Source organism: Talpa occidentalis, unplaced genomic scaffold, assembly GCF_014898055.3.
Source record: "Talpa occidentalis isolate TD23 unplaced genomic scaffold, MPIMG_talOcc4v2.1 talOcc4.13, whole genome shotgun sequence".
NCBI lineage: Eukaryota > Metazoa > Chordata > Mammalia > Eulipotyphla > Talpidae > Talpa > Talpa occidentalis.
Window position 1 is genome coordinate 32,785,203 of NW_023601322.1, and position 72,089 is coordinate 32,857,291.

General features: G+C 35.3%; 1 protein-coding gene across 1 annotated transcript; it reads right to left on the reverse strand.

Moving 5' to 3' along the window:
* Window positions 1–4,595: 4,595 nt before the first annotated feature.
* DSG1 (desmoglein 1) lies at window positions 4,596–35,251 on the reverse strand. Its single transcript, XM_037509716.1, has 15 exons — window positions 35,204–35,251; window positions 27,417–27,452; window positions 26,769–26,900; window positions 24,876–25,031; window positions 22,824–22,968; window positions 20,389–20,555; window positions 18,939–19,073; window positions 18,458–18,643; window positions 16,026–16,285; window positions 14,962–15,101; window positions 11,716–11,991; window positions 10,006–10,139; window positions 9,606–9,678; window positions 6,257–6,465; window positions 4,596–5,615 (listed from the first exon to the last, which is right to left on the reverse strand). Exons 1-15 carry the CDS (start codon window positions 35,249–35,251, stop codon window positions 4,596–4,598), a joined length of 3,117 nt encoding a protein of 1,038 aa, XP_037365613.1.
* Between the last annotated feature and the right edge of the window lie 36,838 nt (window positions 35,252–72,089).

A 72,089-nucleotide genomic window follows, 5' to 3' on the forward strand; every position in this document is an offset into this window, starting at 1 on the left:
TTCAGTAAAGATGGAGACTTTAAGAGGTTGGTAAGTGGCACCATGTGAGAGAGGGAGAGGGAATAAACAGATCACCTGTTCTGAAAGGGCTTTGGAAAAAGTGGAGATGATAATGGTCTGGAAGTTGAACTGAGAGCAAAAAAGATATATACCCAATGAGTATGAAAAAATAGGATTTTATTTTATTTTTTTAAAGATTAATTTATTTATGCATACAAGAACTGGGGTGCAGGCCAGAGGTGTGGAGGGTGAGAGGATTCACAAGAGACAGAGTTGGGAATAGAAGGGGCAGATTGATTGAAATACACTGTTGAGGGAAGCAGCGGGCTAGACAGGAGAGGTCTGCTGTGTCATGTGGGAAGCTCCCTGGCCGGGGATTGAGCTCATGCTGCAGTGGCTGCGGATAGCTTCATAGTTTGCATCTTAACCTCTTGCACCACCAGGGAGGCCTGAAAAGGTAGGATTTTAAAAAGAAGAAAAGCCACTTTAAAAGAAATTAAATGCTAATATAAACAAAATAAAAAATTTATGAAAGAGGGGAAGGTGAAAACATAAAGATACTAAAAGTATCAAATAAAGGTTCAAAATACAAGCTCTTTCTCGTTTATCAATTTTATCAGGCTGCACTTCTTGCTCTGCCTCACTAAGCAGCACTACGGAGGGGAAGCTCATCAGTGAACATAGGAAAAAAACTGGGAAGTGGAAAATGAAAAGAAGTTTTAATGGTGTGAAAATAAAATTTCTTCCCCTATATGTGATGAAAATAATTAAATTTGAGAATCACTAATTATTCTTTACAGTCTAAACCTCTCCCCCTTTTATAACTCAGAAAAGATAAGGAGTCATATCAATCAGTTTATTGCTGCAAACACAACTCTTTTAAAAATACAAACCAACTTAAAATAACCAACAGATGACCAAGCAATGAACTAACACCCAAATAATCCAAAAAGTTTTATACTGAAACTTGCAGAAAAGCACTTCGTTTTAAACATCACCAAAATTGCATAGTAGAGTCTAAAAATACTTGTAAAATAGCAAAAAAAAAACCAAAAACAGGTTAGATTAACTATAGCTTGTAGATGAAGTGTTTAGTAACTCAAATACATATAACTAAATGAAGGGAACATAGACAAATAATAGATTATTTGTTGTTTTACATTTTAATATTTTGCTTAGCATTGTTTTATTCATTGTTTATTTGATGGTTAATAGGTTGATTCATTTAATTGCTTGTCCTGACAAATTGAACAGAACTATTTTGTGGGTTCTAGTAATCTGTGTGAACTGCTGTATTCTAGTGCTGTATGAATTAAGTCTTAAAAATACCATACATCAAAAAGCTTAGAATTTATAAAATAAGCATGGGAAATAAGTATAAAAATAATTTAAAAAGTTTGTTTTGGGTATCAAATATCTTTCCCAAATAGCCAAGATAATTTTAACCAATGATTTAAAACTCCCATTATAGTTACATGTTAAATGTATTATACACCATGGCTGACATTCAAATACTGGTATAAATTCAGAAATTGACTGTGTATATAGCTAAAAACATTTGATTAGAGTAAATACATAATTTTTTTGTGTAACTAAAAATCTATTAGAAAATTGTATCAAAAGATTATGATGCAAAAATCTTTATACACAAATTAGCACAGATGGCCAGATGAAGTCATACAAACAACCCCAAATGGGAACAGTTTTTGTTAACAATTTCAGTGAAAATACAATTATATTGGGCAACATGCATAGAAGCTAATAATATGTAGCTGATATATCTGGAATTCAATATTAAAATCAGCTTAATATAGTAATTTGGTCAATGTTACAGAATAAAATATTTATGGTACACTAATTTTTGCCCCTGGGGACCACCTCTTTAGAAAGTTAGATGTTTTATAAACATTAAACACTTTGTTTATAAACTACATATACATACCATTTAAATTACTTCTCTTTTTTTATAAGTTGATCTGAGATTCAACTCATAATATGGATTTGAATTATAAGTATTCAGTTATATAATAATTTCAATATCTTTTAGGTCTGTGGAATGACCTAAAAGTATATGAGAAGTAAACCATCTAAAATAAAGAACTAAACTCTGCTCAAAGGCTGTTCATTGAAAAAGATAACATGCCTTTAAATGACAGAAAGTTTGAGGACTTAAGAAAAGGTCATTTAAAATTAGGAATAAAGAGTTAAAACATTAATATGTAACCTGAAATAAAAGGCAATTAGATTTCAAATTATCTTTCCAGAAAGACTGATGACTAATTCTGCCATTTTTTCCCCTGTATCTCATGTTTTTATATAACAAATAGATCTTAATAGTGACAGTTTTTAAGGATGGTCACTCTGGCATTTTTCAGAAAGCCTAAAAAAAAAATTTCTGGAAGATATTAAAAAATACTTCTGATGATGTTATATCCAGGTCACAAGTAAATTTTTTATGTTCAGATACCCTTCCCTTTATTAACTAGCTTATAATTAATTAATAATTGTTTTTATTTCTTCAAACTCTTACATCCAGGCATATTCAAGTATATTTCAGTAAATATATTTTGATTATTTCTGTAAAGAGTACCCATTATTAGTGGAACCCTCCAACTGGGAAGAAGAAATAAAAGAGACTCCCTGTGAATGATTTATTGACACCTCAGCACTTTGGCATGCTACAGACTATCAAAAATTTACAGGCTACAGAGTTTCAAAAAGGATGTGTATTATGGCTTTGAAAATATTGACATCATCTGTTATAACATGGATCAAAATGGCACTGGGAAAGTAATTCACCCCCCCAGTTGCCTTTAACACGTTTTGGAAATTGAATAATTAAACTTTGATCTGATAAGACCCTGGGAAATTTAAGTAGTTGTGGGGATAGTCTTTAAAAGATTTTGTCATATCCAGTTTCACTCTAGAGAGCACATATTAACACTGAATTTAGAAAAGAGAAGAAAATTCCTTTATCATGAGATAATAAATTTTCTAAGAATAGTTAAATTCTGTTTAGAGATTTTTAACTAGTTAACATGATATAGCAAACATACAGAAATGACATACCATAAATAGTATATAGCTAAATTTGACACTAGAAAAATATATCATACCAAATAATTTGGAACCTATAAATTGAAGCATGTAGATACCAAGAGCTTATTGACAGTTGACAAATCCGGAATATAAAATTTATGCTAGTGAGCAAATTCAGCTGGGGTGGGGAGAGAGTAAGGAAATGGGGTGGTCTAGTACAATTCTTGCTAACACAATATCATCAACTCTGTTAAAAGTTTCTAGTTCATCCCTTCAAAGTGACAGAAGAGAATTGTTTTAAAAAGTACTAAACTCAATTAAAACTAACAGTACGGTATCACTTTACCAAGCAATTCTAATTTTTTCCATTTAATATTTTACATGTCCTAAAACATTTTTCAGATCCCCTTAAAAAATTTCCCCAAAGCTTAACCATACTGTAGGTTTCTTATTCACAGCTCAGCTTAAATAAATCAGTTTAACTTTAAGAGATGTATAATAAAGAGCTGGATATAAATGGATAGCACTTTAAAAATATAATCTGAGAGTACAATGTGGTTTCTACCTGCTTCCTTGGGAGGTAATTGATCACTAGTGATGACAGCCACACAAGGTATTACTTACTTCACCCTCAGGTCTGTACTTGGCAGGTTTTCATTTATTAAGTCAGAACCATTGATGAAGAGAATAATTAGTGTGATATATTGCAAACTCCCCAGGATTCATCAATATTGCATCTACCACTAAATACAAACCAGAATAAGAAAAGTTCTTGACGCCATATGAATTTTAGCTGAAGCCCCATCTCAAGATTCAGGCTCAGACATTGCAATTTACCTAAAATATCTCACCCTATTGCTAGTCTCTTATGGAATTTCATCCCAGAAAACAATTTCCTAATTTGAGATTTCCTTTACCTATTGCAATTATTAAGGTAGATGTTGGTGAGTGGTGAACTTGACTATATAGTTGGACATTTTTCTTAATGGTTAACTCTGGACTGAATATGTGGTTAGATTTTTACCTATATTGTCTGTGAAACTTGCAGGGCATTTGGCACAATTCAAATTAATTTGGCACAATTCAAATTCTTCCCACATACATAAGCACAAATTGCATGTTCTTATTGAATATTGCCGGAACTACATGACAAATCAAAACAGGGCAAGGATAACTATGCCAATTGCCATTTTAAGGTCAGTGCTTTTACATGACCAAGTTTTATTTATTTCACATGTTGGAGAAACACTACAGGCCACACAGAAGCAAAGAAGACCCTATAGGCCATGCAGGTGCAAAGAAGACACGGTCTCAAGTTTTAGAGCATGGCCATGATTCCATAAGCACTAATATAAGAAAAAAGTTTGCCAATGCTAAGGAGAACTTTCCCCCAACAGCACTGTTTCCATCTATTTTTCTCATGTTGGTTTCTCACCTTGCTCCACAATTACCTTAGCACCTTGTTGTGCTTCATAAAACACATTATTAGTCCTTTGGTGGTGGGAATTGAATGTAAATCACAACTACTGAGAAAAAATGTGTTGGGATTCTAGCTACTACTTGGTATATTGCACTGTACTGTACTTTGTGATTCGACTTCGGGCTGTGCTAGGTGAGGCAGACCCAAGGGTCTGGCTGAAGTGATGGTCAGAGGAACTCCTCATGTGGCCAATGGTGGCTGTCCCCCCCATGCTGCTACTATAGCCCCCACCTCCACTAAGGCCCCCTCCAGCACCAAGGCTGGTGCCAATCAGGCCACTGCTGACTGTGCCACTGCCTCCACTTACTCCTGCAGAGCCACTAAATCCAGTTACTCCAGAGCCAGAGAGCACCCTCTCTGTCACAATCACATTGTGTGCATTGGACAACTCAGAATGCGTATTCATGCCCATCATCCCAGAGGTTGGTCGGATTACTCTTTCTGTCACTACCACATTTGATGACTCTCTAGGATCAGTCATGGTCAGAGAGGTAGGTAGACCTGAACCAGGTGCTATTACTCTTTCTGTCACTATAACATTGGACCCATCTCTCAAGTCAGGCATATCTAACATTCCATGAAAATCAGTGCCGGACATTGGACCAACTACCCTCTCTGTCACCACCACATTTGATGGGTGTCGATTATCATGAATGTGGACAGAGGGCTTCAGAGTGCCAGAGGTGGTATAAGACTCAGTCACAGTGACATTACCATAGCTCAGAGGATCAGGGATAGGAACAGGATGCTGTACACCTGGTCCTGAAGGGTAGGTGCTCTCAGAAATTACTGTGGTAGTGCCAAAATGTGGGGACATGGGCTCTGTTCCCTGCTGGGGGCAAATTGGTTCAGTGTTCTCAGGTGGCCAGGAGGGATCCGGGCATGGATATGATTCGACTTCTTTTCCAAGGCTGATATCTGCCAAAATCTTAAATTTGGGTCCCAGAGTATCCAAGAAACTGTCATCCAAGTCTTCTCCAATGAAGCTACAACAACCCACGGAGCCAGCAGGGGAACCTGCACCTTCAATATCATATATGAGCAAACAGTCATTGGATGGGCGTCCTTCATCTTCATCTGCATAAGCGTATGCTTTCTGAATTTATAGAGGAAATGGAAAATGAAATTATGAACACATACTTAACAATAATACAATTCTTGATTATTTTTTCTTCCATGGCATTGCCAAAGAAAATTATATAAAATTAAATTCTAACATCTACTAGAAAGTCTTTAAAAATCACTCTGTAATTGCTTGAAAGAATTTGGTTACAAATTATTTTAACTATAATTCTGTTAATACATTTTGATTATTGTAATTAATCTAGAGGAAATTCTTTATAAAATGCTCTCTGGATACAACACTACAAAAAAAGAAACATGAATTATTTTGTAACCAAATTAGAGGGAGTCACATAAAATGTTGATGTACACAAAATTGTGTGCTTTTTATTGTTTAAAAACAGTGGAATTTAGCAGTGATGTGTGTTGTATAAAATGTTTACACAAAGTACTATAGAAATACAGATAAGGGACATTAATCTTATTTTGACAAGAGGGCTAATAGTAAAAACTTCAGGGAGGCAATGATGTTTGGATTGGGTCTTGAAAGTGGGAGAGGTTTGGCAGAGAGGTTGAGGGGATGGGCACAGCATGAGCAAAAGCATGATTGGGAATTTACTGGTATGAATAAGGCAAAGGTGGCTGGTAAGTGAAATTGGTGGTAAGAGACCTTACCTGGCAGAAGTAACTTTCCATGAAATTCATATTCAGACCTCCTTCTCTGCATTCCCTCATAGAATTTCTTCTTAATGTTCCAGAATATTCTTGACATGTCTCAGGTACGCCTGATGTTTTAACTCCCTCTGATAATTCAAATCCAGTTGTTCTTTCTCCTCCTCCCAGATCTTGCATTTCTCTGCCACAATACTCATTTGTGTAAACCCCTGTAAATGTTGATCAATTAAATATACTTTCTCTAGTGTATGTTAGATTAAAAATTAAACAGGGCCTCCCCGGTGGCGCAGCGGTTGAGTGCTGGGTTGCGAAGCTGCCCGCGGCCTCTGCAGCACCGGTTCGATCCCCGGCTGCTCCCTGGCCACCAGAGGAGGGTCCCACATGGCGCGCCCTCTCCTGCCGCCCGCTGCTCCCCTCAGCAGTGTACTTCGGTCCTTCTGCCTGCTCTGCTCCCTGCTCTGGCTCTGGTGAATTCTCTCACCCTCCCGCGCTTCTGACTGTACCCAGTGCATGTATAAACAAAACAAACAAATAAATAAATAAATAAAAACATGCCTCTATTAAAAAAAAATTAAACAATTGCTATAATGCATTTTTAAGTATATATTTGTGACAAAAGAAATAAAATTAAGGTGAAACATAAAGAAAGGAGGTAGAAATATGATATTGAGCTCAAAATAATATTATTAACCAATTTGTTGATCTGGTAATTATTTGACTACTATATGTTGAGTCAGAAGGAGGAGGGATATATAGAAGTTATGAAACTATGCCTTGGAGAATTTGATTTTAAATTGAGGGAAGTTGGAGGAAATATCCCAATTCTAAAAGATAAAAATAGTATAAAAATGCCCCAATGGGTGAGAATAAAGAGAGAAGAGAAACAATGGACTATGGTGATGGACTAGTAGTGATTTATTGATGGGTGTACTATGGTAGTGATACTTGAGGGAAGGGGGAATCCTAAATTTTCAAAGTACCATCAATAATGTAAGCCAATGGGCCTCTCTTGGAGGCGCAGGTGGTTGAGCGCAGCGCTGTGAAGCTGTCCGCAGCCTCTGCAGCGCCTGTTCAATACAGGCTGGCGAGGGTCCCACATGGCGCGGCAGACCTCTCCTGTCTGCCCACTGCTCCCCTTCAGCAGTGTATTTCGTCAGTCTGCCTGTTCTGTTCCCCACTCTGTCTTTGGTGAATCCTCACACCCTCCTGCACATCTGGCCTGTACCTCAGTTCTTGTATAAATAAATAAACAAACAAACAAATAAATAAATCTTTAAAAAAATAATGTAAGCCAATATTACCTCGATTAAAAATAAATAAATTTAGGGCCTCCCCTGGTGGCGCAGCGGTTGAGCCCTGGGCTGTGAAGCTGCCCACAGCCTCTGCAGTGCCGGTTCGATCCCCAGCCACCGGTGAGGGTCCCACATGGCGCACAGACCTCTCCTGTTGCGCCCACTGCTCCCCTCAGCAGTGTATTTCGTCATCCTGCCTGTTCTGTTCCCCGCTCTGGCTCTAGTGAATCCTCTCACCATCCCGTGCTTCTGACTGTACCCAGTGCTTGTATAAATAAATAAATAAATAAATCTTAAAAAAGAAAAACTTTTAAAAAAAAAAAAAAAAAATAAATAAATTTAATAATAATAAAAAAAATACCCCAATGCATTATTAAAAGCTTCAGAAGAAGGCATGAAAGCCACTGGTTTCCAGAGAAGAGACTATAGCACAGAAAACCAGAAAACCTTGGATTTGCACTTGGATATGAGGAGTGATTAGAAACTGTCAGAATGTTTGTGGGAGGTGGTGAAATAAAACAGTGGTCCTGAGAAATGATGGAATTGCCAGGGAGTGGGAAAGAGTTGAAGGTGGGCTAAATAGCCTATGCCTTCAAGCCTTCAATATTTTACAGGTGTTGATTTTTTTTGAACAGATCTATTTTATTTCTACAAGAGCCAGGGTACAGACTAGATGTGCGGGAGGGTGAGAGGATTCACCAGAATAAAAGGGGAACAGAACAGGCAGACTGATGAAAATCACTGCTGAGGGGAGCAGCGGGGAAGACAGGAGAGGTCTGCTCGGCCATGCGGGTTGCTCCGAGGCCAGCAGGGATCGTACCAGCACTGCAGAGGCTGCAGACAGCTTCACAGCACTGTGCTCAACCCCCTGCACCACCAGGGAGGCCCACAGGTCTTGATTTTAAGGATTGTGTTTTTTATATTTCTATTAATCTGGTGGCTCTCATTGTACTTTGTCAAGATTTGGCAGATATTTGTAGATTTAATATGGTAGAAATGCATAAGAAATGCTGGTGGACTTGATCATTTGACAAGTCTTGAGAACTACCTGGGGTGTCAACAAATAGGAAAATATGACACAATCACAAATTTCTGCTTTTGAGGTAGGGAACATTGGTGTCATTAACAAAAACTGACACATCAGGAGGAGAAATATGCTTAAAAACTAGCGTGTCCAATTCTACAAGTTGCAAATATTCCTATGCCTCTCATACTTTAAAGCATTAAAAAATAAGGGAATCAATAACATTTATTTATCTTGAAAAAACGACAAAGATGGTATGACAAGTTTCAAAGATATAGGAAGCTTTTCAATAATTTTTTTCTGTTTATAAGAGTGGTAATTTTCTCCTTACTGTGAAACTCTAATTGTGTCCTCGTTTCTGCCTGTGGGCTAGTCTAGACACCTGTTTTAAAACAAGTTGTGGTGATAGTCTAATCTATCTACAAGGTAAAACCCTATCACATAGATACAACCTTAACTAAGAGCTTCGAATGATTTTGATAGTGTTTCTGATTGATGCTCATCTTCAGTTTAAGAAATTACACAAATATTTTTAGGTCAACAGTTATCTGACACTGAGAATGGATGGAATTTTTTTCTTTCCCATGATAGCAGCTAAAGTCAGAGTGATTCTGAATCATTCATAAATTATAGAGGTTCATACCGACCTCACTAAATAAACACATCTATTTTAATTGGGTTGCACTTAATACTAATATATATATATATATATATTTGGTAAGTAATATTTGCTCTATTAGACAAAAAACCCTCAACTCAAATTCAATCATGATTACAATTCAATTCTTTTCTATTTATTGAAGTCCCACTCATTTTATCTTCTAAGTATTCTCTGATGATTGAGGAAGATTTGAAAATTCAGTATATAAGAATAGTACTTGCTGTAGTTTGCCCTTACTAATTAATTTGAGTTTTAGTCATCTAAAAAGGATTGAGAGAATTTTTAAAACAAAGATAATTGAGAAACAGTAAGGTATACAAAGAGAAAACAGAATTCCTTAGTCATTTGAGTCATTGAAATAAAATTTCTTACCTGAGTTGTCAATACATTCAATTATATTTGCATTATCAGGTGGTATCTGTGGTACACAGATAGTATTCAAATCCTAAAAGACAAAACCCAACATTTTCCTATTGTAGTGATTCTTATTTCTATAGTTTCACATTGTGTTTTTTCTCGTTACCTTAGATTTTCTAAAGGAATACTATGTAGGAAATTTTTGAAATCCACTAAAAACTGAACCTTATTTGGAAAGTCTCCCCTGGTTTCTTCCATCTAATTTGGATGTACTTTTGATTTCTTTTCATTTCCCCCATTAGCTATCCCAGAACAAACAATAGCATAGACTGAATGGAGACTACCACGGTGTCTGTGCCTCAAACTGTGTTTAGGTGGCTACCAAAGCCCATCTCTTCAGATTATTAGCACTTACCCGGAGTTCAGGCTGTGGTCCTTCTAATGCCCAGGGCTGAATTGCTCCATCTGAACATTCAGGAACAGGTTCAAATCCTGCTCCACCACCAGGGCCACCTCCACAATCACAGCACATCAACAGAAATGGGACCACTGAAGGTGAAAGGATAGAATATTGGAATTAGTAGCAGGCTATATTGAAACAAGACAACCTGCTTTTTATGGTTAAATTTGAATCTCCAATATAATTACATTTTATTCTAAAAGTATGAAATTTTCAGAAAGCAAACTGTACCATGGTGAAATACCAAAATCAATGTTTGCTTCAATATACTAGACTGCAGCCAATTTCAATTTGTTACATAGTATTCAAATTAGAAATTACATTTCTCAATTAAAGCAGATTGCTCTTGTCATTGCCTAAGAAAATAGTAAAGGAGAGAAGGAAGGCTAGAAAAACCAGGTAATACAGTTGATTCTTCATCCATGTCTTTATTTTTCTTCTTTCACACACGCTTACCTTTTTTTATCCAGGCAAAATTTTATTTAAGCAAATCTTTTTTATGCTTCAAGCATTTATTCTCTATATGGTTATCATTTCCCCTACATGGATATCTTTTACTGAAGTTACTTATGCAGACGAGAGAACATTAAATTGCTTAACAATGTTCTGTTGAGCAATTGAATTTTTCTCATTCATCTATTCAAGCTCGTAGTCCAGAGTCTTTTACATAATATGATCTTAGGGATAGTTTTGAATCTAGAGGTATTTGACTTTAAAGTCCATATATAATTTTTAAATCTTTTACTCGCCACATCATCTAAAGGTAATCATCAATATAATAAAAGCACCAACTGAAAGTCAAAGTCTTATATTACATCCAGTAGAGATGTCAACAACTGGGTTTTGATAAAAATTTTTAAAAGGGTGAAAAAATTATTTAAAGTTAGATAAAATCCAGTTTACTCATTAATTTAGTGGGAACTTTCTAATTTATGGCTATTTATGTTTTAAGAGAAATAGAGGTAGAAAATATTTCATATATAAGTACTGTGATTTAATTTTGTATATTTTTTAATTAGTTAATTTAATTTTAATTAGTTAATTTAACTGTAATGTTCGGATTTCAGCCTACTTACTTCAGAGCTCTCCTCATTCCTTGAAGTCTATACTGTCTATAATACAGACTATTGAGTCTATAGCACACTCAATTAAATACCTCTGGATTCAAAGCTATCCCTAAACATTATCATATTTTCAAGCAAACAAAACACCTGAGGTGATTTTCCTCCTTTCTTTCCTTTTTTTCTCTTTCCCTTACTATTATCCATACTACATTCTTTCCTCTTTATCTTGCTTCCTTCTGTATTCTTTTTCTTCCTCACATATTTTTATTAACACCCAATTTAGGGCTTACTTTCCAGAGCCTTTTCTGATTGTTTCCTTCATTTCTAACAGTTGCTTCACTTAAACAGCAATATGTCATAGCACTTCCCCACTACATTGAGGTTGAATGCAAACAAGAAAAAAATATTTTCTACTGTACTATAAGAGGTCAAATAGTTTAATTTTTCATCTTACAAATCCAACACCAAACACGAATGTCTTGAAAGTTGCACAAAATCAGAATTTGTAAAATACATTTTATCAAAGGATCTGAAAATGTATCACTTCTTTACAATATTTTTTTGGGGGGGCACATATAAATAGGACAGCTCTTATACTTACATCCTAGGACTAAGAATCCCATGATGAGTAGTCCAATGCCAGCAGGACCGAAATGTACATTGTCAGAAATACCTTGCCCTTGCCATGGACCAACAGGCCCCAAAGGGTTTTTTTCTGTGTTGTCAGTTAATTCATAAGGAGAAGAAGTAGTGAACTCTGGGCCAATGCTGGGATCACGGTCGTTAGTACCACCACCAGTAGTAGTAACTTGGTCTTCATCCCCGTAACCGTCAATGTTAATATTAATTGTACCAGTACAAGTTCTTTGAAGAGTATCTGTAACATAGTTCAAAATGGAAGAAATATTTTATAGATTTGGTAATAATGATTGGAGAGCAATACAAAGTTTTTTTTTTTTTTTGCAACAATGTCTTCATTCCCCTTAACTCAGTAACTTCCCATATTGTTCTTGGCCTATGACTTAGTATTTAAATCAAACTATTATGTAGCTAAGACATAGATACAGGGCCTCCCTGGTGGCGTAGCGGTTGAGCGCTGGTTTGCGAAGCTGCCCGCAGCCTCTGCAGCGCCGGTTTGATCCCCGGCTGCTCCCCGGTCACCGGAGGAGGGTCCCACATGGCGCGCAGACCTCTCCTGTCGCCCATTGCTCCCCTCAGCAGTGTACTTCGGTCCTTCTGCCTGCTCTGCTCCCCGCTCTGGCTCTGGTGAATTCTCTCACCCTCCTGCGCTTCTGACTGTACCCAGTGCTTGTATAAATAAATAAATAAATAAATCTTTAAAAAAAAAAAAGACATAGATACAACCTCGATGTCTATTGATGGATAACTGTGTAAAGATGTTGTGGGATGTATAGATAGATAGATAGATAGGTAGATAGATAGATAGATAATACAGTATTACTTTGCTGTTAAAAAAGATGAAATTTTGCTTTTTACAAAATGGATGGAACTGGAGGTGATTAGGGAAAGTGAAATTAATCAGAAAGTAAAAGACACATATATAATGGATGATTTCACTATGTGTGGTATATAAATAAAGCAAAACACAAGAAGTATAACTCTTAGATTCTGAGAACAAAATGGTGGTTACAGAGGGGGAGAGGTGGGGAATGGCAGGGACCTGTGGGGAGGTCAATGTGATAATGATGCATAGTATTAGAAGTTTGTTCGTGGGTACAATGTGGGCATACCTATATCGAGATGCAAAGTTATAATCCTGAAACTTACATAGTATTGTAAAACAATGGTAAATCAATCAATAAAAACATTATGATATCAGTTCTCCTGAAAAATTGTCTCATGTTGCAAAGCATAAACAGTAAATGCCACATTATGTATTGGCCAGCAATGTGTCATAAAACACACTGGGGGCATCTCTAGACTATTTTTGTACACTAATCCATATGTTAACATGTTAACTAATATTTGGTTGCCATTTTTCTTTCATCTTGGGTCCTTATTTATTGTCCCTTTCATGGACCAACAAAGCCAACAGATTTGGAGCAGGTTGGTTAGTAATTTCTACAGAAATCTCTGAGTGATAAATCAGCATATCTCCAAACTCAAAACCAACAATTCAAATAATTTATAAGAGTGTGAGCTGATGCTGTTGGAAGTGAGGAGAAATCTTCACACTACTGAGAAAGTGAAACACTTTTGTTTCACAAGCAGATTTTTCAAAATTTTTGTTTTCATCAAAGTTTCAGTAAGTTACTCTGTTGATTAAAGACATTTCTCATTTGTTTCATTTTAATTGCCCCATACTTGCTGTGTGTTTCAGCAAATTCTTCTTCTTTTTTTAAAAGATTTGTTTTTATTTATGCATATAAGAACTGGGGTGTAGACCAGAGGTACCGGGGGTGAGAGGATTCATCAGAGACAGAGTGGGGAACAGAACAGGGGTATCTACTCAAGTACACTGCTGAGGGGAGCAATGGGCAAGACAGTCGAGGTCTGCTACACCAATTGGGTCAGATCCCTGGCGGGTCAAGGAGTAACTCATGCTGCAGTGGCTGGGGATAGCTTGATAGCACTGAGACTTAACCTCTGCGCCACCAGGGAGGCCCAAGTTGTTATTATTCTTATTCTTTCTATTAGATAGATGTGAACTCAGTTGTCAGACTTTGCCCATTAATGTTAACCTAGAACCTAGCACATTGGCTGCCATCTGGGGATTCAATATGCAGTTTCTGAGTAAATGAGTGACCATATCTGGGAAGTACATAATAGAGACAGTTTTAAATTCAGTCTATCTGATATCAAAGTCCACGCCTCTTTAGCTCATGCTATGTTGATTTTATTGTTATTTTTTACTATATCAACAGATCTAAAGTTGAAATCCAGAAAGTTGAAGGTTTGATGACAAAAGCCTAATAATTTTGTAAGTAAAAGTTCTAATTTCCCTTTTCTATAAAATTAAGGTCAACGTTGAATATAAGAAAAGGGGTTGAGCACAGTGCTGTGAAGCTGTCTGTAGCCTCTGCACCGTGAGTTTGATCCCTGGCCAGGGAGCTACCCACATGGCACAGCGGACCTCTCCTGACTTGCCCTCTGCTCACCTCATCAGTGTACTACAGTCAATCTGCCTGTTCTGTTCCCCACTCTGTCTCTAGTGAATCCTCTTACCCCCCACACCTCTGGCCTATACTCCAGTTCTTGTAATCATAAATAAATAAATCTTTAAAAAAAAGAAAAGACAAGGAAAGGAATAAATTACACTTTGCTTGAGCAATTTTATCACTAAGTCAATAAAGATCTAACTATGGATGAAATAAACATTTATATTTATACATTTAAAAACATTTTTTTGAGCATTTGCAGAAAAGATCAGTATAATTTGGTAAAATTTCTGAATTGTTGAGTGACTATTGAGATGCTATTTTATTTCTTTCTAACATGTACAGCAAGAGGAAATTTTCAACTTCTTTTTTAGAACAATAGAAGGAGAAAAAGAAGAGAGAGAAAGGGAGAGAATGAGAAAGGAGGAAGAGGCACTGGAGTAGCAAATACAGTGAAGAGAATTTAAGGTAAGAGAAGGGAACACAGCTTCTCTAAAATCCCATAGCTAGTAAGTGATAAGTGATGGTGTGAGATGCAAATCCAGTCTTGTTCCAGGGCTCACTGGCTTAGCACTAAGTTCCATCTCATTAAAATGTTGGTCCTATAATACTCAATATGAAACTTTTGTTGGAAAAAGTGTTATTTCAAAATATATTAGTTGAAATGTTTATATCTGAGAGTATACATAACTTTTTTTAGAAAAGAATAAGTGAAATTGGCTGCTTACCATCTATGGATAGAATTGTTCCTTGGTATCTTCCATTAAGCATTTCATATTGTTGCTTGGTAACTCTATTTCTCAAAGTAATTATTCCTGTTCTTGAGTCAATATCTAGCAGACCACCTGGATTATTTCCCATGACATATCTATATTTGAAAGAAAACAGTACAATTAATATCAGTTAACTATTTTGAAAAAGGAGCAATTTTAATTATGAAACATATATTTGCAGTCAGTAGTTATGGATATAGTTTCCAATGATTAGTGACTATATTTTTCAGTGCAGTCTTAATTATTTGAGAACATTCAGAAATAGATTTAAATGATAACTATAAGATAATTACAAGAAAAAAGAATTACTGAGGAGCCATTTCTGATGGGGTGTCTTTAATACCCACTGGGATATCAGAATAATCCTTCCATGCTTGCAGTCTCATTTTTCTTTGATTTTGATTTTGGGAGCATCAGAACTATCATGGAAGACCCAGGCTCTGAGTATTGCTGAGTGACTCCTAAGTTCCAAACTCTTCTCTTACCAAATACCTGAAGTTATCTCTATCATCAGCCTGCTTCATCCCCTCCCTATTTCTGCTTGTCCACTCCACGCAGCCAATGACTTTACAAAGCTACGTTTGGATTTCATATTATGTCTTTGACTTGTGCGTCTATGCCATTTTCTGTTCTCTTTCTTAGTTCTTCTTTGACTTAATGGCCTCTTTTGTACTTATATATCTGTATTGGCTAGCTAGCTCTAACCAATGGGAAGCTAGCCTACAAATTCTTCCAGGAGGAATAACCAGTGAGCTGGTCAATAAAATATATAAACACAAGAATGCCAAACTTTTAAGACTATGTTTTCACATTTTACATCTTTACATTTTTACACCTTACATTTTGCACACAATTTTATGTTCTGTTAAACACTCTGCATTTAATGCCAGTTCAGCAGTTAGACTCAATGATAATTTCAAAATATAGTGAAAAATACTTTGAGATTCTTAAAATATTTAAGTAAACATGAACTTAAGTTCAATATGTTGTGAAAATTAGATGGAAAATGTCAGCCTTACCTAACAGTTGTTGAAGGGAGATTTGTGTCCTGATCAATAGCTACAAATTCTCCCACACTATAATTTTTTCCCATATTACGATTTACTATAAATGTCTTTGAACCTGGACGGAACACTGGGCCTTCAATCACATTTGACACGGTCACAGAGATTGCAGTTGCTGTGAGTTTATATTGAGACATAATTGAATGATGAAATTCAGCTTTATTTCTAACACCAATACTAAGTTGCAGATTGCTCATGGCTTCATAATCTAGGGCCTAGAAAATACAGAGTGAAATATTTTTACTATAAGAAGAAAAAACATTCCAGGAGAAAGAGAAATTATTTTAGAGCAACAAAAAATAAGTACTCTAATTCTCTTTCTTTAATTAAATATATAAATACAGTCTATTCTTTATCATTCATTAATTACAAACACATGAAATATAATAAGAAAAAATCCAATTGTACACAATTATTGGTTGAAAAAGTTGAAAATATATGACATAAGCGCTAAACAAATTAAAAATTGAGAATAACATAGATGGCCAAATCCATGCATTGTGTAGTACAAATATCATTTATATTAGTTTCTATCATTTCATGTTTCTCAGACAGTAAGTCTATTTAAGGCAAAGTATGAGCCAAATACATCGTAGTTTTAATTATTTGACTTGCTTTATCCATAAAGAACTATTTACATACATTTTATAAAGGTGACTTCTTTCAAATAAGTCAGGTCATAGAACGTAATATGTAAGTAATAAAAGGAAATGTTTATATTTTCAACATTTTCTATAAAAGTTCATTTCATATTATAAAATAATCAAGTAATCATTTTCATTATGAAAAATGGCGTCAATGTTCATTACTAAGAAAATGTACAAACAACTATGCATTATGCCCAAGTACCAAATATTTTTCAAAATTTTCACATGAGAGTAATTAGATGACAATCATTTCACACACTGAGCTTTCCAATTAACTAACATTTTTAACTTTTGCTCTAATGTTGGCTTTTGTTGTAATTGTCAGAATGGCTATAAAATCATGTATATATATTATATATATATTTCACACACATTACCTATATGTAATTGTAGCAAAGGAATTAATATATGATGCCATGTCTGGGAGAAAAATCAACACCATTTCCATTTTATGGAAAGAGATACAAATCTCCATATTATAGATTGATTATCTAAAGTAATATAATACTTTGGGGTGAAATAGATTAGGACAGTTTCCAAAGCATATATATTATCTTAGATAGAATATTAACAGCTAGAGAAACTTAGGTTTGAATGTGAAATGTACCACTTAGTAGCTGTGAGAACTTGAATAGGTTATGTGCTCTTTCTGAAACTCACTGTCTTTTTATCTGCAATGTGTCCACATAATCTCATTTTCAGAGATTGTGTGAGGGAATAAACTAAAGCATCTGCACCCACCTCAGTAATAGAAGCTATAGGCATGGTCTCATTTTATAAAGAATTATGACAAATGACCACACATTCCCATAGGGACCAAATTCCATAAGGTCTATTTCCCATGGCTTTTCTGAAAGAAGCAACTGCTTAAAGGGGATTATATTTTACCATGAAGAATACTGATTGCACACATCATATACAATCCAAGTACAATTAATGCAGATTTAGAAATAGATTAAACAAGTCTTATAGCATAGGGTGAACCTTAACTGTAGGTTAGTTCCCTAGACGTCAGATACTTCCCTCCTTAACCCCCCCTCTCCCCACCACCAATGGCAGAGGAAATTCTATTGCAGGTAAATGTGGTGGATCTTTGATATAGGGTCAAACAATAGAGAACTCGGTTGTTCTGAACCAAATTTCTCTGACAGACCTAATCTCTAGTATATTCATGATTATGATAGTTGCTGGTCAGCAGCCACAGTGAAATAGGAATGTAATAGTCCTACAATTACAATACTTTCATTAAATCTTATAAAAACACTCCAGAGGAACAGACAACTTTTAATTTATCTGATGAATATTCTTAGTGTATAATAATGATGTGTTGACAAATACATTTTTAAAATCCATGTTAAATCTGCTTTAAAAATATTGTCAAAACATCTAAAGCAAAACTATAGGGATTAATCATAGGCATAAAGTAAGACACATGTTTAAAAACACATTCACTTTTTATTTGAAAGCATTGTATGATCTTATGTATGATCTGTGAAGGAGTATGTATTGACAGAAAGGAGTATCATGTTAAAGTTCTATCCTTGCTTTTGTGTAATGATAGAAGCAGGAAACTAAAACAAAAATTTTTCTATAAAAATGCTATCAGATATAATTTTAGAACACAGTACTTTTTATTTTTTCACCCCATCAAGTTTGTGAAATGTTAATATCATTTTATTTTAAGCTTAAAAATTCAACAAAAGACCAAGAAAATAAAATGTTTAAGATAATATACCATACCTTCACGACCTTTAAAGTCCCCACATTTGTTCTTTCATTCATTTCTATTTCAAACCAATTTCCCTCGTTTCCAGAGATAAAGAAAATCATTCCCATCCAGTTAGCTGAGTACTCCTCATCCAAATCGATGATTCTGATCTGGAGTATGTCTGAATATAGAGCATTTTCATCTATAATTATGGAATACTGAAAACAGAAATAAAAAAGAAAATTAACACAAACTGTCAGCTAGAGAAAAACTTTGTTAGGCTTACATTAGAATGTTTAGAGCTATTCATTATTTACAAATGGGACTTATGTTTATTTTCTTAGTTTTCATTGTTTAAATATGCTACCCCCCTACATATTATACAAACTAATACATGTTTATATTTGGGTTAGGTGTAACTAAAAATAACATGTACACCCATAAATAGAATTGTTGAGCTTATGTTAGAATGTAATGAATTTTAAGTTACTCATTTTAAGTACAGACACTTACTGAAGACTGTTCCATGTATGGGATGTTATCATTGACATCCAGGATTTTAATGCTGCATTCACACTCTGCTGACATGCCATCTGCCCCGCCATCTCTGTCCGAGCCCCTTACAGCAAGACTATATTGGCTGTATTGCTAAAAATATACATTAAAACATCAGTTTTAATAAATGGTCCACAAATGTAAGTCAGTATGAAAGTTTTCATGCCTTATTGTGTCTATATAGGGTTTATGTCAATAGAGGGCTTCATTCCTTATTGTGTCAAGGGTTTATGGCATGAACATTTCAAACATCCTAAATAACCAGCTCCTGAGCCTGGAAGAAAAACAAAGTGATGACAAATGGTTTGCACTTGCCAGGGGCTGGTGGGTTGTAGCAGTGGAATAAGTGATGGTCAGTTTATTTTGATTCTACTCAATGGTGCATAAATTTTTAGAAGCTGGCAAAAACTATGAAGCCTTTCCCAGATTATAATCTATGTATCCTTATTCAAAATTGTGGGCATAAGTTTAAGGGATTTATAGTTAGAGACATCTAAGGTGAGGACTTCAGGTTAAGAATATGTCCCTAGTGACTATAGAGTTCCTTTACTCTGTTGAACTCTTCATCATTCAAACTCTTATGACTGTGAAAGAATCATATTAGACCCTTTAAGAAAGTTTGAGAAGGAAAAAAACTAAACAGTTACTTCCTTCTTTTGGTAATTTTTGAACAAGAAATAAAGAAATAAAGATAGAAACTTAAGGCATTTGAATCATTGAGAATATAAAATAATCTGATTATTCTTAAACCTGGGAGTCACTAGAGGGAGATTACCATTTTTAAACAATCATAAAATTTTATCATATATGTATCTAAAATACATACAGATCAGGTACATGCTACCAAAATTTAAAAAACAATGAAACAGTTCATATTTTAAAAGTAGATCATAGTATTTGTCAAATCAATAGAGTATTTGTCAAATCAATCTATAGGATATGACAGGTTAAAGAAAGTTTCTTAGCTTGTATGATTTATTGGAGTCCCTACCGTGTTCACACACACTGTGAAGAGCCAAGGTTGGAGATAAAATGACAATTTTTTTACAAATTTGTTTCATTATAAAACATACTTTTAAAAAATGAATTTTTGCCTCCTCCTTATGAAAATTTGATATACTCTCAGAATAGTTTTCTTAAATTGAGATGAATATGATAGTAAAATTAAATGAAAACTGCCAGTATAAAATGTATTTGAAGAATCCCCTTTTTAAATTTTATTTATTTATTTATTTTTTCCTTTTTAAATTTTAAAGACAATTCTTAAGCTGTATCATTATGTGAAAGGTTATGTAATTAAAATTTTAAAATACTGTTTCCTTTTTCTTCCTTAAGTACTCTTGCTTTCGGAATCAATTCTTCTTAAGACAAAAAATATTAAAAAAAAAAAAAGGAAGAAAGAAATTACCTCCCTATCTAGAAAATTATTCATTGTTCGAAGTTCTCCAGTGTATCTGTTGATAATAAACATTGGTGAATCAGAAGGTTGCTGACTTATGATCTTGAAGGCTATTTTGGAGTTCAAATTATTTGGTTCATCTGCATCAGTAGCGTTTAGTATCATCACCAGGGTATCTAGAAATAAAGGAAAATCGATTGTAAACAGATTGCCTTTTTGTTATATAACAGCATACACATTGCTTTTCCAGCAAGTATTAGGGTTAGTTTTCTAAAGAATATGTAATGTATCACTTCCGCTTTCTACTTCTTCAGCCTTTTTAGCCTCTGTTAAGACCTTTGCCCTAACAAAAAGATCACATACCAGGAACCTAGATATAGTATACAAAGAAATGTTTTATTTTGACTTTTCATTTTTTATTTTAGTATAATTTTTTAAGGTTTCTGGGATGGAAAAAAAATGATACTAAAAACAGAACAATTCTTTCCCAACTAAAGCACGTTCTAGGTATATAGTTTTGGCCTCAGTTTCCACATAGATAGGATAATCACAGTACCATCTTCATTGAATTCATGAAAGATTTAAACAGTTAAATGAAAGAAAATTATGTAAGTTTTTATAAAAATATAATGCACTCTTGAGAAATAAATATTATTGTTCTTTTTTGCATGTTCCCTAGTGGAGTTCTAGGTGACTAGTAGGTTTAAAGACATGCTGGTTTAAATACATACCTGGTCCTATCCCTCATCTTTCCCATCAATCTTACAAGCAGTTTTGATGAAGGACACTAGGGAGTGTGAAAAGCTGTCAGTGTACATAAACTAAAACTCTTCTCTATCCTCTTCTCTACATTCAAACTCAGTTTCAAGCACAATTATCCTGTCTTAAGACACATGCCAGAGTATCTCCAATTTCTCTCTCATCATTTCAGAATAATCATTTTTAAGTGTTTTCACTAGGTAATTAATTAATTATGGCATGTTCATGCAATGAAATCCAATACAACTATTAAAAGAAATTATATTTCCTATTATGGAAATATATCTAAAACATAATTAAATGAAATTCCATTACGAGTTACTATGCAAAATATGGTCCCATTTTTTTTCAAAGCCATGTTTATATATCTTACATAATTATAGAACATATTGTGTCTAAATAAGAGTGCTTTTCTGGAAGAATGGCACTAGGCAGAGCAAAGAATAGGTTTCCATTCTATTTGTAATTTCCACATTGTGAGAATTTTTACAGCAGAATTTTTTATAATAAAATTTTAAAAAATTCAAAGCATAGATATAATATTTTAATGTATAAGTTAAAATTGAATGATTTTTTTAGTTTTTCAATTTATAAGAAACTACACCAGTTAAAGGCTGAACGTAAGTTTGGTAAGTGGAGGTTTTCAATTCAAATGAGACACCATCTCTGGTATTTTTAACATATTTAGGAAATTTTTCAGTGGTGTGTTCAGCAGCTAAAATACTATCCCTCCCAAGTGGCTATTTGGCTGTTAAAATATTGATATCTATGGTAATTGATAAAGAGGCAAAGATGTTTTTTGATTTTTTAAGCCCTTGCAGTTAAATGCTCTTTCCAGCTTATAGGTTTTCTTGTATGCTTTAACTAGCAGCATTTGCAACAGTAAGTGTTATTTATTTATTTATTTATTTTTAAAATATTTTATTTTATATAATTCTTACATAATTTTTCATTTTTGCACAATGTACGCATTTTCATTTTGGCTATATTCTCCATACAATTGCACCCCCCCTTATTTTGACCCTAGTCTTTCCTCTCCCCGCCTCTCCCCCCCTGTAGTGCAACAGTAAGTTTTGTTTATATGGTGGGCCAAGATAAGGTTTGTAATGCATTCAAATACATGAAATCAATGACCTGAGTAAAAAGCAAACAAAATATGTATTGATTAAGTCATATATAAAAAGGGGGAATAACACTTGTCTTACATTTATTTCTTATCAATCAAAGCCCTTGAAGATATGGTCACAAAATAGATTGCACAGAGGTGATTTCTATGAGTGACTTTAAAGTAGTTAAATTGAAAAACAAAAAGATGATATAAACAGAAGTGGATGAGTTTTCCCTTGAAAGTAGTCAGACTGGGAGGTTAAGATCTCCTAGTGACCCTGCCACCACTGTGGAGTCTCCTTCTGGAATCTACTACAAAGCTGGTGTGCGTAGCATGAGAAAAACTCTCCTGCCTACTTTGAAAGTGGTCCTTGTGTATGATTGATGGGAGCTGCTTCCACAGTTAGAGCCACCACGGTGTCTCCTTCATTCCTTTCTCTTCTGCATGTTTTCCTATATGCTCTTAAATTCATGATGTAGGAATGGCATAGTTTAGCCTCTAGTTGCCTGGCTGTTAAGAATGATCTTGAAGTCAATATATAGTATATTCTTATTTACATAACAAAGTGATTACTTACTTGCATTAGAATTTTCTTCTATTTGTCCTATGAAAGTAGACATAGAAAATATTGGAGGGTTGTCATTTATATCCAAAACCCTGACTCTGAGCTCCAGAGGCCTCTCTAAGTCTTGGCCTTGTGAATTTAGAGCCCGGCAATAGATCTAGGAAAGAAAAGAGGAATAATGATATGGTGCAACACATATTAATTATGTATTACTTGGGGCATTCACTTAGGCACTGTGGGTAACTAAAAGAAAAGTAGGATATTATTTCCTACTAAAATGTAGGCACAATCAGTAGTTCTAATCAAAAAAAGGGAAGCAAACACAAACTCAAAATGCCATCCGAGAAAAGGAAACATGATACATTATGTACAGGAGAACAAAAGCACTATGACTACAGAGGATGCAATAATTGAGATATACCTTGAAAGAGAATTTCAACAGGCAGAGAATTGTCAGGATAGTCCAAGCAAAGGAATTAATGTGAGGAGAGTGATGAAAACCCATTGTTTTAAATTAGGAATAGGAATTATTGGGGCAGGGAGCAGTTGAGGATGTGGTAAAGGAGAATAACATAGAGCTTCGAAAAATGTACCATTTGTAAGCTACATCGTGCTTATGTGGAATTTGTATATTTTTATTAATTACACTTGAAGTGTTTGTAAGTGTAGCATATACTCTTATCTATTAGGTAGATTTCATATAAAAATCATTGTTCTCAAGGAAAGTTAATAGGCTGTGATGCGGATTTAGAATTTATGAGTGATAAAGCAGGAATATATATTTGGAATATAAGGCTAGGGAATTAAACCAGTCTTAGGAATATAAACTAGTAGTATGAGTGAAACTAGCAAGGACAGATTACTATTTCAAGGCATTTTGGAAACTTGATCAGGTTTTGACAGAAGAAGTTGCAAAATCAAGGAAACTTTTCCTTTATAGTCTTTTGTTATTACGGTAACATTGTTTTACAGCTCTGTATATGATTCAGAAATATAGGATCCCACCTCTTCAGATGTATGTGTAGGGTAAGGTAAAAGGTATCAGGCTTTTCTGCCCTCCCGCCATCAGGATAGATGACGGAACCCTGTGGTCCTGAATGCATGCCTGATGGCGGGCACCTGGAGTAAGATGTGGGCATGTGTAGATGCGATTCACCTGGGCTAATACTGGGCTTTTAAGGGCAGCTTCATGGGGACGCCAGGAGAAGACGAGAGAAGAAGCAGAGAAGCAGGAGAACAGAAAAGCAGAGAAGCAGAGAGAACATGAGAGAAGGCTGCAGAGCTTAGAATGAGTGAAGACTTGCTGGGGGCTTGCTGTGTGCCTGGTAAATCCCAATAAAAGTCTGCAAAAGCCACTGAGGGCTCCAGAACTCTCTCTCCCTTTTCCTCTTCTGCTGGATCAGAAAACCTGCCCTGTGACCTTCCTGTCCTGCCCCTACAATGGATTTAATGCAGAACATTTCTGAGCATGTGGAGAGAGAATTAATTGAGTTTGTGATGGAGGGACTAAAACTTAATGAAATTGGCCATAAGACCAGCTGCTTAAAGTGGAAGTAAGATTGCAGGTTTAAAGAAAGAACATACTTAAGCTTTGTCACGGCTCCTGTAAAGAATGGAGTGAATTTCAGTTAAGGTTAAATTAAAGTATTTCCAAGGCTCATTCTGCACTCACATAAGTTTGGGAAATGTGAATTTATAATAAAGTATATTCACTCAAAAAAGGCTCTCTTAGTAGATCTAGAAACAACGCCTGGCATCTGATGGATTCAATTGAAAGTTAGGTATTTGCCCTTCCAAATACTCTAGCTCCTCAGTGGGGACAGACCAGAGGTAGCAAATTTGCAAAGTAACTTAAGTGAAGCACTCCTTTCTTAATCTTTTCTTTGTGCTGCTCATGAAGTAAGAGACAATGAAAAATAGCTAATATTGAGACTCTTGAATCTGTAAGCCAATGTTATTTCAATTGAAAAATAATTAATTTAAAAACTCAAATGTGATCTGAGTTTAAGATAATCCAAATATAATTTGACAGAGCATAGAGAATTTTACATGGAGCCCACTTACAATGAAATAAGGGGTGACCTCTCGATCAACTATGGATGTGATATTAATTTCACCAGTTTTTTGGTTAACGATGAAGATTCCATAAGGTGGCTGATCAATTCCTACTCCAGAGATCCGGTATGTAACTTGCTGATTTGCAGCACAGTCTGAATGAATCTGCAGAAAAAGCACAAGTGAAATTGTTACAGGGGCAAGTAAAGAGTGTTGGGTTTATTTATTTATTTATTTTATTTGAAGATTTATTTATTTATTTATACAAGCACTGGGTACAGTCAGAAGCTCGGGTGGGTGAGAGAATTCACCAGAGCCAGAGCAGCGAGCAGAGCAGGTAGAAGGACCGAAGTACACTGCTGAGGGGAGCAGCGGGCGGCAGGAGAGGTCTGCGCGCCATGTGGGACCCTCCTCCGGTGGCCGGGGAGCAGCCGGGGATCGAACAGGCGCTGCAGAGGCTGCGGGCAGCTTCGCAACCCAGTGCTCAACCGCTGCGCCACCGGGGAGGCCCGAGTGTTGGGTTTATTATGCTACAGTTTTCTTTCTTGAAAATTTCTTTCTTTCTTGAACAGGTTCCTCACTGTTATCTTTTGGAAAATGCTGGAAGTAGAGAATTAGTTTCTTAGATAAATGGAATAATTATAGCTCTAGTATTTTCAATGGTAAATGACAATATAATTAAAGAAATTCAATTTCTATTTCTACCACATAATAAAAAAAGGTAATTACCCTAGAAAGTTGGTAATCACCTCAGTTGAAGTCTATGCTGTCACCATTCATGCATTCATTCATTCAACATGTACAATTGATCATATTCTTTTTTAGCCTCTGTGTTAGCACTGGGGCTAAAGTAGGGAACATCTTACCTTCTTAGGGGTTTACCAATGTTGTCATTACATAATTTTGATCTCTCAGTTAAAATTTTTTTCAAAATGAGAAGTTTTCAAAGAAATTTTTAAAAGTGAATTTATGCACGTAACAAGAGTTATCTAACTCTCTAGACGTTCTTTTTTTAAAAGATTTTTTTTTAATTTATGCATACAAAAACTGGGGTGTAGGCTAGAGGTGTGGGGGGTGAGAGGATTCACCAGAGACAGAGTAGGGAACAGAACAGGCAAATCTACTGAAATACACTGCTAAGGGGAGAAGCGGGAGAGAAAGGAGAGGTCTGTTGTGCCATGTGGGTATCTCCCTGGCTGGGGATTAAAAGCATGCTGCAGTGGCTATAGATAGCTTCATAGTGTTGAGACTTAACCCCTTGCGCCACCAGAGAGTGCCCTATAGAAGTTCTTAATAATGAAAATGGGAAGCACATATTAGCAGAAAAGTGAGGAAACCACTCCAAATAAATGATTATAGAAACCAGGACACTTTCTTTGCAATAAAATGTTATATGACTATAAGCAAATCATGTGAATTTGTGTATATTTGAATGTGTGCCTGTATATATATTAATATATAGTTGTATATATTTACATTTGTATATGTGTGAACCGCTGACTATGTGGATATATTTTTGAGGGGGTATGTGTTTTGAATGATTGAATTTTGAATTCAATTTTGAATGATTTTGAATTTTGAATGATTATAAAAGAGCCAAAAGTAGGAATTCAATTTGAAAAATGAGGTAGCCAGAATTAACACTGTCCTTTGAATGACCTGAATATTAAATTCATTATTTTATGTTTTCTTCATCTGAAGTTTGGGATAACACCTGGTCTGATGTATTGCTTTCTCCGGTGAGGGTGAGGTAAGGCAATGTTTAACTCTTTACCTGAGCACTTCATTTGTCCTGTGAATGCCTTCAATTTTCATAATCTGAATCATAACTTCTCAGTGAGATATGCTAATAAAATACATCTATTCTGATTTTTTATTTTATGCTCGGGGGTTGCTACTTACTTTGGCAATTGGGTTCCTTTTCGAGTTGTCTTCACCTTCACGACAAGCTGCAGCAAATTTGATCCATTCCCGTTTTTGCCTTCTGATTGTATGCCACTTGATGGTACCATTTTTAGCATTGTAATCTCTTACCTTGAGTGGGCAGGATAAAGTAATAATATCTATTACTTTCATTCATAGTTCACATTCCACTAAAGATTTTGGAAAAGGGGATAATTGTAATGTCAGAGAGGATGTTTAATTGGAAAAATTGGTAATTTTGATAATCTATAGCTTATTTTTATCAACTTATAAAAATGAGTTTTCTTTGGAAAATATGTTTTTACACCCAAATTATTTTTTTTTTAGATTTATTCATTCATACAAGAATTGGGGTACAGACCAGATGTGTGGGAGGGTGAGAAGATTCACCAGTGACAGAGCGGGGAACGGAACAAGCAGACTGCCTGAAATACACTGCTAACGGGAGCAGCGGTGAGACAGGAGAGGTCCACCGCACCATGGGTATCTCCTGGGCTGGCTGGGATCGAATCCACACTGCAGAAGCTGCAGACAGCTTCACAGCACTGTGCTCAACCGCCTGCGCCACCAGGGAGGATCTTTTTTTTAATTTTTAATTTGAAAAAAAAATTATTTGCTATATATTACCTGGACTCGAAATTCACTGTTAACTTCCATCACCACCTATAAAACCAAAGACAATCATAATGGTTAATTTTTAATTGAATGCTTTATAATTCATATTATCCAGTTGCTTAAAAAATCAAACAATAATCTTATGAGTCATTAGAATTATTTTAAAAGATTATCAGCAGGTGGTTCTGTTTATTTTTCAGGTTTAATATGATACTAAGGATACCTTTACTTTAGGGTTTTACTTTTAATTTTGTTCTTTATTACTTTTATTTGTTTTTTCATTTTTTGCCTATGTAGATACTTACAATCTTATGAACTAGGATTTTGGTACTAGAACCAGGAGAAAATAAGTGTTGTGAGCTCAGGTCCTCTTAGTAAAGTGTGTACCTGATGCTAGTCAGTGATATTCAACTATTGAGTTATGATTCCAAAGTACCTGACTGTGGTTTTCATACCTGACAAGCCACAGAAATAGAAAAAAAAAAAAATGTTTTGGCATGAAGAAAGGAAATAAAGCAAAAAATATCTGAAAGCTTCAGAAAATTTGCTCCTCACATTTCTACATGGAAAATTTTCTAAATTTCTTAAATCTCTTAAGATGATTTTTTAATTCCCTTTGAAATATGAGAATCAAAAGTCCTAAAATAAAGAAAATCATCTCCTTTATGTGAGCATTGGCTTATATTTGATGATTTATTGTTGTACTAAACAAAACAGCTGATGTAAATGTTTTTAATTCTTCCTAAATAAGAAACTTTCAACTTCTAATTGAGTTTCTTCAGAACTGCAAACTATGAAAACTGTTATCACAATTAGAGTTCATCTGTGTTACTGATAAAACAAAAAATAATCCTTCATATTAAAATAATCTCAAGAGTAATTTCAAAATACTTTTTGTAGTTATTTTCAAACTTACCATTGAATAAAATAACATTTTCATCTGCAAGTACATATATTTAATAAAATTGCCATAATTGATAATTCATGAAAATATGTGTATAGTTAATATGAATAGTGTAGACAGATGATGTTTGCATCATAGGAATTATATACCCCTGCCATATATTTAATGTTAATCCTTATAATTGTAACTGTTACAATTCACTCAATGATAACAAGGATAACCAGGTGCTAGGCAATGTGTTTTGAGGAATCTATGTATTCATACTTCACAAGTATATGTGGTCAATACATTAATTATCTCCATTTTTACAAATGAAGAAATTGAGGTTTGGATACTAATTTATGACTAATACAGTACAACACAACTGAACCTAAATTTGCTCTTGAGGTGTGGGTTTTACAATAAAGTATGAGATAGTCTATTCCAAGAAAACTACTAGTAAAATATACTACAAAGAATTGACATTATAAGTGTGAAGATTCAGAAAAATTTTGATTTTGACCTAATCACATATCATCCTTATGATCAGGAATGCTTCTACATAAGAATAAGAACAACAATTATAGTAATACTAGGAGACAAAAAAGAAAAGTAATGCCTCAAACGATTGGACAAGTAAATGAAATGTTATTGTGGAGTCCCTCTTGGGCACAGAGGTGAAACACTGTTAATGAAAATGTACACTTCTTGCCACCTGTGAACTCATGAACAATTTTTCTCCCTCATTTGTGGGTGTGGGACAGTTGTGGGATTACCTTGTTGTCTGTTTGGAAGCTACAGAACCATGTACACACCTGTTAACGACTTCTAACTTCCCTCACCACACTAAAGTGTCAGGGCCTGCTGTTTGTTTTGGAAAAGGAATTCAGGTGACTAAGAAACCTCCCAACTTTATGAAGCTCCGTCATTCTTTTTCCCATGAGAGGTAACTTAGGCAGAAGACCAAGAAGGTTTCACCATAGTGTCAGACTCTCAGTTGAATCAGTAATTAAAAAAAGTGCCAAGTCTGCTTAAGAATATGTTGTGTTGATATAACCTTATTATCTTTTGTTCAGAGTCTAAAATAAGCTTTGAAACAAAGCCTTGGACTTCCAAAGGTAAAATAATGAGATCAAAAGGGCACTTGTTAGAGTCAGAAAACTTTAAATATACTTCCTACATTCTCTGAACTTTTGTTTTCTCTTTGGGAAAATGACAGCTGTAGACTAAATTATATAGTTACCCTTCCAGTGCTAATACCACATTCTTTTGTGCATGGGAAAGGCATGATGAAATTGTGGGCTTAAAAAATTACTCTGACAACAACTGGTGGAAATGGGGAAAAGGCAGCAATTACAGGCCATGAAGAGTTGGGTCTTGGGCATTAAATCAGGACAGAGCTGAGGAGGAGCTGAACTGGAGCAGTGGTACTGGAAAAGGAGTGGGGAGCTAAAGGGCAAGATCCTGTGTTGTTAACATTGACAGGGCTTAAGAAGAAATGAGATGCGGGAATCAAGGGAGGGAAGAATCTCACATGCATTATTTTTAAATTATGAGATTGGGAGCTAACAGTAACAGAATTTAGCAGGTTTGAACACATTTAATTTGAGATGCCAGAGGAATGTCCTGGTGAAGATGCTCAGCAATTTGAAACATGTGTCAGCACCATGAGCAGTAGTTTGGGCCTGATACATAGATCTAAGGGATGTCTGCTCAAGTAGGATGGTTGAAATCATAGCAGAACTTGAAACCTCTGAAATATAGACTACGGCAAAGAAACAACCTGTGGCTGAGAGTGAAACTAGGGGAATTCCTACATTTATAATACTGGGAATAATGACAAAAAACAAGAAACCAAGAAAGAGATAGCCAGAATGACTAAAGAAATAGGAAGAAAATGTAATGCAATGTTACGATGTTAAAAAAGGGAGAATTAGAAGACAGGTGGGATGTGACCAAGTATCAGATGACATTAAAAAAAAAATTTGGTCAGAGCGAATCATGAGGAAATCCTAAGGTATTTCAGGATTCTCCTCAGGAGAATGCTTTCAGTTGACTAGAACACTTTCTTTCTAACTGAAAATTAGGGGAATAAGATTAGGGATTAAGGGATTGAGGATTGGATAGAGGGGAATGAGAATGTGCCTTTTCCAAGAAATTTGGTTATGAAATAGAAAGTTTTGATAATAGAATTAGATGCGGTATCCAAGGAGGTATTCTAGAAGAAGATGTGGATTTTTGAAGGTGGAGAAAGAAGGAAGTAGGAGATTTTGATTTGAAAGAGGAGAGGTCCAAAAGACAAGTACTTGATGGAGGTGTTCTGATATAGACAACAGGAGGCAATGGGTGGAAAGAAAGGACTTTGAAGTCAGAGGGTAAGGAAGGGAGGAAAAGTGGAGGTTAAATCAATGGATTATGAGAAGGAAGTTGAAGAGAATAAGTTGGGAATACATATTCTCTGTGATGGAAAGTCATGTAGAAATGAATGTAGGGATGTCACACAGAATACATCTCAGCCCTCTGGCCCACTGACTGTGGGCAGTAGGGTAAACTACTTAGTCATTCTGTGCTTCAGTTTTCTCATCTGTATGTGAGACTATAGCTTTTTCTAATTGAAAATTTCTAAGCAAGCAGTGAAAAATTCACTTGAAGTACAAACTCAACAAATCCTCTCTTTATTCTAAGAGCCAATCTACATATTTAAAAAGTCATGAGACATAAATTGCAAGCTAATTTCAATTATTAGCTATTTATACTCATTTTTAAGTTTTTTCTTTGATTTTGAGGTTTATATTTCTTTGCATTTACTAAAAATGTTGTAATTTTTATAAGAAAAAATGATTGATTAAATAATTGGGAGGTGGATTCTGCAATCACTTGATAGTTTTTATTAAGCATCAAGTTCTAATGTATTTGTTACATATATCACAAAGATCATCTGGAGACAAAGTTCAAATATAACAATTTGCATCTTTCTTTTAAAACCCCTTCTTTTGTCTTTCCTTTGTATTACTTGGGGGAAAGCTATCAATCTGGAATTGACAACACTTTGAGAGGTTATTTTCTCTGATTTGTTCATTGGCTTATTTGTTTATTTGACAAATACATGTCAAATGTATGCTATATGGATCCTAGGCTGAATTAAGAATTTTGGGCTTAATCTTAAAGACATTAAGTTTAGCCTTATTGTGAAATAAAGAAATAAATGTGATACTATACCATAAACACAAGTGTAGGGAAATTCAAGGTGATTATTTCCATCTTTAATATACAGATGATCTTTTTGGGAGTGTGGGAAAAGAAATATAAACTCTTCAAAAATTCCCTTCTGATGCCTCTGCTTTGTGTGATAAGCCATCTATTGGGCAATCTTGCACTGGTGCAAGGCATTGTGAAAGATACAAAAGTGAATCAGACATAGAACCTGCCCTCAAATAACTTACAGTCAAGTGGTTTTATGAGCAATAGACAGTTACTAATTTGTGGGGATGTGGTTTTTCATTAGACAAGTGTCAAATGCTATGCACTATCCTCATAGACCAATTGAGAGCCTGGATCAACAGTGGATGGCATTTAACTGCTTTGAACTGCCTAAGACCAATAAAAGAATTTGCATGTCAGGCATAACTAGTAGGGGTGGCATGACCCAGCATTTTGTAAGGGTGTTCCCTCACCAATGAGAATATAGAACTGCAAGGCTGAGCATGCTTTCTGCTTACATGTTAGGCAATGCTTGTTAGGACATGGGGAGACTCAGTAACAATGTCCTTAAAGAATGTGTAATAGAGAAAGAGTTATCAAAAATTAAGCACTCTGGGTATAGTCAAAATTGTTCTCTTTCTTGATTTGTGTTCAAATAGGTAAATGTTGTCCATAAGTAGCCTGCTGGGGGTCAAGTCTTCAGGTTTAGTCAAGACAGGATTTCCCAGTGCTTTAGTTTTCTCTATTACTTAACTCAGGCATGGCAAAATGTTTTTACTCTGTGGCAACTTAAACCAGTTAAATGATGATAAATTTGTGTTTTTGATTTTTAGTAAGGTGAAAGAAGATACTTATCCTAAATCTGCAGCAAAATAATAAAACTTTTAAGAACACCACAAAAGTGGAAATGATTTTGCTTAAGTACAATTTATAAATTTTACTGTTTATTATACTGAACAACTAAGGTCTATTATACATCTCACTATAATATGTATATAACAAAAGAAATTCTCTCTTTTTTTTTCTGTTTGGTCTGTATTAGTTTGTTAGGTTTTCTCTTATTTTAGCCATCAGTGAACACAATAAGATATCTGTTTCAAATAAATTGATGGTCTATATAATGAAGTATATGTTATTTCCATGTATTTTAGCCTTAGGGCTGAGGAATACTCTGTGAAATATGGCTTATGTCCTAACTAATTTCAGTGAAGTTAAAATTGTACAGCTAGTTTATCAGGTGGTTAGAGGGGTTTTTATGTTTTTTTGGGGGGGGGATCAGGTGGGGGATGGATATATTAACCATGGATAGGGGAGAAATTTTGACTGATATGATAAACTGAAGAAATCACATCATTCTTGGTAATAAAGATAGATTTATTTATCTTTATGCATAAGTTGCAAAAGTAGCCCTTCCTAGGAAAGGAAACCTTAAGCTAGATAATGATTTGAGTTGACTCATTCGACATTGCAAAGTTGTAAGTAAATTTTAGAATTTCTATTGGTTCCATTTTACTTTTCCACTCCCTGATGCAAACTACCTTCATGGAATCAAAAAAATAAATGCAGAATCGATAACATCTATTTGACTTGCAATATTATAACAGGTGTAAGCTACTGTCTGTTCAGGAGACTGGTCTAAATAATTGGATGGTCATGTGGCAATCTTGGTTGCTGTAAGAACAGGTTCTTCAGCTTGATTCTCCCGGGTCTAACCCACTAATTTGAACAAGGTCTAAAACCTTCAGGTATAGTGAGCAGACTACATGACATGATTGTAAATAGATGGATACCCAGTTCTCAAGCAGATTTGCATCAAAGATTCTACCAGTTCAAATGTCTTAAAGTTCTTCAAATTGTCAAATATGCTCTCTATATAAATTGACATGTTGATTTTATGCAAGAAGAATATAAAGGCTTTACTTAGCCTTTTTTGGTAAAAGTAAACATTCCAAAGGATATTTATCCATCCATTTGATAAAATGAGTAGTAAAAATAATGATTTTCCAAACCTTAGAAAGTGAAATGTTTCACAAAAAAGTCACGTTAAGATGAAAATGAAACATTTTAATTCACTATTCAATAAGTTCTTTGAGAAATAATTTTTAGAACTTTGTAAGAAAATTTGTGGTTGATTCTGAAATAAAATATAGCAATAAACAAAGAATCTGCAAATAAACAAAAATTTATCCAGTATCTGGAAATAAAGTACAAAGGACCATTTATCTCTCCACAAAGAGAAAATTCAATGAGGTCACATATGTAGATAAAATGATACATTTTACTGAAGAATGACTAATTCGAAAGTGATTCCTTAAGGGGATTTTTATAGAATGTAATTAATTAGAAGTAATCATAATAATAAAGAAATAAGGTGTCTTAGAAGTTCAATCAATGCACATAAGCATCTGAACAAATTTAAATGAACTGACACTATAATACGTCTTAATGAATCCAATTTATATGAAATTAAAAAAATAAAAAAGTATTTCATAATACACAAGTGTTCCTATGTTCAAATGACACCGTACTCATTAATTCCTGCCACAGTCCAAGTTATAATATCAACTGATCCTAAAGATCCATTAAAAAGTCCTTGGAACAGGGCTAGTGTTTGAAAGGCAAACATGGGAGTAAAGCTGCCAGTTTATTTATTTATTACTAAATTCACTGATTATGACCTCTTCATTAATAAACTGAATTCAAACTAATCAGGCCACCTTAAATCAAAGATCTAACTTGTTATTATAGAAACTCAACAATCCAGTTCAAAAATTAAGCAAGTAGAAACAAATATAAACCATAACACTACATCCTGCCAAATTGAAGGGTGATTTACCTGGCACTTGCCCCTTTAGAGTATATTAACCTTACAGTGAAAGAGACTAAGATTTAAACATTGATTTAACACAATTGTGTTACACTTAGTATTTGCCTTAAAAAGAGAAAACTGATAACTTCAATGGGGGGCAACCATAAAATATTTTCTTATGTGTGTCTGTGTCAAATGTACAACTTTACATCAGTCATTACTGACTTTCCAGTAGTAAGAACAGTATCATAATAATTATATTTACTCTTTAATTACAGCCACTCCTTCACCTACTATGTCATTTATAAATCTTCCATATCACCATTTTTTAAAAATAAAAAATGTTTTCAACAAAACATAGTTTAGCAGAGTGGGATTTCAATATTAGTAAGAGACCCCAACCACACATTGGAACCAATGAAATTGTTTGAGTAGGCAGGCTAGTGACAAATGGCTAATTTTTAATTTATATGGATTTTATTTTTATGAATCCAAGAGATTATAGTGCAAAGATAACCAAAAGATGGAAAAACATATAGGTTAAAAATCAGGCCATACCTGTGATACTCATTTAAAAGCCCACTTACGAAAGATTTTTGAACAACAAAATGCTATACGTTGTGATATTAGTTTCCTGAATTTATTATTTTCCCAGCATGACTTAGCAATGACTTGGCTGTCAGAGATGTGATATGATGAGTTAACACTGATGCATTAATATGAGCTTGAGTCTTCAATTAAAGAGAGAAACACTATTTTAAAATCTAGTACATAAAATCACCTTGTTATTAACATAAACTTTTAATGGCTTTAAGTTAGAAATAACAGTAACTAACAGCTTCTAAAAGGTTTTCACATGTTTACAATGAGAGTGATTATGAAGAGTTTTGAACAGAATCTACCTACCAGAAAAATGAACAGCACTGCAGCTGTTCTGAAGACGGTCCAGTCCATCGCTGCTGGGCTCTCTTACATCCAAGACCAAGGGAATTTTGCTTGTTCTTCTCTGTTCTTTTTCTTTGCCCCACTCAGCAGGTGTCTGATTAAAATAATTTCTCAGTAGATGTTCTTACATGCAGGCTTTAAGGTGTTTCTGCCTTCTCTGGGAGAAGAACTGAAGGTAGGTATAACCAGTCTAGATCCCCACCCTAAAAACTTGGGCTGGTCTCACTGAAATGCTTGACAAGATCATCATTGCTCCAGGTAAAATCTTCAGGACACACCCTTCTTCCAGCTGAAAGGCAGCTTTCTGTTGGGCATGGAAGATTCACTCTTTCACTAAAGGTTTTCAGTGGCAGGCATTTAAAATGGAGAGTTATACATTCGATTGGGATTTTTCACCTACACTTATTATCCAGTGTATTCTGAATGCTTATAGTATTTAAAGAGAATTGTCTGGCCCATACTTATAGCCAGGCAGACCCTCAGGCACAGCTGAAAATTATAAACTTTCAGTTTCAGTGAGTGTTAAGAAATATTCAGTCATTTTCTAAGTTGTGGTTTATAAGACAGAAATGTGCTAATGTTAATGAGTGAGGATATTTTTTGCAAGCATTAATTTAAACAAGTAAATCTGTGATACTTACAATTATAAGGTCCTCTTCACAAGTCACAATTCTCTTTATGTAACCAGCTTAAGTCAGGGAAGCCTCTATTTTGTCTCTGAATGAGTGTCTTCTCTCTCCAGTTACTTCTTTCTCTTTAAGAGCCTTCCCTTTTCAAATGCAGTGAAACAAAATTTAAAATATCACTAAACCAAATAAAAAGGAAACAATCAAAGCTATCAATTAAAGTCCTTTGATAATTTATAAAATGAAGATCAGTGCCTGAAATACTAATAGATACACAAAAAGCTGTTCTTCAGGCAAGGTGGGTTAAAAGTCAACGATGATTCGCAAGCACGGAGCCAAGAATCTGTATATGAGCCAATTAGAACATGGGGAATACGCTGAAGAAATGGCTGCCCACACATGCAAATGGGAAACTGAAGGCAGCCCTGAGGTTCGTAGAAATAAGTAGTGGCGCTCACAAGCCAGCATTTGAAGGCGCTCTTGGAATGTCTTCTTTTCATTTGGCAATGTCTAGTATACATATTATAAGTGACCGGAAGTCTATGAAGCTAAAAATTGTCAGTTTGGACAGAGCTATCTGATAAGATGTTGATTAAAAAGATGCTAGTAATGTCCTAGAAAGGAAGGCTATTTTTGAGGAAATGCTGTCATTTCAGCAAAGGTTACTCAATAGTCATTTTAATTTTGTACTCTTTACCATGGAACTTAGAGGGAAGGAATCAGACTGCCTGTATTTACTTGTAGTAAATAAAAATGCCTATGATAGGAATTGGTTGATGTGTTAATAAAAATAAGAGGATATAGTTAGGCCAAATTTCTCACTAGTTGAGTAAGCTAGATGGTGAGTATCAACCTATGACTTAATGTGAGCAATGTATTAGTAGGATTGTATGACCATGAATGACTGAAGTGTCACTGGGCACAAGAAATAAAAGAACCTATTCTTGTAACTTTCCAGTGGCAAGTGAATATTTTACCCACTGTGAATTCTGGGCATGGCATTTTTCATCCACTGAAATGACCCTTCCCCAAGCCCAACCCTGACTCCACCTAAACTCAACACCATACTCCCACAATCCCAACTGGCTTGAGCATTCACAAGGCACCAACCTCACCAACAGCTTTCTGTAAAGGAGGTGTGGCATAACCCCAATTTGCAGAGCAGCAGCTATCTAGACTGTTGCATGAGAACTAGTGACATGAAGCCCCAGTGAGAAAGAGAGCTTATGAATCACTATCCCTTCTCATTTACCTTTTTCTCTCCCCTTTTCTCTTTCTTAATCTTTAATATCCTTAGGAGAGTTTTGTCCAGTGAAATTTTCTGGTGAAACTATTCTCTGTGCTATTTAATATGGTAGCCACTAACCCCATGTGGCTATTGTGCATTTGAAATGTGATTAATATGATTGAGAAAGTGAATTTATAACATCATTTAACTTTAGTTAATTTACACAAATAACCACATACCACATGACATATTGCTCAGTGCAGAGAGGTTAGAACTTCATTGCTTTTATTATCTCCTAAGTTCTAGCCTTATCTCCTTCTGTTCTTTATAAATTTAACTCCCTTTAATTAGTTATAAACTCAGGGAATTCTAACATGCAGAGTCTCTGGTCAGGACTGTTTGATTTCCTCTACTTACTATACTTTTGTTTTCTTAGTTGGTCCAGTCCCTTTCCCTGACTCCTTACTAATCCTTTTTCCTAATGTGAGTGAGTTAAGATACTTTAAAGTTTAGATACCTTGGTGATATAAACTCTGTCTTCATACTCACATTTTCTCCATTATTCTTCAAGCCACGTACTTGTAATCTCACACAACATGGTCCCATAACTCTGCTGCTCACATTGCTTCTTCCATGTGGTCTTGCTGCACACTATTTCTGCTTTGTTGGAGAGTCCTGCTCTGAAGACAGTTTAGTATGTACCTCGCAAACATACCGACTGTTCTTATTTCGTGGAAATTTTGTGAAATTTGGAATTTCCCTAGTAAATAGATTTTCTCATAGGAATCAAAATTCTGGAAAAGGATTTTCCTCTTTCATAAAGCGTTACAAATTGCAGAAGGTCATCCCAAGTGTCTACATTTATATATCTGTTCACAGCTTGGGATACTGTAATTCCTTCTTGAAAAACATATTCATCATCGTCTTTCACTACAAGGGGTAGATTCTACTGATCTAGAATTTCTTAAGCCTAGTTAAAGTAACTGACAATTCTATATTCATGTATATAGTGTCCATGACATAGACTTATGTATTTCAGAGAAACACTTTGAAATATCTTTTTATATTATATGTCAACAACTGGTTTTACCTGTGTGTAAGTTACCTTAATCAGCTCTGCAAATTGTTTTAAAAAATAGGTGAAATACAAAAATAAACCCTAAAAATAGAGAAGAAATTGATGTAAATATGTTAAGGATAATATGAACAAGATTTTTAGTATTTCCTCTATATTAATGTTCCTATGACATGTATTGATTCCAGACCTTGTTCACATTATTTAAAATCAAATTTTTCAACAAGTCACATAAAACAAACTCTGGGGGATGGAGGCTGCTCTTTTAGACTAAAAGAAAATTTTCTTATGTAACAATCAAATGTGACATCTGCTCCCTAATTTGGAGTCCTAATATCTACACAAATAATTTGGGGGATATATGGGAAAATTTAAATAAATTTAAATATGAAATGTTAGGGAACCATTAACAATTTCATTAGACTATATGGTGATATGTTCTATTTTTAAAGATGCATACTAAATTATGTAGGAACAAAATTTCATGATAAGAAAATTTTTCTTTATGAATTTAACAATAAAATTGATGAAATAAATGTGGCAAATTGTTAATTATAAATTATATTGTACAGTTTTCTCTATGTAAATTAGAGAATTTTCATAATACAAGAAAAAGTAATGAAGTAAAGTAAGGATTGGCAAACTGTAGCAGTGGGCTTACTCTGGCCCAATACTTGCTTAATTTTTTTTAGTTGCTATGCAACTATATTCCCTTTCTTCTGTATTGCCAATGGTTGCTTTTTACAGTGACAGAACTGGGCAGCTGTGACAGAGGTCATACGGCCTGCAGAGCTTAACATAATTACTTATCTGGTGCTTTATAGAAGAGTTATGCTGGCCATTGGGCTAGAAAAATAAATTATACTTTGCAATAAAAAATATGACTCATTAGTAAATTAGTAAATCTTAACAGAATCTATAAGATTGATCTAGAGTATGAGCAAAAGTCATGATGACTGAAAGTAACTACTAAAATTAAGCAATTACTTATTGAGTAAAAGATGTAGCTTTACAATCAAATTATGTTTTTAGATTTATATTTCCAAAAAGACTTTGCTTAATTGACCTTACTTTTAAATCTGACCTAAGGATTACCTTAATTTTTTTTCTCTAGTCAATTCTAGATTTAAAGTTCAACAGCATTTTGACTTTATGCACCTTTCCTGCTATCAAAAGAATATTCATGAGTAGTAAAAACCTAAAATAATTTTGAGATCCTTGGCTCTATCTTTTTTTTTTTTTTTTAAGATTTATTTTTTTATTTATACAAGTACTGGGTACAGTCAGAAGCGCGGGAGGGTGAGAGGATTCACCAGAGCCAGAGCAGGGAGCAGAACAGGTAGATTGACGAAATACACTGCTGCGGGGAGCAGCAGGCAGCAGGAGAGGTGCCATGTGGGACCCTCGCTGGTGGCTGGGGAGCCGGTGGCCAGGGATCGAACCTGTGCTGCAGAAGCCGCGGGCAGCTTAGCAACCCAGCGCTCAACCACTGAGCCACCGGGGAGGCCCTCTATCTTTTTTTTAAAATTTAACGATATCAGTTTTATTCTTATTTATTTATATTTTACATCATTGTTCACTTTAAACAGTATTTGCTTTTTTTTTCTTCTTTCCTTCAGGTGTAGTTTCCTTCACCAATGCACCCGTGCACCATCATCATAGTCACCTGTGCTCCTCCCTCCCTCCCTCTGATCCCTTTCCCTCCCCCTCTCCTGCAGGATATCTCTGGTTTATAATTGTCTGTTTTTGTTTTGTTTTGTTGTGTTTTGTATTGTTATTATTTTTTCACCTGATGTTATACATATATATGTATGTGTATATATATACGCATATATATATGTATATATATATATAGGCTCTATCTTAATATTCAAATATTTTTATGACAAAATAAGAGTGGTAAAAGACTGTTATTTTTTTCTTCTTTAAAAAATAATTCTAATAGAAAACCCACTGAATGTTCATTATTGGGGAATGTTCAGATTATAAACTCTGCTCTTCAAGAGTTACACTAGACGCAAGCTTGCTGAAACCAAAGTATTCCTACTGCCTTCTGGATGACTTCCTTCTAAAGACCTTTGCGTATTAGCTGCTACCCTGGTGCACTGTTTGGATATCATGTACAGCTCAGCCCTTCATTTTAGTTATAAAAAATTTTCATCAGTTCAGTTTTTAACATTTTTTTCCCTTTAATCTATTCTGTGCTTTGCACTTCATTAGGGTCTGGATTTATGAAGATGTATACAACCTGGTCCATGTCCTCACATGATTCCATCTTAAGTGAAATGAGAAGGACAGTAAACTTTTCCCCAAAGTGCCAAAAGAAACATGCATAGTATGTTTTGTGGACCCTTAGCCAGTTTTCTAGGAATTGATATCAGAGAAATCTTATGCTGTTAAAGATTACACAATAGAACTGATTTCTAAAATGCTTCATTTCTTCTTTTTGTACCTAAACGAACTCACTTTATACTTCCAACATTGCATCCTCTTTTGTCTCAATTTTGCCTTTCTATCTTCATTTCTGCTGCTGTAGCTCTTCCCCAGATTGCTATCCCCAGGCCTCACATTTAATTGCACCTCTTCCTACTTTAAATCTGTTTTATATTCATTTGCCAGGAGTGTTTCTCAAGCATTGCTTTCCTTACATTGTGACTCTTTTCAAGAAACCACAGTAACTTCACATCTCCTCCCGGACTAAACTGTCATATGTTGCAACTCTTTGGCAGTACATTAAAATTTCCAAATTATTTAGTGTATTTGCTGGAAATAAAATGCAATCAACTCCACAGTCAAGATTTTTCACCATCGCCTTTCATTTTGGAACATTCTGCTGCTAATGCTGCTATGAATATATTCCTTGGTGATATACTGATTGCTTTTTGTCTAGAATATTTTCCCTTTTGGGGTGTGTGTTCAGTCTATGAACAGGTACAAAATATTTCCTTTATCTTTTTCAGAAATGGCTGTTGAATTTCTTTTTTTTTAATTCAGTTCCATCGACATTTCCTGAACTGTACTAGGCACTGCTAGTTGTCAGGAGAGATAAGGTAAGAAGTTTATCTTTTGGAAAAATCTTGATTGGATCTCAAGAGTTTCAGTCTTGCCTTTTATAAGAGGCATTGATGTCTGTGCTACAGGAAAGACCTGTAGTGTTTTATGAGCTCTGCAAACAGAAATAATTTTCAAATTTAGACAGTTAGGCAACATTTCATGGAAGAAGTAGAATTTGAAATTTTTGGATGGCTACATTTTCAACAAATGGAGATATACAAAGGAAAAAAGGTAGAAAGGAATATGCACTTTTCTGGCTAAATGTGTTATCACCCATGTAGTATTGCTCCCTAAAGTGTGCAACCTGAATCTTCAAATGAGAAAACAATCAGAAAATGTTGTATTTTGGAATGTTCTAGAAAAAAATGGTCTGTATCCTTCAAAGTCAGTGTTACAATACAAAACATTGGGTTTAAAGGGGAATAAAGAAAAAACTCAGAATGAAACATGATGGTCAGTTCTTATTTGGATAATAGAACATCCAAGTGGTCATGAAAAATAGCAATAGAGGACATTTTATGAGACAATTGAAAAAAATAGATTTAGATCACCTTAAACTCTAGAAAATATCATATTTTAATGTCCATTTTCCAAATGGGTATTATTAGCACTAAAGTATACAAAATGGAAAATAGCATTAGTATTATAAATTATTGATAAAATAAAGTTTAATGAGATACACATTTTTAAAGGATACAATAATTAAAAAGGGTGAGAATATAATTGTCATGAATATTTGCATATCAAGTAAAATAGCAAAACATAGAGGAAAAATGTGCAGGGGAAATAGAACTAAGAGATGTTAATTTATATTATTCATTATTGAAAGGCTTAAAATATGACTGAAAACAAATTAGACAAAGACAACAAAAACAAGAAGCAACAATAACAACAAAACCAAATGAAACAATCTTATTCAATAATATAATTGCTAAAGTTTCAAATAGTATATTGACATATGAGTTTGGAAAACACGTTAAAAGAATGACTCATGATTAGTTGAAATTCTCTCTAGGAATGGAAGGTGGTTCAGTGTTAGAAAATATATTCCATTATTTAACCATGTAACAACTCAAATTAAAAAAAATCTATAAATGTTTTAAAAGTTTGATACAATTCATCATATATTTTTAAAAAAAGGAATGAAATATAAGGAAATTGAGTGGGTGTCAACTTGATAAAGATAATGCAGTGTACAAAAATCTGCCATTTTGCTTAGTCACAAGGGTAAACACACTTTTATTAAAATTAGGGAAAATATTCAACTGTTATATTATTTAACATTTTCTGAAAATTAATGGTAAAATTAGAAAATTGAAAAGGAGTTAAATTATGGTTATTCACTGATTATAAATTTTCTAAATTGTTTGTCAAGAAAATCAATACAAATTATTTCAAACAACACTAAAATTTATTAAGGTGGCTAAATACATAATTGATAAACAAAATTTAGTAATCTGGGGCCTCCCTGGTGGCGCAGCAGTTGAGCGCTGGGTTGCGAAGCTGCCTGCAGCCTCTGCAGCGCCGAGTTCGATCCCCGGCTGCTGTTGAGGGTTTCACATGGCGCACAGACCTCTCCTGCCACGCCCACTGCTCCCCTCAGCAGTGTACTTCGTCAGTCTGGCTGTTCTGTTCCCTGCTCTGACTCTGGTGAATTCTCTCACCCTCCCACACTTCTGACTGTACCCAGTGCTTGCATAAATAAATAAATAAATAAATAAATAAATAAATAAATAAATAAATCTTAAAAAAAAAATTTAGTAATCTGAATAATTATCAGTTATGCACTTGTTTACTCTTCCTTTGGTCTCTAATTTGTATCACATTATATTCATAAGGAGCTTTTGGGGCCTTTGCACCTCTTTGTAGTTTTTCATTGTCATAAGTTTCCATGTACTTGTTTGATTGTTACAGAGACTTTATGTCTCTCTTCTCATCACTAGTCTGTTATGTGCATGAGAATAAAAACCATGTTTTAAAATCAGTTGCATTTCCTAGACTTTAGGACATGATGGTGCTCAAAAAGTATATTTGAATTAATGAAAAAATAAAAAATAATAAGCAAAGTGGAGTTTCAAGAAGAAAGGATGTGTGTTTCAAACTTTATTGAGACATTTGAGAACATGATGATAAATACTAAGAAAAAGCCAACAAATTTGAAAATAGTGATAGAAGATTATTGGTAGATATCAGAGACACCTAAAATAACATGAAGTTTATGTCAAATCTTTTGTGAATTCTTGTCAAGTCATGGGCCAAAGTAAATGCCCTTCAACAGATGAATGGGTAAATAAGTTGTGGAATATATACTCAATGGAATACTATAATAGCTACTTAAAAAGATGTAATAGTGGCTTTGGAGACAAAATGGATGGACTTTGAGGTGATTATGTTAAGTGAAATGAGTCAGAAAGTGAAAGATAGATATCATATGATTTCATTCCTCCTGGAATAGAAATAACCAAAAACAAAACAAAACAAAAAAAACCCTCCCCAAACAAAAACATATACAGGCAAAACTACAGTAGGAATAAATCTTGAACTCAGTGAAAAAATTTAATGGTTACCCGAGGCAACAGGGGGTGAGTGGGCAGGGGAGGGTGGAGAGAGTGGGGAAGGGAAGCAGAGGGGTCATTGGAATGGCTGTTTGGTAGAGGGTGAGTGGAACATATGCATATATGGAAGAGCAAAATTTAAAATAAATATAAATAAAATTAAAATTAAAAAATATTTTGTCTGTCTTTTTGACAAAAGCATTTAAAAAGATAGGCTATGAGGTGTGCTATAGAAAGGGAAGTAAATGAGGGATACCCTAAATAATTTGAAAAATTCATTGTGTTAAAGTCTGTAGGTCTCAAGAGGTCAAAGACAAGTATTAGAAGCAAGGAGTTAAGATTTCTGAAAGGATAGTAAGTATTGGTCCTAAAATTTTTCTATTAGAATTTAAATATTAGAAATAGAATGATTTCCCAATGCTTAGGGTGTGGCTATGGGAACTGGTTTATGATGATCAGAATTGTACTCCAAATGCTATGTACATGCTTCACTGAGAAGCTAGCTACTTTTGTTGGGAGCCTGCCTTCTTTCTTCTGCTTCCCAAGGGTTGCCTGGGATGCCATATATAACCAAGAAATACTAGATAAATTGAATTAAAGTCCTAGTTCTCAGAGATTCTGTCACCTTAGTTATTAAGAATTTTTATAGACTTCATGTATCACAACTATACCAAACAAATTCTTCATTGCAACTCTGTAAAATAATTAGCATTTGTTGCCTCTGCTTCCTAATCACTTGATCTCAAGTAGTGATTTTTTTCATTGTTCTACTGTTGAGGATTTTAAGAATAAATTGCAGTTGTGGTCATTTTTGACAATTACAGAAGAGTTACAATAAGAAACCTAGGAACAGGTTTTTAAAACATGTTCTGGTTCTTGGGAGGGTTTTTCAGCTCAAGCAAGTGCAAACATCATCAAAATTCCATGATATAATCAACTAGGTACTATGAAATACTGATGACTAAGCTCTGGAACATCAAATCCACGCTGTCAAACTTGTATATCATGAGTCACAGAATTGTGAACTTGGTGTCAGTGAAAAGAACACCCAGAAAAATCTGCATACGTTCAGAGATATCGATTGAAAGTCAGTTTAAAGAGTAACCCCAATTCTACCAAGAGTTTTATGTCAATATTACATAATCAACTCTTATGTTAATCATATTCAAGGAGTAAAAACAGGATCTTTTTATAAAGCTTTTACCATCAAAAATATTTATTTCCATCTATGAGTATTAAGTTTTTTTATTTTATATATATATATTTTACATCATTTTTCATTTTTGCACAATGTATGCATTTCATCTTGGTTATAGTCCCCATGCAATTCCCACCTCCCTTATTTTGACCCTACTCCCCCCTCCCCACACCTCCCCTGTATTGTGTCTCTGGATTATAGTTTCTTTTTGATTTTGATTTTTACTTTATTATAATTAGTCTTTTTCCTGGTCCCTGTTTAGATTTTCTAAATTCCTGCTATGAGTGAGACCATCTGGTATTTTTCTTTTTCTTTCTGGCTTATTTCGCTGAGCATGATCCCTTCCAGTTCCATCCATGTTGCTGCAAATTGCATGAGTTTAGCTTTTTTGATTGCTGAGTAATATTCCATTGTGTATATGTAGCACATCTTCTTGATCCATTCACCTATTTTTGGGCATTTGGGTTGTTTCCATTGCTTAGCGATTGTAAATAGTGCTGCTATAAACATAGGGGTGTATGAGTATTAAGTTTGATAATATTATGTGCTTTGCACAATAAAGAATAAATATAAAGAGTGTATAGAACATACGTGCTTCCAAATGTTCTTAAGCTGTCAATCTTTGGTCTTATTTTATGCTTATTAAATCTACATTTCTAGAGAGTAGGGTCAAGAAAACTATATTTTTAGTAAATACCCAAAGGGGAGAGGGATACCTCAATAATTAAGAACCTTTGACATAGAACTTCATTATTAAGATTTTATTCCTAAATTGCCAGTGCATATACTACAAATGTTGTACAAATGAGTAATGACACAGTGATCCTGGGAGTATTCTATTATTTAAGCTCATTGCCAATTTCTGACATTTTACAGAATTGAGAGAAACCGGATGATTTTTTTGTAGGGGTAATTGCTTGATCTAAAGGGAAAGAAAACAAACTAGAGTCAGACAAACTGAGGTCTGACTAACTAGAGTCAGACAAACTGAGGTCAAATTCAGAGATCCTCCACTACATGACCTTGGTCAAATCAATAAATGTCCACGAGTCTCAGTTTTCTCATTTGATGGAGATAAAGAGGTGTGTATAATGGACAAGGGTTTATGGGAATTAAATGAGGGCATGCAAAATCAAGGTGAGTTTGTGATTCTTCCAGTAGTTCAGCTGAGATGAAATGAAGCATGTGAAGGGAAGTGGTAACAGGTAAAATCAGAGATATAGGTGGGAGCCAGGTTATTGTAGGTCTTGCAGCCATAGGAGTCATTTGAGTCTGATGATAATAGTTTCTCAAATCCAGTAACATTATCTCATGGTCTTTACCTTATTACAGACACCTAAGTCGTTCTTCCTCTACTCTCTCCTTAAATAGTTTTGACCCCATTTAACCCAAGTCTCACTAGGAATCCTGAAGATGATGGGGATAATGCTTCAAGAACCCTTAAGAACACAGAGGGTAAAGAGGCAGTGTTGATTGTGCTGACAGTGGGAAGGGTTGTGGTGAGATTTCCAGGGTATCAGGAGACTTAACTCTGGCACTGAAACAAATCACATATTTATTGAGCACACACACACACACATATTAGAATAAAGATATAATATAATTAATATATAATTCAGGAATGCATGTTGTTAAATAGCACATAATCTATTGGGGGGGAATCTATTCAGATAAAAAATCAAACATTACGTGACAACTTCTGTAATATAAATTTGTATAAAATTCTATAGAAGACAAAGAGAAAAACAAATCTGCTTTAAAGAGTGAGAAATCTTCATAACGGGTTATTATTTGAGACAGATCTTAAGAGAATGTGATGGATGCCTGTAGATGGAGTTTGTACGTGAAAGAAGTGCATCATCTGGAGGGAACAGAGTGTGCCAATGTCACAATGAGACAAAGCTTGGAGAGCTGAAAGAGACAGAACTTGGCAAGTGATTGTTCTTGAGGTTACTGCTGCTATTTCTGGTTCTGCTTTATTTTACCACAACAGAAGACGCAGGTACAATTCATTTCCTTGCTGTAGAGGAGGTTACAAAGGGCCTTGTAAGTATGGCATGCCATGTGGGTTATCATTCTCTCTTCCCTTCACCATTTCCTCATCAGGACACATCTTAGCGGGTGTCTTCACATTATCATTTGCTTGCTAACATCAGTCCACAGTAGAGTTACTTTCTGAAGACCAAGTACTACTTTCCTGGTGTTTATTTAACCATTGGGTTTATGTTACTCATCTGTGAAGCATGATTCCCTGCTTCTCCTCAACAAAAGTTGAAAATGAGAATCCTAATGGGAAAGTTTTGTGTCCATTTTATCTATTCAACCAGAATCAAAACAACTCTTTTAAATGCTAGGTATTCCTCTCCAAACATTTGTTTAGCAATTTATTACTATTACTTATCTGCTACATGCCTTCTTTTCAAAGGAGGATCTCAGCCCATGTGTGTGTGTATGGGGGTAGTGCAGACACAGGCATATATATGTGTGTGTTGATCTGTATTTCTTTGCTGTAAATTTCTCACAATATACCAAAGGTTCTCCTTTTCACATTGCCTTCCTTTTTTTTTTTTTTTTTTTTTTGCCAAGGTTTTTGGATTTGGAAAAAGTCCTATGGGGATAGATGTCTCATTGTGAAATCTCCACACATATTTCTCTCTTAGTCTAGAAAAACAACTTTTTGCCTTTGAAAGATATCTTACCCATAAAGCCTTGTGTGGGCCAGGGTTTTCCAAGTCAAAATCCTTGGTAAAAGTAGTTTTATTTTCAACACTTAGTTTCTATTTAAAGAGAACATTTTATTTTAGTTTTTTTTAATAAGAATTTGCTTAATATAGTAATCCTTGCTGTAGCAAACATTTATACAGCACTTTTAGTCTTCAAAGCACTTTCCATATATTGTACTTGATGCTCATTATATGTCTAAGACTGATGAAGAGCATCGCTCTTCAGCTGAGTAGCTTTCCTTTCCTCCTCCTACGCCTGCTGCTTTCCAGGTTTCCCTTTGGACATACTGTATTTTTTTTTTTAATTTTATAAATTTTTTTTTTTTTTTTAAATATTAAATTTTATTTTTATATTCCCCCATACAATTGCAAACGCCCCATTCTGACCCCAATCCTTCCCCTCCCGCCCCCCACCCCCCAAAAAGTGTCTCTGGTTCATAGTTTTTTGTTGATTTTGATTTTCAATTTTATAAATTTTTTACATCATTTTTCATTTTCGTACAATGTATGCATTTTCATCTTGGTTATAGTCCCCACAAAATTCCCTTGTTTTGATCCCACTCTGAAACCAGCAAAGGCCTAAATGAATGAATGAATGAATACATAAATAAATATTGAACACAACCTGTGGGACAAGTAAAGTAGTTTAGTTCATTAGTTACTGCTAAAGATATTAAAAAAAAATAAAATAATGAGACCTCTAGTAGGAAAATAGGCAAACGAAAGTTATAACATATGAAATATGAACCTTCTAGAGAAGGCTATGGAAATAGAATAGATCAAATGAAGGACTAATCAGTGACCTGGGAAATAGTAATATACTATTGAATATAACCTTAGTGAAAGAAGAGAGAGAAACAAGATGTAAAAAAAAATAAAATGAAATGAAACAATTCATGAACTATTCAACACGAAGAAGAAAGTCAACATAAGAATAATGGGTATCCCAAAGGGGGAAGACAAAGAAAGGGAGCAGAGAGGCTATTCAAAGAAATAATAGATGATTAGTTCCCACACCTGGCTAAGGAATTAAATACACCAGTCCATGAAGTTAAAAGATGTGTTTACCTAAATTCAGAGATCTACACATAGTAATGAAAGTAGCAAGTGTTCAAGACAAGGAAAGAATATAAGAGTTTGAGGGGAAAGAGCAGATAATTTATAAAGGTACTCCCATCAGACTTACAATGGACATCTCAACAGAAAATCTACAGGCAAATGAAAATAGAATGATGCATTCAAGCTACTCAAAGATAAAAACTGCCAGCTAAGAATCCTATATACCATATCCTATAAGATATGAGAAATGATGCCTTGTCAGACAAAAACTGAAGGAGTGTATAAACACTAGATCTGTCCTATAAAATATGTTGAATAGAGCATTCTTATCTAAATCAAAACAAAGAAGTCTACAAAATATGAAATGAAGAAATAAATAGAATCAGAAAACAAAAATGCTGCTACCCATTCCCATATATCAATAATTACACTAAATATAAATGGACTGAGTTCACTAATCAAAAGGCACAGAGTGGTTAGTTGGAAAACAAAATCCAAATTTCTGTTGTTCCCAGAAAACCCATTTGAGTTCTAAAGATAAACATAGGCTTAAAGAAAATGACTATAAAATAATCCTTGAAGCATATGGGACCCAGAAAATGGCATGGACAACCATACTTACATCAGAAAAAATATACTTCCAGTTAAAAAACCTAGCAGGAGAAGGAGATGGACATTCTATAATATTAAAAACTCAATTTATTGGAAGATAAAACACTCATCCACATATATTCACTGAAAGAAGGACTACTGTAATAAATAAGAGAACTATACAAAGACATGGGCCACAAAACAATAATGGGAAGTGACTTTAAAGCCCCAATTATATCAATGGGCAAATCAACCAGACAGAAAATCAGCAAGGAAATAATAACCTTAAATTAAATACTAGATCATATGGGTCTACTAGACTTTCATATGGCACTGTAGCCCAAAAAGGTGAGTATATATTCTTCTAAAGCACATATGAAACATTCTGCATGGCAGATCAAATGTTGGTTCACAAATTTGGGTCAATAAGTTCATGAGGATTGAATCATATCAACTATCTTTATTGATCACAATAGTATCAAACTGGAAGTCAACCCCAGAAAGAAAGCCCCAAACTCTCTTATCTGAAGAAACTAAATAGCTTACTACTGAATGACTATTGGGTTAATGAGGAAATCAAAGAAGAAAGGACATCATAAAAAATTACAGACTAATATTCACTACACAGCTATAGAAATAAAAAAAGTATGGTATTGGAATAGCAATAAGCACAGAAACCAATAGAATAGAACTGAGAGTCCATAAATAAACCCACATTTATATGGACAGTTAATCTACAACAAAGGATTCAAAAATATACAATGGAGAATGGAAAATCTCTTCAACCAATCATATTAGAAAAACTCTATAGTCACATGCAGGAAAACGAAATTAGGTCACTATCTCACACCATATACAAAATTTAGCTGAAAATGGATTAAAGGCTTGGATGTAAGTCTGGACACAATAAAGTACATAGGAAAAAAGATATGCAAAACACTCCACGATTTTGGCTTCAGGGATGTCTTTGGGGAATTCTATTCTATGAGCAATGAAAATAAAAGCAAAATAAACAAATGGGACTGCATCAAGCTAAAAAACCTCTGCACAGTCAAGAATACTATCATTAAAAAGAAAAGACATTCTTGGGCCTCCCCTGGTGGCATAGGCGATTGAGCGCCGCGCTATGAAGCTGTCCGCAGCCTCTGCAACGCAGGTTAGATTCGGGGCCGCCGGTAAGGGTCCCACATGGCGCAGCAGACCTCTCCTGTCTCACTCGCTGCTCCCCTCAGCAGTGTGTCTCGTGAGTCTGCCTGTTCTGTTCCCTGCTCTGTCTCTGGTGAATCCTCTCACCCTCCTGCACATCTGGCCTGTACCCTGGTCCTTGTATAAAATAAATAAATAAATCTTTAAAAAAAAAAAAAAGAAAAGACACTCTCCTGAATAGGAGAAAATATTTGCCTATCATACATTGACAAAGGGCCAAATATCAAAATATACAAAGAACTCATACAATCTATGAAAAAATGGGGAGGAGAGCTAAATAGACACTTAAAAAAAAACACATAGAGATGACCAACATGAAAGAAGTTCCCTTATTATTAGGGAAATGCAAATCAAAACCACAATGAGACACTGCCCCACTACCCTGAGAATAATCCATGTCAAAATAAAAAACAAAACAAAACAAAACAAAACCCCAAATAACAGACATTGGAGAGCTCGTAGAGAAAAAAAATGAACCTTCATATACTGTTAAGTTTTTTTTTTTCTTTTTTTGAAATGATTTATTTATTTATATACAAGCACTGAGTACAGTCAGAAGCACGGGAGCGTGAGAGAATTCACCAGAGCCAGAGCGGGGAACAGAACAGGCAGACCCACGAAATACACTGCTGAGGGGAGCAGCAGGCGGCAGGAGAGGTCTGCGAGACATTTGGGACCCTCGCCGGCGGCTGGGGATTGAACCAGCGCTGCACAGGCTGCGGCAGCTTCTCAGCCCAGTGCTCAACCGCTGCACCACCAGGGGAGGCCCTCCTTCATATACTGTTGATGGGAATGTAAACTGGTCTAGTGCCTAAGGAAAACCATATGGCTTTTCCTCAAAATATTTAAAATAGATATGCAATATGTTCTAGCAAATGTACTTCTAACTACCTGAAAACTCAAATACACCAATTTAAAGGAAACACCTACTCCTGTGTTCACTGCAGCATTATTTACAATAGCCAAGTTGGGGAAATAGCCTATCTGCCCAAGGACCAAGGAGTGCATTAAAAAGATGTACAATATCTATATGACAGATGAAGTGCCAGCAAGCACAGTGCAGGTTCTCTATTGATTCAGGCAGACTGATAAAGGAGAGTTCTGGAGCCCTCAGTGGTTTTTTTCAGGCTTTTCATGATTTTTCTACACCATTTGTAAGGAGGTGACCAAGTGAAGGGCAGGAAGGGAGGCCTGGGGGCCAGGAGGCTGGCAGACCTCCTAGCCCCTGGCTAATTTTCACTCTTTCTGGGCTCTCTTGTGTTCTCTTGTGGTCTCTTCTCTCATCTCTGCTGCACTCCTCTGCACCTCTTCTGCCTCCCCTGTCCTCTGTGATGCTGCCCTTATATGCTCATTCTCTTGGCTGATGTGTGCCCATTTATGCATGCCCACACAAATGCCAGGTGCCTGCCCTCTGGCAAGCATGTAAGACCACAGGTGTGATCATAGATGTTAATGGCAGGAGGGATGAAAAAAACCTGATAACTTCCATTTACCTTATAATGGAATACTACTTAGCTGTAAATAATGATGAACTCTTGCCATTTGGGACAATTTGGATGGAAAAGGAGGAGATTATGTTAAGTGGAATTAGTTGGAAGGAGAGACACATATCGATGATTTCATTCATCTATGGAATATAGGAAAACAAAACAAAGGGACTGATAAAAGGAAATCAAAACAGAGCCTAGAAATATGACTGCAGACAACAAATGTTAGTGAGGATGTGGAGGAAAATGAACTCTCCTACACTGCTGTTGGGAATGCAAACTAGTCCAACCACTATGGAAAGCTGTGCGGAGATTCCTCAAACTGCTAAAAATGGAACTTCCCTAAAATCAGCAATTCTACTCCTAGGGATCTACCCAAAGGACACAAAAACATTAATTCAAAAGGACACCTGCATCCCTATATTTATTGCAGCACTATTTACAATAGGTAAGAAATGGAAACAACTCAAATGCCCAAAAATAGGTAACTGGATCGAGAAGATGTGGTATATATATATATATATATATATATATATATATATATATACACACAATGGAATATTACTCAGCAATCAAAAATGATAAGCTCATGCCATTCGCAGCAACGTGGTTGGAGCTGGAAGGGATCATGCTCAGTGAAATAAGCCAGAAAGAAAAAGAAAAATGCCATACAGTTTCACTTATAGGAGGAATGTAGGGGATCCAAATAAGGGTTCAGGAAAAAAATTAATTATAATAAAGCAAAAATCAAAATCAACAGGCAGCTATAAACCAGAGACATTCTGCTGGGGAAGAGAATGGAGTAGGATCAAAACAGGGGTGGGAAGAGCACAGGGGACTATGGCGGTGGTACATGGGTGAATTGGTGGGAATTTCATGGGGTCTGTAACGGAGATGAGAAAGCATATATTGTACAAAAAATGAAGAATGATATAAAAATATATACAAAATTTTAGAAAATGACTGCCAAATTGAAGCTACTAAATCAGGTGGGAGTGTGGGAGTGGGAGTAGGGTGCCCAAATGTCTATGGTAAATGAGTGTGGGTGCTTTGGTAGTAGGTATGGAGTGGAGACTTACATTGGAGGAGGGGTGAGCCTATCTCCTCCAAGCATAAACAGTATTATATAAACTAATGTTGCCTAAAAAAAAGACATAAAAATATAAATTTTTCTTAAAAAATAAAAGTGAAATAAAAATAAAAATAGAAACTACTTGAGAACCACTGATCATCTTAGCTGTTAACATGAATGTGCCTAAACCGTATTTATTTTAAAACAAATGAGTAGTTCATTAGTGTTGCTTTATTTCACCATAAGGATTTTCCAAAAATTGTTAAGATTTAAATGATTCTTTTATGTATCTCACTGGTGTTACTTGAGTGCTTGCAACTAGTTGCTGCTCAGAATATTATTTTAAAACCTGATAAATATTTGTGATTAAGCCTTTAACAGGATGTTTGGATAGATTTATTTATCTGCAATGAATCTATTTTTCTCATTCATTCTTACATGCATTGTTAAATATTTCATAAAATATTACTGACCCTAATAAATAATATCAAGTACCAATTTAAGGGTGAAATAGAATATAAGAAAAATGTTTTATACACTTGATCTTAGCAAAAAGGCCTAGAAGTGATAAACATTTTTTAATTGCAAAAATTGGAAAGAAATTTAAATTTCTTCTATTTCACTCTTTAACCCAATGCTTGAGTTATCCTCTTATATGGTGTTTAATAGGAAATAGTTTTAAACTTTCCAAAATTCTAAAATTTAATGTATTGAGCTAATCCCTAATAGTACTGCTTTATAGTCATAATTAATATCAGGATATAAGTACTGACAATGTAAACCAAATATTAAATCAGAAATTTTGGCTGTGTTATTTTCTGCCATATGCCTCTTACTACAATAGGGCTAGTAGATCAAAAGAGTTTCAAAATTCATGAAAGTGCTTGAAAATATACTTTCCTACTAAATTTGAAGACTGTTTCCTTGGAACATCACTTCTTTTGCACACACTATGGGAATAATCACTTGTTGTCATTTAAAAATTTCATTTTCAAGGATCTTCTATGTAGTTTATTCAATTCTTGAATTTCAGGAAACTGTGGCATTTAAAATGGAAGATTATGAAAAATTACTAAAAGATAAATGGGCGCGTCAGTGCTCTGCCGTATTTCTAGCAACCAATACTTGATGGCACTGAACAAATAAGTAGATTGTACCATTCTCTGAACCCAATTAAGTATCTATTGCTTACTAGGGGCTATTTTACATCAGGGTGGTATTTGTAGAATCTAGACAGGTAATGACCTTCCTGAATGACAATGGATAAATTACGAAGTTGACACAGGCGCGTTTCCCAGACCCCCATCTAAAAGTAGTATCAGTACAAGTGATGAACATTTGCCAGATTTTCTAAATTGGGGGTGAATATTTTAATGGTAAGCTCTTGATTTCAATATGCAGGGTAAGTAAAAAAGTATCAGGCTTTTCCATCCTCCCATCATTGGATTAGTGATGAACCCTGTGGTCCTGAGTGCATGCCTGATGGCAGGCACCTGCAGTAGTGTGTAGGCATAAGTACGTGGGATACACCTGGACTGAGATGGGCCTATTAGGGCGGCATCATGGGGACACCAGCAGAGTGAAAGAGATGAGAAGGAGAGCAGCACCAGCAGAGAAACAGAGGCCACGAGAGAACGCCAGATTGCCCAGGAAGAGTGATGATTCGCTGGGCCTGGGAGGCCTGCCAGCACCCCTGCCTGCCGTGTACCTGGTAAACTCAATAAAAGCCTGCAAAAGCCACCGAGGGCTCCAGGACTCCTTCTTCACCCGTCTGCTCAGGTCACAGAGATCCTGTGCTGTGCCCCTTCCTGCCGCTACACAACACAATTTTGAAATTAGAGACATTACTAGAAACCAGATGAGCTTTTCTTTACTGCTAACTACATATATGTGCTTAAGAGACTTCTCAGATGTAAGCATAGTCATAACTGACACCTCCAGCTGAGCTTGCTGTGCATGCCCATGTTGAATTGAAATCAAACTTGTGAAACTCTGGAAGGATTTGACCATTGTCTGTGTTCACTGCTATCATAGTGTTATCTTACCATCTGGCACAATTGCTTTATACAAATAATATTGCTATTATTTTGCTAAATTAATAGGTCTAGTAAATGAATGTTCTCAGCAAGAACTTGTTAAACTTGTTTTTTTTTTTTTTTTCCTGAGTAGGTGTGACCCATTAGAGTAACTTCACAGATGTCCTTGTTATTTCTCTGATCCAAGTTAAATTACTCACATAGAATTTAGGTTTAAAGACAAAGCATTTTAACTACTTCAGAAACATAGAAAAGTAAGAAGATAAACTGATTTTTATAGCCCTATTTAAAAATTTATGACATTAAAAATTAGTTTTTCTTGCCAATATCAAGGAGAGTGTGGTTAATTTTTAAAGTTTTCCTGTCATTAATTTTTAAGTAAGTCATACCTTGAGCAAAGTTGCTATATCACTGGGTTTCATTTTCTTTTTCTATCAAATATTATGGTAGATGAAATGAAATTCCTTCTAGTTCTGACAGTTTATGACTCTAAAACATAAATATTTTTGTAATAAGAACAGTTACAAATTTAAGAAAAGGAAACTTTGGAATTGCATTAAATAAATCTGCACAGTTAGTTTTTAGTCACAATGTATAAGATAATCAAGATACTCTGTGCAGTAAACTTTTCAAACATATCTGATTACAAATTACTATTTCTAAATACCCCAGTCTTTAGCACAATAATAGGCATTCAACATTTTTAAATAATTGAATCTTAGATTTGGGAACATCTATATTTCTTCCTTAGCATTACCATCTCACTTCACCGTGAAGGTCTGAGATAGCCCTTTAGTGCTGTCTTCCACATCAGGTTAGCCTCTCACACTGAGATTTCATAAATTTAAGCATTTTTATTCAGAAAAAGAATGCCATTCAGATATAAGACTGAAAAGATGACACCCTACCATAACTGTCAGGATGATAAAAATGCTGCTTAGGTGTTGCTAGAATTAAAATTACTAAAGAGTTATATTATCTTCATAACTATAAAATGAATGGAAACTTCAGTCCATAATTGAAATAAGATAAGCAATTGGAATGTAGGATACACATTTTATTTCATTTTATTTTTTGCTTTTAAGTGAAAAAAAACTGGTCTTTGTTTAACTTCTGATGCTTATTATGATTTTTAGATTGCCTGCACATTATCACACAGTAGTGGTTTTGGATGGGTGACATTTTTTTTCTTAGTCATTATTCAACTGGTAGTGATGGCAATAACAAGCACTTTACTCTTTTTGTTTAAAAGAATAGAATGATGCTCATTGTAGTCAATTCATAATATTGATCTCTCCTGAGACCTAGATAGATGACTTATTATGTGTTTTCTGTTTAACAGAAATATTATATGAATTCTTTTTTTTTTTTGCATTAAAATGATCACCTTAAAAATTTGAAAAAAGTGTATCTGTCAAAAGTATTTGCAGCTAATTTCTTCTTGCAGGGAGTAAGATTATAAAATAAGTGAATAGATCCAGAATTACAATCATTATAGTAATCCAGGAAACACAGCATATACCTATGTAGTGATGTAAAATTATGTCTAATGTAGGAGGGGCAGGGCAGTAGTCCCAGAGGGTGGCAACCTGTGTTCAAATCCTACTTTTTATCATTTCCTAAGCTTGTAATGCTGGGAAGGTTAATTAACTTCTCTGTGCCTTAGTTTCCTTAATAGGTAAAATAAGTACAGTACCAGTGCCTACCTATGTTGTTAACTGAACTACATGATTTAATATATGTGCCAATCACAGAACAAGTGCTGAAAAATTATTAACTGTTATTATTACAACACAAAGATATACATAATTAATAAGAGGTACACATACAATATAAATTTTGTTTTTTAAAATGTGTGGTTTAATTTACATGAGTAAATATATGCGCCAAACACAGCTAGTGCTAAATAAATGTTAAGTATTATTATCATAATGCAGAAATGCATATATTATATTAAATACAATACACAATATAAATTTCCATTTTTTAAAAGTTTGTAGTTGATTTCACATACATTAGTTCTGTGCATGCTATAGTTGGCATATTCTGCTCATCCCTGTAGTGTGGTATTAATTTACATTTTCTTTCATTTATATGCATATGCTTTGGATTCGAGAGTAAAATCATTTCTTGTGTTAGGTGACAAAGGATTGAAAATGTTCTTGAGCATCCGAATTCCTCCTTAGCTGACACCTAAAGTTATTTAAGGGCTGCCTCAGTTACCCTCCCCCCCAACCCCCCAGTGAAGAGTGCTAGTAAAACTGGTGAGGATAATTGTATAAGTAGCTTGGGAGAGCAGGGGATTGCCTCAGGATGTAGACTGGGCGGGGTGCAGAGGCAGTGGGTGGAGAGGTACAACAGGGTGGGGGTGGAGAAACCCCAGAGCAAGCAGCAACGTGTACTCAGACTCTGGGCTGGGCTGTGTGAAGGGTGGAGAGGCGCTACTGAGATTAGGCATCTTGGTCCCCTCAAGGATGAGATGCACATTGAGAGAGGGAGAGAAAATGTCTAAGTCTGCTAACTTTCATAAGGCATGAGATGCCATTCTGAGGATAGCACTGTTGGAAACTAGATAGAGGAATAAATGGGCAGGGCTAGAGACCTGAAGAAAGTTGGAGAAAAAATATAAGAAAACGTTGGAGTCTGTTGAATAAGAATCTTGGCATGCTAGACTACTATGACTCAAGATGATGTGTGGGACAGTGTTCGAAAGCCAATTAAGAGCTAAACTGAACAATGGCACATTAAAGTGATGTTGCTATTCGTAGTTTATACTTGATGCAGTGTATAAGAACAAAAATGATGTGGCTACATTAGTAAACTCCAAAATTTGGTTTCTAATGCTGATGAGGAGCTTTTGTCTAATTGTATATTTCACAATGAATTGAAGAAGCACAAAACGTAATGGTGTGCTTTCTTGTGCGATCTGTTTGGGGACAATTATAAGGTGATAGGGAACCATCCCAGAAAGTCGCCAAATGTTATAAATATACACTAAAAAATGAGAAATTGTAGAGGACATTAAGTGCTGTCTGTGGGAAAATAGGGTGGAATAAGTAGTTCTAATCCTTTTAATTGTAATCAATTTTTTAAAAGATAAGACCTCACCTGCTAATAGATACCCCCAGCTCATTAAAAAGACCACCCTTCAACCCTCAAGCACTTCTGAGATTTTTATTTCATCAAAGTGTTCATGAGCAGATCTGGCCAGATGCCATGTGCATCCTGCCCCAGTCCAGACATGCCCTCTCTCTCTCTGAGAATAGGATCCCACAGTACAGTGGTCTGGGAAAAAGAAATGAGAATGTCACCCTCTTTGATTATTCATGGGCATCAAATTAATGATGCATTATAATATCTTCCAAAGGAGGCGAATTTTGTACCACTGTCTTCCTAAACCTCTGGCATGGGTGGACCAGGAAGAGCTCTGAGTGGCACATGGTATTGTTCTCAAGTGAGTTTTCACTCTCCCAGAATCCAGGCTTCATTTCCAGACCAAACTCTGACTGTCTTTCCTATACAGGAAGTCTCTGCCTCCGCTCCTGAACCCTAGTTGATTATGAGTATAACATTTTGTAACTGACTTCACCTTATTATTTATAGAAACAGTTTCAAAGGATGCTAATGGGAAACAGATATCTTTTTATTAAATTTTATAGCTTCTAAACATTTTTTGATAAATCTTTAAGCATTTGGTAACTGTAATGAATAAATACATAAACTATATTTGATGTGTTCTCTCCTTTTGAGTCTTTTCCTAAAAAGTAAGAGCTGCTGACAAGTAGAAATGTTAACAGAAGTGTAGGAAAGATTACCTTCCTCCTACCCCTGAAGTGTACCTCTGGGATAATTATGTATGGACGGGTTCATCAGAAATTTAGGTAACCACTATAATCTCACCTGTGAAGAGAGTTAGGAAGACTTGTTCTGTTTAGGAAACAAAACATTCGTTGTCAGAGGGGAAGAAACAATCATGAATATACCTTGGTGTCCACAGTATCAATTTGCCTCATTTGTTTTGGTCCCATTCAAAAAGGAGGTGCTAGATGTAAAATTGAAACATTTTCAAAAAACTTATTAACACTGATTATTGGCAATACAAATTCATGGTTCTCAATTGGGAAGAAAAGACTAATAACTTTTTTGTGCAGAACACTTTTTAATTTCCACATTTTGAGGATTTTTAGGAGGAGAAGGCAGTGTGTAGAAAAGATGATGATAACTTTAAAAGGGGTTCTTCTCTGAGCACTGTAGCACTCTGCAGCAAATGTCACCAGAGGGGGCCAGGGAGGAGAGGAAGGAGATGGTAGACATCGTGGAATATATGTTGATGAGCATGCTTGAGACATCCTGGGGGGTCTAAGCACTCTAGAGACAGTTGAGGTACAGGATAGATTTCATAGGAACAGATTTTCTCAGCAGCTGGGAAACAAGAACCAATAATATAAGTGTATCAAAGACTGGAATATTTAGTGCATTTTCTGTAATAGATTTTGTTGTTTAAAAGTAAATTTGTTGAATGAGATTCAAATATGCTCAATAAATACCCCACGTATTTATCCTACAAGGAAGAATACATAAGATTGCTGAAGAAAGACAGCTTTCTTTATGCAACCATCCTTAAGGTCCCTATGTTCCAGAGGTAGTGATGGAAGCTATACCGAAACCCCTTCTGTATTGTCTGGCTGTTCCATTCTGAGAAAAATGAATCAAGTGTGATGATTGTGGAACTTAATTGTTAGTATAGTATCCAATGAGCTATATATATGGGTCCCACATGCATGCTTACTTGAGGTTCCATGTCTGTAAAGTAGTGATTTGAAAAAGATTACAAACTGGAAGAATATGGTTCTTCCCTTGGTAGCTAAACTCTCCAGACCTGACTGAAATCTTCCTTTCTGCCCTTATTATTTCCAGAATCCATCATGTACTCCGCTGACATATTTATCCTTTCTCCAAATGTTAAGACCTTTCACTCCTCTGTGATATTTCTCCTATGGTTTCATCTTTTGGGGATATCTTTCCCCAACTCTGTTTCCTTCAACATAAAAATACTTTTCTAAATATTTAAGATGCACTTCATTAAAAAAATCTAAGTAATGTTGGTTTACAGTACTATATATGTTTCAGGCACATAGTCATGCTTCAACAAATTTATATACCACACTATGTTCTCCACTGAAGATTGACTTGCCATCCACCACCATCTGGTAGAAGCCTTCTACCCATTCCACCCCTCCTAACTCCCAACCCCCTTCTCTTCTGGTGAAAACCATTGGATTATAAGAATCTAAGAGGTTTTTTTTTTTTTTTTTGCATAGTTTCTTTATATGCCACATATGCATGAAATCATACAGTGTTTGTCTTTTTTTCTGATTTATTTCCCTTAACATAAATCCCCTCAAGATCACCCATATTCTCACAAATGGCAAGATTTCATTTTTTATAGCTGATATTCCATTATGTATAGCTATCATAGCACTTTTGTCTATGCATCTCAAAAGACTTCTCTTTGTAGCCTGTTCTGACTCCCTAGGAAGAACTAGGATTCTAATACCCATTTCTATTATTATACCTAACGTATTCTGTTACAATCTATCTTCTCCATGTTAGACTGTTAACTAATAAGATCAAAGTCTGTATTCTAGTCATCCATGTTTCCTGAGTTCTAGCAAAGGGACAGTTTAATAGTCAGGGCCCTTGAATATTCAATGACTAATAAACTAATTAATTGAAATAATAAATATAATAAGTAATTCAAAGAGCTGTACTCACAAGTCCTGCTAAGTTTTATTGCTGATTTGTTTTATTTTATGCCATTTTATCTTGGGATTGAGATGACTTCACAGGGAAATCTGATTGAGCATTTTCATTTCAAACAGAGTTGATTTTTTAAAAAGAGAAGAAGCAGCTTATTTGCCTTGTAATTTCAAGCCCTTAAGGAAAATAGATAACTTTACTAGTTGCCTTTCTTAAAATGATATATTTATCACTTTAGGAAATAGGCTGTGATTGTTCATTTTTACTTTGATTCTTTAACATTTTTACTTTGATTCTTATCAAAGCCACCTTAAAAAGGATTATGATTGAATGATTTAGGGAATTCGAGTAATGAATATTTTTTTCCCTCCAGACATCTTTAAGGAGAACTGATAGTTTTGCATCCACTGTATGTGTGGGTCATTTGGGGTGCCTTTCTCCCTGATTCAGTGTGGATCTATTTAGGGAATGCCTGCCTGAAAATGATAATAGCAAGAACAGCTCGGGAAAAGGATGAGGTGGGGGAGGGGCTGGTGGTGTAATAGAAAAGAAAGGAAGGAAGAGAGGAAAAAGGAGAGAAAGGAGATTGACCAAGTGCTGATGATGTCACTGGAATCCCTGCCACCAAGTCAGATCAACCCCTATATTTTTTAGTATAACGTGAACCAAGAAATTTGACTTAAACTAATTTGAGTTGTATCATAACCAAAGGGTTCTTATCTATATGTTTAGAAATTTAAAATGGGGATTAGACAGGAATCTAATAAGCTGCAGACTAGAAGCCAATACATGAAGAAATAGATTTTCCTTGGGATCACAGGTTGAAAGGAATAAAAGAACAGCAATATTTTGCTTGCACCATTTGTATCTTTCCCCACAATATTTTCCTTAAAATGCTTAAACTGACCTTATACACATGCATATACACACATTCCCATGGATGTGTTCATATACCTAGAACAGAAGAAATTAATACAAGATGAATCCAAAGAAACCTCCTAATTTTTCATTTATTTTGGAACTGTAAATTTTAAAAAAAGTATTTGGAATCCATAACATTATAAAATACATGAATGAGTATTGTATATGAGTGAACATAGCATTCCAAATATAGATTATCCTTTGCAACTTTAAAAACGTATGTTTTGGACTAGTGAGGTAGAACTATGAAATCTTGCAACTATAGAGTAACTTTGATGTCATTAGATCAAATCCCATCCTTTCATCCAAAGAAGTGAAGTGATTGGCTCATTTTCTCCCCTAAATATGAAGTAGCACTAGACTTATTACCTCTTGGGTACTCTATTATACAGCAGAGTACTTCAGAAGAAAATTACTCCCAATGGGCCTCCCCGGTGGCGCAGCTGTTGAGCGCTGGGTTGCGAAGCTGCCCGCGGCCTCTGCGGCGCTGGTTCGATCCCCGGCTGCTCCCCGGCCACCCGAGGAGGGTCCCACGTGGCGCGCAGACCTCTCCTGCCGCCCGCTGCTCCCCTCAGCAGTGTCCTTCGGTCCTTCTGCCTGCTCTGCTCCCGGCTCTGGCTCTGGTGAATTCTCTCACCCTCCCGCGCTTCTGACTGTACCCAGTGCTTGTATAAACAAACAAACAAACAAATAAATAAATAAAACATGCCTCTATTTAAAAAAAAAAAAAAAAAAAAAAAAAAAGAAAATTACTCCCAAGAGGTGATATATGACTAGACACTTAATTTGTTTTAAAAAATGCTTAAATAAAATTATCAATGAGGGTTTTCTCAGAGATTAAAATTGTGGGGTTTAACTCCATGAAAACAAGAAACCAGAATTGGCTTGGTAATGAATTCCCTGTTATGAACGAAGTGATGCAGATGGGTACTCAAATCAAATTCTGAGAGACCACAAAGCCCTTGTTAATTCCAGATGCCCTATTGACTCCAAGCTCTGTATGAACAGAGCTGACTGATTATTGGACAAAGTTTTGCTGACTGCTGTCTATGAAAAGATCTCTTGTAAAATCTTAACAGGGAAAACTAGTATGTACCTTTAGGCAAGCAAACAGAATTTATCATCAAGTCCTGCTACCAAGGCATCACACTCTACAATATATGAAAAGACACACAGAGGAAACTTTACCACCTGTTGCCCCTCTACCCACCTCCCACCAAATAAAAAAACATCTTTTAAAAATCTTTTATAAACAATGACATCAATGTGGCATCAAGGTAAAAATCATATTAGAGCCAAGACTGCATTTTATTAGCTCTTATTATTTCTAAAATATGGTCACATTCAGTTCTTTGACACAAATAGATTGTAGTTACTTTCAAATAGCAAATAAGAGCCAGGCAAATCTTCCAGAGTAATCCAATTGTTGCTGGGTATAAGAAAAGACCAAAGGAAAAAATCATTTATTCTTCTGAAACACATATTCTACCAACGTGGAGTGTTAGATGCAGCTGGTAGATAATTACTTGAGGTTTTATAGACTATAAAACCAAGTTTCATATTTTAGTGGAAAGAATCTATGGAGAGGTAAACAAATAATCTGCCATTCAAATCATGTGGTTATCAGAGACCAGGTAAATTTGACATTAGTGAAGGAGCTCTAGTTTAGTGTTTCTTCTTCTATGATAGTTTTTCAGTTTTTAGAATAAGAAAATCAGAAATCAACTAGCAATTCCATGATAAACACAGAAGAATAATTGGAGAATTTCCATGTGATATTCTTCTTCTCCCAGACTCTCAGCCTTTATTAAAGTGCTGAGTTCCATTTGGATGAATACTATGTAATGTTCTAAAATTTATGGAGATAATTTAGAGCAGAATCATAAAAAAAATTCATGTTGGAAAGCTGGCTAAATGTAATGAAGTTTTTTTTTCAGTCTAGAAAACACATATATGGAAGAATATTTTTTCATGTTTATTCATTCAACAAACATTGATTAAGTCCCAATATGAGATAGGAACTATTTTAGACATTTGAGATAAAGTAACAAACAGTCCCCAGATCCTAGAGGCAGAGAGGATAAATGCAATAAAATAATATGTAAATTAAATGAAATGTAATATAGTGTCAAGTATAGAAAAATTAGAGCAGCATAAGGGGAATTTAAGAGCGGGAACTTCTCACTATAAATATAGGATCAGGGTAGGTATTATCAAGCCCATTATTTTTGAGCATATTCTTCCAGAAAGAAAGGAAATTATCCATCCTGATATCTGCAGGATGAACATCTCAGGTATAGGAAACAACCAATAAAAATCTTGTTTTTATTTTGTTAATTGAGTAAAGTTGGTTGACAACATTATATATATATATACATGTATTTTAGGGATATTTGTTCACACCCATACCAGAATGGGGCAGATTATGCGGGGTCTTTTATTTATTATTTTTTAATTGAGTCAAATTATTTTATTTTATTTGTTATTAAAATAAGCTTGTATTATGACATTATATAAATTTCAGGTGTGGATCATTATACATCAGCATCTGTATATACCACATCAAGTACAGCACTAAAAGTCCAGTTCAGTTTTCACCATACCATTGTCCCCTTTGTCCTGATTTACCTCCATGTTCCTCCTCCCCTTCTGGTAACCACTAAAGGTATTATAGTCTAAAAAGTTTTGTTTTATTTAGTTAATTTTTTTTCTCTATGGACTATATCTGAATAAAATCATATTGTGTTTGTCTTTCTCCATCTGGCTAATTTCACAAAGCATAATACTCTCTAAGTTTACCCATGCTGTTGCCAATGGCAGGATTTCATCTTTATTATTGTGGAATAGTATTTCACCATGTATATACACCACATCTTTATCCATTCATTGGTGGGCTGGGTTTTATGTTGGTTCCAGTTTTTGGCTATTGTAAATAATGCTGTGACAAACATGGGACATGTGACAAAAATATCCACATGTCCCTTTTAATTAGTGCCTTTTATACTTTTCAAGTATATATCTAGAGGTGGGGTAACTGGGTTTTATGAAATTTCTATTTTAAAATACCAAGGAATCTCCTTCCTGCTTTCTATAATGGCTGCACCAATTTACATTCCCTCAACAGTATATAAGAGTTCTTTTCTTTCCACATAATACTCATCAACATTTGTTGTGACTTGTCTTTGGGATAATATTCACTCTCACAGATCTGATGTGATATCTCCTTATTTTTTTGATTTTCATTCTCTAATAACAAGAGATGATCAACATTTTTTTTGATATGCTTATTGGTCATACGTATGTCCTTTTTGGAGAAGTATCTCTTTAGATCTTCTGCCCATTTTTAACATTGGGTTGTTTAATTGTTGAGTTTTATGAGTTCTTTGTATATTTTCAATATATCCCTTATTAGAGGTGTGATGCACAAATATCTTTTCCCATTCGGTAGAATATTGTTTCATTTTGAAGTATGTTTTTTCCACTGTGCAGAAGTATTTTAGTTTGATATAGTCATGTTTGTTTATTTTTGCTTTTGTTTCCCTCTTTGGTGGAGGCAAATCTATGTGGAGCCATTTCAAGGGCATCAAAAGGAATTTGACTGTTATTCTGGATAAGGTAAAATATTGTTGGAAACTGTTGTATTTTCAAATAACTCCTATCATCACAATGTGGAAGATGGTCTGTAGAGTGGTAAAGGAGTAATAGTCAGACTAGCTCAGAGGCTATTGCTGTAATTCTAGGGAGAGATCTTAGTCATAAATATTAGTATTGCAATGGAAGCAGAAAGATGTTGTTTTGGACAAATTTTATAAAGTACAACCAAGAGGATTTGCAGACAGGTTGAATATAGGGTATGAAAAAAAGAAGGGAAGAGTTAATCATGTCATTAAGATTTTTGGTCTGAGAAACTGAAACTATGGATTTTAAATGTATTGCAATGGGGAATAATTGTGGATGTAGTAGGTTTGGGACAGAGTCCTCATGAGGAATTCATTCTGAACATGTTAAGTGTTCAAAGAATATATCAAGAATGGAGAAGAGAACAATCAACTGAGTCTTAATGGAATTCCAACAATGAAAACTTAAGGATAAGAAGCAGGACCAGCAAAATTATCTATAAAGTGTTAAATAATAAGAGAAGAAAAACAAGAGTGTGGTATATTGGTCTCAAGAGAAGAAAGTGTATCAAAAAAATGAGCAACTATATTGATTAATATTGATAGGTCATATGAATGATGAGAAAGTGATTTTTAGTTGGATCCAATTTCTGAGGTGGTGGGGAAACCTTATTGAAATAGGCTTAAGAGAGAAGGAGAAGATGAAATAGAAAAATTGAATATAATCTTCTTGCTAAGAATTTTGCTATAAAAGATAAAAGAGAAGATATTTGGGAGGAAAAGTGAATTTAAGAGAACTTTGAAAAACTTTTTGATTCAAATTTTGTTTAGATGGGAGGACAGGAAATGTGTTGGTATAGTTATTGGAATGATTGACTAGAGAGAAAAATACTGAAGACCAGAAAACATTTTTGTGTCCATTGAAGACTGTACTAGGGATTCCATGTGTTTTGACTCTATCGAGGGAGATTAAAGGTAAATATTAGGAAGAATTTCTTAACCATAATGGCAGTGAGATCCAAAAATTATCACAGGAAGTTATTAAAAGTTATCTTATGATATTTAAAAAGTACTAACATAAATATTAGTGTAACAGGTAGCTGTAGAGTATACCCAGTTCTAAAGATACTGGGGATTCAAGGATGAGTGAAACTCAGTTTTTATTTTTCAAGAATTCACTATAAGGCAGTGGCTAAGTGTGTGGGCCCTGCAGCCAGGCTCAGTGGGTTGAATCCTGGCTCTACCACTTATTAACTGTATGGTCTTGGACACATCACCTAAATTCTCTTTGCCTAAGTCTGCACATTTGTAAAATGGGGTTATAATAATATGTATTGTACAGGCTGTTATGAGCATTAGATAAGTTAATATAGTTCAGGAAATGCCTTACACATAGCAAGTGGTATGCATAGCTTTTTATTAGCTATTATTAGTCAGATGTTATAAGTGCTAATTTAATGGAGGTAATATTAAAATACCATGGCAGTATAGAAGAGCCAGCTGTTCATTTTGACTAAGGGATCGGAAGGTGTTCTAGAAAGCTTCACTTTACTCTGCAGTTCGAGTAAAGCTAAACAGAGACTCGCTAAGCAAGGGCTCACAATTGCAGATTATGGAATGCCTTCTGCAGAGTTTGGACTTGGTCCTATTAAAGGATGGTTTCCTAGTATTCTAAGAGGTAACAAGTATAAAGTGGGAGGGCCCGAGATATCATGAACTCAACATGTTTAAACTGGTTTTTCTATTACAGGGCCCCATGGAACCCGGTCCTTATTTATGTTATTGGATTAGCTGATCCTTATTTGTTACCTTCCTGTTGTTGAAAAACCTAATCAACTGGAATACACTTTCCCTTGTAGTGGGAGGCCAGGGGAGGGGTTAAATGTGAGACCAGGCAAAGCACTTGTGGGCATTTAAAAATCCTGAAACCAGAGCTAGAATATCCTCCAGGCCAGCCAATACCCTGCTTCTCAGTCACTGCCATTTTGAAATTAATAAGGAATTAATTGGTAGAAGCCAAACAAAGACCTTTAGAATCTGTAGTAATTCTTCCCCATTTCAGTGCAAAAAAAGCCCAGTCACTCCAACTTCATTTTTTCTTAGTTTTTGGTTACAGTTTTCTACCATCCTCAGTTTCTCATATTTTTTAACACTAACCTTTAAGTATTTTCACCTTGTGTTTCCTTCACTACATCTTATTAAGAGTCAGTTGGGCTGAATGCTGGAATCCTTCCCTACTCTCTAGACAGGCACTAAATACTCTTCTTACAGGCTCCTAGAGTACCTGGACTATCCTGATAGAGCATTTTTTCTTCTCTAATTTTTATTTTTCCATTAAAAACTAAATGAGATGAAAGCAACAACAAGAAAACACAAACACGAAGTACTTTAAATACCTCGAATTCTCAGGCAGTGCTTGGAACACAATATGCAATTATAAATACCATGTAAATAAGTAATTTTTTAAAAAAGATTTACTCTATTTATGCATACAAGAGCTGGGGTCTAGGCCAGAGGTGCGGTGGCTGAGGGGATTCACCAGAGATATAGTGGGGAGCAGAACAGAGATCTATTGAAATACACTGCTGAGGGGAGCAGCGGGAGAGACAGGAGAGGTCTGCTGAGCCATGTGGGTCAGATCCCTGGCCTGGGATTGAACTCATGCTGCAGAGTCTGAGGATTGCTTCATAGTGCTGACGCTTAACTTCTTGCACCTCCATGGAGGCCCCTGACCTTTTATTCTTTAAAAAAATGTGACCAGACTATAAGAAGACAATCCTGGAGAGAGTGATGCTGGAAATTAGCAAAGGATTTCAAGGGAAAGATATCACTTTATATTTCTGGATTTGGTGTTGGATATTTCCCTCTTTGATTACATTTCCTTTTTAAAAAATGAGGATTTGAAAGCACCTGAAATTAAGGATTCAAATCATCTTGCTAAGGTATAAACTGAATGGGAAACTTTCAGCTACAGAAGAAAACAGTGCTTGAATGAGAGGCCACTTTTGATAGAGATGAAATCCAGCTCCTTCAGAACTAATGCATGTATGGGCTAACTTGACATGACATGATGTGTGGTCATCAAGGTCATCTCATGGTGACATTCAATTCCTTAGTGATAAAGGCAAATGGAAATTACTATGGGCCTCCCCGTTGGCACAGAGGGTTGAGTCCTGCCTGTGAAGCTGTCCTCAGCCTCTGCAACGCAGGTTCGATCCCTCACTGGCTAGGGAGAAACCCACATGTCATGGCAGACCTCTCCTGTCGAGCCTGCTGCTCCCCTCAGCAGTGTGTTTTGGTCCGTCTGCCTGTTCTGCTCCCCGCTCTCTCTGGTGAATTATCTCACCCTCCCGCGCCTCTGACCTGTACCTCAGTTCTTGTATAAATAGATAAATCTTAAAAAAAAAAAAAAAGAAATAGACTAAGTTAGTCACCTACAGAGGCAGCTCAGCTCCCTCATGCAGGAACACCCTCTCCCCTTCCCTTCCCTATTTATGCTGACGTGGTGGAGAATACAACCTCTGCCTCATTCTCCTTCAGTCACCTCCTACCAGCTTCCACCTCAGGCAAGAGGTTGTCTCCTTCCATCAAACTTCTGGATATGTCTTAGAATCAGAAGGAAAACATCTAAAATTCCTCTACTGCTGAATACCTGACTATTGTTTACGTGTCCCCCCACCCCCGCCCCGCAATGGACTCTGCTTCTCTTTCACTAAACACACACACACTTAGATTTAAGCTTCTAGAAGAATAAGGCTAGGACTTATTTGTATTTTACCAAACCTTTCATAATTTATCTTATTAAGTGTTCAAAGAAGGGAGAAATTAACATTGGAGAGTAAATGTGTGGAAGGTGCTTAGTAAACACTTGTGTATTTTTTCCCTAACAGAGGATAACAGTATAGGGGAAAAAAGAGGAAGACAGACACTGGGACACACAGCTTACTGGCGATTGCAAAAAGCAGTTAGGAAGCACCATTTATGTACCCTTGAATTGGGGGATTAGACTAGAATATTTACATTTCTCTATATTATAAATGAGTTAATAAAAAAGGACATTAAATAAACACAAGAGATTGCGGTCTAGGACAGTAGAAAGATCTGCTCTGTTGTTTTACAAATACTCCCTGAGATTCGTTCATTAACAGGCTGTGGACTGTGTGACCTGGTTACCTGTAGGTTGCACTTTTCTGTGAAAAATAAAACAGAAACCCACATAGTTTGATGGATATCTGGTTAAAGAGACCTATTTTACCTAGCTGACTCAGGTTATAAAACGCGGGGGCAAAGGGAGTGCTCAAAAAATAAGGGGTCAGACAAGTTTTTCATTTTTCTACAACAGGGTTAGTTGGTAAATAGTATCACAGCATTTATGCTGCAGAATTCAGCTTCTCTGGCAAATAGAAAGAAAACAAATGACCTGTTCATTTGATGTTGATGTATTTATCTTAAGTCAGAATTACCTCAACATTTGAGGATGTCATTCATTTTCTGGGTTCATAATAAGTTCTTATGACCTTATAGATATCAGAAATGTTTTCAAATTACTGTTTATAGCCCTACAACCATATATTATTGATTGTATTTAGTTTTTCTCACTTGTAGTGCCATCCATCTAAATCTACCTCTAGCACTTTTATAAGCCCTATGTAAAAGCCCACCCAATTTGACATCACCCCCATTTCCAAAAAGCATTTATCAGTGACTAAGTGGGGTGCTTTGCCAACTACCACTGCTGAAACCACTCCTCCAAAGACAAGATGAGTAGATTATCTGATTCATCATCCTGGAAAGGGGGAGTGGGTAGGGAATATTTCCTGGAGGTGGGTTGGAGAGGAACTGGGAGGCTATAAAACCTCCAAAAATGTCCTCATTATTTATTGAAAAATTTTCCATCTCCCTCTAGAATGTCAATGGGGATTTTTCTCTTTTCTTTTACAGAAGCATCTAATCTATGCTGCTTTCCTAAAATAAAGCAATTCCTGATACAAGTAGCTTGCATCAGGCTGTTTTGGAGCACTTGGAAACTTTTACCAGGTCAAGTCAGGCAATAACTAATCCAGGACTTTTATATTGATAAAAGGGGGTGGGGAGGAAACTGCATAAGAAGTTATATGCAGGCCTCCCTGGTGGCCTAAGGGCCTGAGATAGATCTCCAGGGAGCTAACCCACATGCCTCAGCAGACCTCTCCTGCCTTGCCCACTGCTCCCTTTAGCAGTGTGTTTCAATAAACCAACCTGTTCTGCTCCTCACTCTGTCTCTGGTGAATCATCTCACCCCCCACCCCCGACCTCTGGCCTACACCCCAGTTCTTGTATGCATAAATAAATAGTCTTTTTTTTTAAAAAAAGAAGTTACGTGCAATAATATTGTCAGCTTTTTTTTTTTTTTTAAACTAGGGCACTAATGTTTCTGAACAGAGAAAGTTAACTCAAAAACTCAGAATAGCATAAATGATAATAAATCAGATGTTATTTTAAAAGTATAGACATGAAAGACCAAAAAAAGAAAAGGAACTGCAAAAGGATTATAATTTTCTTTTTGTGATTTCAAAATCAGAATGTGATTTCTAAAAAATAACAATCACAGGATCTTATACTCTTATGTGAAAACAGTATTGTTGACTTAATCTACAAATAGATCTTCACTAAAAAAAGTACACACACACCAAGTAAAAACTGCTTATTCAGTGACGCTGCTCACCAAGGAATTATTCTTTGACTCTGTTTTCAGTTGGGTGTGGAAAGGTAATTTTCTCCCTTGGCTGAAGGCTTGATGAGAAGCCAAAGTGAACACCCATGTGAACACAAAACAATTAGGAAAGATTTCTTCTGAATCAGTTGGTTCCCATGAACAAGTTGGGATTAATTAATCTGCCCTGATTGAAAATAACTTAAAATGTAGACTTGGGATCAAGCAAATAGGGAAAATGATCAGATCAGGAACAGCTCTATGTTTAAGTGCTCAAAGAACATTTGGATAGACAGACCAAAATGAACACAAATTAGAAACACAATTGGGGGTCTCCCCTGGTGACACAGACTGTTGAGCACCGCACTGTCCACAGCCTCTGCAGCACGGGTTCGATCCTGGCCGGCCAGCGAGGGTCCCACATGATGCTGCAGATCTCTCTTGTCATGCCCACTGGTGCCCTCAGCAGTGTATTTCGTCAGTCTGCCTGTTCTGTTCCCCGCTCTGTCTCTGGTGAATCCTCTCACCCTCCCGCGCATCTGGCCTGTACCCTGGTTCTTGTATAAATAAATAAATAAATCTTTAAAAAAACAAAAAAGAAACACAATTGGAATTACTTTTCTTATCAGTCATAATTTTAAGAGACAAATACTTGTTTTATAACTTTTGTTTCACAAATTTGACTTTCTGTTGGTATAGATATATATAATTCTAGGAAATTAGGTATTCTCAATACTAAGAATTGATAATAACTGTTTTTTAAGTAGAGACTTGTTTCAGTTTTCTATTTAGACTGTGTAAAGTCAGGTTAATACCTACATGAAGTAATGTTCTATGTTTTACAGAATTAAAGAGTTTGTGTGCAGTCATAGTAACTTTTGTGTATACAATATTTGCTTAAAAGCTGGGACCTACATAAATTATTACAAACAATAAAGTGTGCAAGT

Excerpts from the sequence above, each read along its gene's own strand:
- DSG1 (XM_037509716.1), bottom strand. The coding sequence starts at position 35,251 with ATGGACTGGACCGTCTTCAGAACAGCTGCAGTGCTGTTCATTTTTCTG. Across the intron at positions 18,644-18,938 it reads CATACATGGAACAGTCTTCA|TATTCCATAATTATAGATGA; the intron begins GTAAGTGTCTGT and ends TTCTGTTTTCAG. Across the intron at positions 5,616-6,256 it reads TGGAAAGTTACTTCTGCCAG|AAAGCATACGCTTATGCAGA; the intron begins GTAAGGTCTCTT and ends CTATAAATTCAG.